The sequence below is a fragment of the Triticum urartu genome, chromosome 1, assembly GCF_003073215.2.
Source record: "Triticum urartu cultivar G1812 chromosome 1, Tu2.1, whole genome shotgun sequence".
In the NCBI taxonomy this organism is placed as follows: domain Eukaryota; kingdom Viridiplantae; phylum Streptophyta; class Magnoliopsida; order Poales; family Poaceae; genus Triticum; species Triticum urartu.
This window is the reverse complement of record NC_053022.1, coordinates 406,884,734-406,956,822: the sequence shown is the minus strand read 5'-3', so window position 1 is coordinate 406,956,822 and position 72,089 is coordinate 406,884,734. Positions and strand designations below refer to the sequence as shown.

The following is a 72,089-nucleotide window of genomic DNA, read 5'->3' as shown; positions in this document are numbered from 1 at the left end:
CTACATCATGTCATCTTGCTTAAGGCATTACTCTGTTTTCATTAACTTAATACTCTAGATGCATGCTGGATAGCGGTCGATGAGTGGAGTAATAGTAGTAGATGCAAGCAGGAGTCGGTCTACTTGTCTCGGACGTGATGCCTATATACATGATCATACCTAGATATTCTCATAACTTTGCTCAATTCAATCAATTGCTCAACAGTAATTCGTTCACCCACCGTAGAATACCTATGCCCTTGAGAGAAGACACTAGTGAAACCTATGGCCCCCGGGTCTATCTTCATCATATTAATCTTCCAATACTTAGTTATTTCCTTTTCTTTATACTTTGCTTTTATTTTACTTTTCATCTTTATCATAAAAATACCATAAAAATTATCTTATCATATCTATTAGATCTCACTCTCGTAACTGGCCGTGTAGGGATTGACAACCCCTTATCGCGTTGGTTGCGAGGATTTATTTGTTTTGTGCAGGTACGAGGGACTCGCGCGTAGCCTCCTACTGGATTGATACCTTGGTTCTCAAAAACTAAGGGAAATACTTTGCTGCATCATCCCTTCCTCTTCGGGAAAAACCAACGCAGTGCTCAAGAGGTAGCAAGAAGGATTTCTGGCGCCGTTGCCGGGGAGTCTACGCAAAAGTCAATATAAAAAGTACCCGTCACAATCCCTATCTCCTGCATTACATTATTTGCCATTTGCCTCTCGTTTTCCTCTCCCACACTTCACCCTTGCCGTTTTATTCACCCTCTCTCTCTCTCTATCCTCCCTCTCTTTTCCGTTTGCCTCTTTTTGCCTGTTTGCTTTTTGTTTGCTTGTGTGTTGGATTGCTTGCTTGTCATGATGGCTCAAGATAACACTAAATTGTGTGACTTTACCAATACCAACAACAATGATTTTATTAGCACTCCGATTGCTCCTCTTACCGATGCTGAATCTTGTGAAATTAATACTGCTTTGCTGAATCTTGTCATGAAAGATCCGTTTTCCGGCCTTCCTAGTGAAGATGCCACTACCCATCTAAATAGCTTCGTTGATTTGTGTGATATGCAAAAGAATTAAGATGTGGATAACGATATTGTTAAATTGAAGCTATTTCCTTTCTCGCTTAGAGATCATGCTAAAGCTTGGTTCTCGTCTATGCCTAAAAATAGTATTGATTCATGGAATAAGTGCAAAGATGCTTTTATCTCTAAGTATTTTCCTCCTGCTAAGATCATCTCCCTTATAAACGATATTATGAATTTTAAGCAACTTGATCATGAACATGTTGCACAAGCTTGGGAGAGGATGAAATTAATGATACGTAATTTCCCTACTCATGGTTTGAATTTGTGGATGATTATACAAAAATTTTATGCCGGATTGAATTTTTCTTCTAGAAATCTTTTAGATTCGGCCGCGGGAGGCAATGTTATGGAAATCACTTTAGGAGAAGCTACTAAACTCCTAGATAATATTATGGTTAATTATTCTCAATGGCATACTGAAAGATCTACTAATAAAAAGGTGCATGTGATAGAAGAAATTAATGTTTTGAGTGGAAAGATGGATCAACTTATGAAATTTTTTGCTAGTAAAAGTGTTTCTTCTGACCCTAATGATATGCCCTTGTCTACTTTGATTGAGAATAATAATGAATCTATGGATGTGAATTTTGTTGGTAGGAATAATTTTGGTAACAACGCGTATAGAGGAAATTTTAATCCTAGGCCTTATCCTAGTAATCCCTCTAATAATTATGGTAATTCCTACAACAATTCTTATGGAAATTATAATAAGATGCCCCCTTATTTTGAATCTAATATTAAAGAATTTATTACTTTGAAAAAGAATTTCAATGCTTTGATTGAAGAAAAATTTCTTAAGATTGATGAGTTGGCTAGGAATGTTGATAGAATTTCTCTTGATGTTGATTCTTTGAAACTTAGATCTATTCCACCTAAGCATGATATCAATGAGTCTGTCAAAGCCATGAGAATTTCCATTGATGAGTGCAAAGAAAGAACCGCTAGGATGCATGCTAAGAAAGATGCATTTATAAGAGCGTGTTCTTCTAGTTTCCATGAAAATAAAGATGAAGATCAAAAAGTTATTGATGTGTCCCCTATTAAATCTTTGTTTTGCAATATCAATCTTAATAATGATGGGACTGAATATGATCCACCTTTACCTAGAAGGTGTTCCAAGAATTCGGAGTTTTTAGATCTTGATGCTAAAATTGATGAAAGTGGGATCGAAGAAATTAAAACCCTAGATGTTGCTAAACCCAATATTTTGGATTTCAAGGAATTTAATTATGAAAATTTCTCTTTGATTGATTGTATTTCCTTGTTGCAATTCGTGCTAAATTCTCCACACGCTTATAGTCAAAATAAAGCGTTCACTAAACATATCGTTGATGCCTTGATGCAATCTTATCAAGAAAAACTTGAATTCGAAGATTCTATCCCTAGAAAAATTTATGATGAGTGGGAACCAACTATTAAAATTAAGATTAAAGATCATGAGTTTTATGCTTTATGTGATTTGGGTGCTAGTGTTTCCACAATTCCCAGGACTTTGTGTGATTTGTTAGGTTTCCGTGATTTTGATGATTTCTCTTTAAACTTGCATCTTGCGGATTCCACTATTAAGAAACCTATCGGAAGAATTAATGATGTTATTATTATTGAAAATAGGAATTATGTGCCCATAGATTTTATTGTTCTTGAGATAGATTGCAATCCTTCATGTCCTATTATTCTTGGTAGACCTTTTCTTAGAACGATTGGTGCAATTATTAATATGAAGGAAGGAAATATTAGATTCCAATTTCCGTTAAGGAAAGGCATGGAACACTTTCCTAGAAATAAAATTAAATTACCTTATGGATCTATTATGATAGCCACTTATGGATTGCCTACCAAAGATGGCAATACCTAGATCTATCCTTGCTTCTTATGCCTAGCTAGGGGCGTTAAACGATAGCGCTTGTTGGGAGGCAACCCATTTTTATTTTTATTCCTTGATTGTTTGCTCCTGTTTAGTAATAAATAACTTTTCTAGACTCTGTTTTGGTTGTGTTTTTTGTGTTTAATTAGTGTTTGTGCCAAGTAGAACCGTTGGGAAGACTTGGGGAAGTCTTGATATCTTGCTGTAAAAAACAGAAACTTTAGCGCTCACGAGAACTGCTGCCATTTTTATTTGGAAAGTGCTATTTAGTTAATTATTTTTGAAGATGATTAATAGATAAATTCCTCACGCCCAGCAATTTATTTTAGAATTTTTGGGGTTCCAGATCTTGCGCTAGCTATAGATTACTACAGACTGTTCTGTTTTTGACAGATTCTGTTTTTCGTGTGTTGTTTGCTTATTTTGATTTTTTTAGAAAAGGAGGATGACCCCTGGCCTCTGCATCTGGGAGATGCATACGGCCACTTTATTGATTATTCTCTAGGACCGTACAAAGTATTACAACAATGTGTCTGAATCCACCATCTTGGCAACATATGTCGCTACTCCTATCCAATATGATGAAGGGGTGCTAGCTGGGCCACTACCCAAACCACTCACCTAAGCCTAACATCAAAAGCCGGCAGCCGAAACTCATTCGGAAGCCCCAGCCGAGCCACATACCGGGTCTGGGGCACAATCCGGTCAGACGCACTCATGTGTCGTCGCCACCATCTTCCACAGGTCTTCAGATCATATTGAGGCTTCTACCTTGTCTGGGCACTCTGCCATCGACATCACCATGACGCCAGACAGCAACCTCCTCCTGCGCGAGCCCATCTCCGCGCATCGGACGTCGTGTCTCTACAGCTCCATGCCATCGATCTTCGCTGCCATCAATGTGTGAGATGAAGCACCGCTCCACCATCCCTCCAGCCAGCAATTGCTCTAAAACGATGCCCCCAGAAGGGAAAGCGATAGAACGCCATCATCATCCGATCTAGAAGACCCAGATCTGGGGTTTCCCCCTGAGCACCCTGAGCCTAATGGTGCAGACTACCGACGATGCCTCGACCATCGGCAGTAGCTCCACCAAACGAGTGTCGCCTACGTCGCCGCATCCTCCAAGATGAAGCTGACCAGAATGCATGTGTCGACACCGAACCGCCACCACTTCCACCGCCGCTTGAGCAGCCCCTGAGAAACGCCTTCAGGAAGGAGCACGCCACCGTGGTGTCGTCGTCGCTTGGAACAGGGGGGGGGTCTGAGGTTTTTACTTGAGCTCCTAGGAGGGGTGGAAGGAAGGAGGTCCTCTCCGAAGCCTCCAACGAGGGAAGCAACACCCAAAGGCACTGCCATCGGAGTGGCCGCCATGCCGGCTAAGAGATTCCCCCGGAACCCTTCCAGCCACCGGATCTGCAAGGCCAGCACCCAAGAACGGTGACCGAAGCCACCAAGGGCCGGTTCCGCTGCAGGTCAGAGTAGATCGGGGTCGAGGACGAACATCACCATGGCCACCAACATCCAGCGAGGAACCGCCGCCGTAGCCGAGGCCCACCACCTCCCCGCCATACACATGGCCAGGGAAGTGGCCCACCTGTCCATGCCGGCGCCGCCCGCCGCCAAGCTGCGCCGCGTGCCACCAGCCAGGGCCGCCGCCATGGATTCGAGGCTCCCCGCCCGAGGAGGAGACACCTGGATCCCCGCCGCCACCTTCACCAGTACCACGCGGCGGCGCCGGTGAGTACCTCGGGCGGAGGCGGAGAGGGGGGACGCGCAGGGAGGAGCGGGTCGGGGCGATTAGGGTTTGCCCCCGAGTCGCCTCAGAGGAGGCGGCGTGGGGGAGGGAGGTGTCGCAGGTACCGACTGCCAGCTTATTTGATGAATCTATGGCTAGTAAAATAGTTTATAAACCATAGAGAAGTTGGAATACAGTAGGTTTAACACCAATATAAATAAAGAATGAGTTCATTACAGTACCTTTAAGTGGTCTTTTGTTTTCTTTCGCTAATGGAGCTCATGACATTTTCTACTTTAAGTTTTGTGTTGTGAAGTTTTCATGTTTTGGGTAAAGATTTGATGGATTATGGAACAAGGAGTGGCAAGAGCCTAAGCTTGGGGATGCCCATGGCACCCCCAAGATAATCTAAGGACACCTAAAAGCCAAAGCTTGGGGATGCCCCGGAAGGCATCCCCTCTTTTCGTCTACTTCTATAGGTAACTTTACTTGGAGCTATATTTTTATTCACCACATGATATGTGTTTTGCTTGGAGCATCTTGTATTATTTGAGTATTTATTTGTTAGTTTACCACAATCATCCTTGCTGTACACACCTTTTGAGAGAGCCATACATGATTTGGAATTAGTTAGAGTACTCTATGCGCTTCGCTTATATCATTTGAGTTATATAGTTTTGCTCTAGTACTTCACTTATATCTTTTAGAGCATGGTGGTGGATTTGTTTTATAGAAACTACTGATCTCTCATGCCTCACTTAGATTATTTTGAGAGTCTTAAATAGCATGGTAATTTTCTTAAATAATCCTAATATGCTTGGTATTCAAGAATAATAATAAAACTTTCTTATGAGTGTGTTGAATACTATGAGAAGTTTGATGCTTGATAATTGTTTTGAGATATGAAGATGGTGATATTAAAGTTGTGCTAGTTGAGTAGTTGTGAATTTGAGAAATACTTGTGTTAAAGTTTGTGATTCCCGTAGCATGCACATATGGTGAACCGTTGTGTGATGAAGTCGGAGCATGATTTATTTATTGATTGTCTTACTTATGAGTGGCGGTCAGGGACGAGCGATGGTCTTTTCCTACCAATCTATCCCCCTAGGAGCATGCGCATAGTACTTTGTTTCGATAGCTAATAGACTTTTGCAATAAGTATGTGGGTTCTTTATGACTAATGTTGAGTCCATGGATTATACGCACTCTCACCCTTCCACCATTGCTAGCCTCTCTAATACCGCGCACCTTTCGCTGGTATCATACACCCACCATATACCTTCCTAAAAAAGACACCATACCTACCTATTATGGCATTTCCATAACCATTCCGAGATATATTGCCATGCAACTTTCCACCGTTCCGTTTATTATGACACATTCCATCATTGTCATATTGCTTAGCATGATCATGTAGTTGACATCGTATTTGTGGCAAAGCCACCGTTCATAATTCTTTCATACATGTCACTCATGAGTCATTGCATATCCCGGTACACCGCTGGAGGCATTCATATAGAGTCATATTTTGTTCTAAGTATCAAGTTGTAATTGTTGAGTTGTAAGAAAATAAAAGTGTGATGATCATCATTATTGGAGCATTGTCCCAAGTGAGGAAAGGATGATGGAGACTATGATTCCCCCACAAGTCGGGACGAGACTCCGGACGAAAATTAAAAAAAGGAAAGAGGCCATAAAAAAGGGAGAAAAGTCCCAAATAAAAAAATGAGAGAAAAAGAGAGAAGGGGCAATGCTACTATCCTTTTACCACACTTGTGCTTCAAAGTAGCACCATGATCTTCATAGTAGAGAGTCTCTTATTTCGTTACTTTCATATACTAGTGGTAATTTTTCATTATAGAACTTCGCTTGTATATTCCAATGATGGGCGTCCTCAAATTGCCCTAGGTCTTCGTGAGCAAGCGAGTTGGATGCATACCCACTTAGTTTCTTTTGTTGAGCTTTCATATACTTATAGCTCTAGTGCATCCGCTGCATGGCAATCCCTACTCACTCACATTGATATCTATTGATGGGCATCTCCATAGCCCGTTGATATGCCTAGTTGATGTGAGACTATCTTCTCCCTTTTTGTCTTCTCCACAACCACTATTCTATTCCACCTATAGTGGTATATCCATGCCTCACGCTCATGTATTGCGTGAAGATTGAAAAAGTTTTGAGAATGTCAAAAGTATGAAATAATTGCTTGGCATGTCATCGGGGTTGTGCACGATTTAAATACTTTGTGTGGTGAAGATAGAGCATAGCCAGACTATATGATTTTGTAGGGATAACTTTCTTTGGCCATGTTATTTTGAGAAGACATGATTGCTTTATTAGTATGCTTGAAGTATTATTATTTTTATGTCAATATGAACTTTTATCTTGAATCTTTCGGATCTGAATATTCATACCACAATTAAGAAGAATTACATTAAAATTATGCCAAGTAGCACTCCGCATCAAAAATTCTGTTTTTATCATTTACCTACTCGAGGACGAGCAGGAATTAAGCTTGGGGATGCTTGATATGTCTCCAACGTATCTATAATTTTTGATTGATCCATGCTATATTATCTACTGTTTTGGACATTATTGGGATTTATTATCTGCTTTTATATTATTTTTGGGACTAACCTATTAACCGGAGGCCCAGCCCAGAATTGTTGTTTTTTGCCTATTTTAGGGTTTCGAAGAAAAGGAATATCAAACGGAGTCCAAACGGAATGAAACCTTGGGGAACGTGATTTTCTCACCGAACATGATCCAGAGGACTTGGACCCTACGTCAAGAAACAAAAGAGGAGGCCACGAGGTAGGGGGGCGCGCCTACCATCCCGGCATGCCCTCCACCCTCGTGGGCCCCCTGTTGCTCCACCGACGTACTCCTTCCTCCTATATATACCTACGTACCCCCAAACGATCATATACGGAGCCAAAACCCTAATTCCACCACCGCAACTTTCTGTATCCACGAGATCCCATCTTGGGGCCTGTTCCGGAGCTCCGCAGGAGGAGGCATCGATCACGGAGGGCTTCTACATCATCACCATAGCCCTTTCGATGAAGTGTGAGTAGTTTACCTCAGACCTATGGGTCCATAGTTATTAGCTAGATGGCTTATTCTCTCTTTTTGGATCCCAATACAATGTTCTCCCGCTCTCTTGTGGAGAACTATTCGATGTAATCTTCTTTTTGCGGTGTGTTTGTTGAGACCGATGAATTGTGGGTTTGTGATCAAGTCTATCTATGAACAATATTTGAATCTTCTCTGAATTCTTTTATGTATGATTAGTTATCTTTGCAAGTCTCTTCGAATTATCAGTTTGGTTTGGCCTACTAGATTGATCTTTTTGCAATGGGAGAAGTTCTTAGCTTTGGGTTCAATCGTGCGGTGTCCTTTCCTAGTGACAGTAAGGGCAGCAAGGCACGTATTGTATTGTTGCCATCAAGGATAACAAGATGGGGTTTTCATCATATTGCATGAGTTTATCCCTCTACATCATGTCATCTTGCTTAAGGCGTTACTCTGTTTTCATTAACTTAATACTCTAGATGCATGCTGCATAGCGGTCGATGAGTGGAGTAATAGTAGTAGATGCAGGCAGGAGTCGGTCTACTTGTCTCGGACGTGATGCCTATATACATGATCATACCTAGATATTCTCATAAATATGCTCAATTCTGTCAATTGCTCAACAGTAATTCGTTCACCCACCGTAGAATATATATGCTCTTGAGAGAAGCCACTAGTGAAACCTATGGCCCCCGGGTCTATCTTCATCATATTAATCTTCCAATACTTAGTTATTTCCTTTGCTTTATACTTTGCTTTTATTTTCCTTTGCATCTTTATCATAAAAATACCAAAAATATTATCTTATCATATCTATCAAATCTCACTCTCGTAAGTGGCCGTGTAGGGATAGACAACCCCTTATTGCGTTGGTTGCGAGGATTTATTTGTTTTGTGTAGGTACGAGGAACTCACGCATAGCCTCCTACTGGATTGATACCTTGGTTCTCAAGAACTGAGGGAAATACTTACGCTACTTTGCTGCATCATCCCTTCCTCTTCGGGGAAAATCAACGCAGTGCTCAAGAGGTAGCAAGCACCTCTCACAAAACTGCTTGGGGAGATTGTTCCTTGGTATGTGACTCCTCCATTGGTCCAACTAGTTTTTGTTCTATTGCTTTATTCATTGCAAATTTGTGCTACCTAGGTGACCATGTTCTTGAGCTTGCATGTCAAATTTATATGGTTCCAAGTAGTTTTGATGCATGATATAGGCTCTAGGCACTTGTAGGAGTAGTTGCTATCAATTTTGTTGAGCTTGGCTCACTTTTATTTGAAGTTACTAAAAATTTCAGAAATTTTTCACAGGAAGAAATATGTTTAGGAAAATGTACCAAGGTGGCTCTTCAAGGAAACAAGAGCCTAGGCTTGCAATGCGTGATGCTGATGATGAGCCACCAAGGGACGCTCCAGTGCGGCCCTGTGAATGGCCTTCAAAGGACTTCATGGATCGAGCGGGGATTAAGGAAGAATTTAACGCATATTTGCGTAACGCTGATCTTGTGAGCTTCGAGTAAGAAAAATGCCGTCAGTGCCACTATCTCACTAGTTCCTTTGTGAGGAGGTTTGAATTTTCATCTTCACGTAATTCTCCAGCTGTCCTGTTTGATCTTTATGAAAATTCTTACACTATGGACTTAGAGGATTTTACCATTTCTTGCAAACTTCCACAATGGGGTAGTATCAGGGAACCTCGCAAATCTGAATTTAGAGATTTTCTTGCTAGTATAACCGTGGGGGAATCTAGAGATATAACACAAGAAACCATAGGGAGCATTCATTTTCCTGCTATACATTATATTGCTCTCTTCATAGGTAGATGCATTAATGGTAAAGATGAGGCATGTCACATGTGTGTCCCTGACCTTAGCATTCTTAGGAGTGCTATGTTAGGAGATAAATCTTATAATTTGGGAGCCATTGTCGCATGTAGGTTGCATATTAATAGATTTAATGGAGATTTCTTTGGTGGAATTTATGCAACCCGCTTAGCTGATTTTCTTGGTGTAACTATACGTAATGATGAAATTGAGTTACCTCCTTCTTACCTAGACTTTATTGCTATGGTTCACCACCAGTTTGTCGAGAGGAATGAATCACCTCTGAAGTATCGCTTAATCTTTGGCAGACGTCGTGCTGTCCGTATTACTCTCCCTGCTCCTGCCTTCTTTGATTATCAGGCAAAAGGAAGATATGTCATTACCAGAGAGGAGGCAGATGAGTACGAGAGGAGGGCGGAGGCCGCTCGTCGCCATGCTGCAGCTCAGGAGGCGATAGCCGCTGCATCTCAGTACGACCCCAACTATTACTATGGATATGCGCCAGGCCAACCGTGGCCATAGACTAACTTAGGCTAAAAGCCTAAGTTTGGGGGAGTATGTATTTCCCATCGACATTATATTCATGTTCACACACTCATTGCTAGATGTCGATGCTCATACTTTTTCATTGTATCATCCATGCTAGTTTATTTCCCTTTTGTATGCTTTCTTCTTGTGTGTTTAATAAACCTTAAGAAAAAACCAAAAAACTAGTTATAACTTTTAATTAGTTTAATTTCCATGCTTGTGGTAGTAATTAAAAAGAAAACCCAAAAATATTTCATGTTCTTCTTTTGCTTGTTGGGAGCTTTCCCATGTAAATAGTTTTATTTCTTTTCTTTTCTTTGGGGGTCGATAGGACAAGACCATAGTTAAATTATCGAAGTGGCTCTTATTTGCATTATTGCTGATCTGACAAAAGAGCCCATATTGCCTTGTCTTCTCCTGTTTATTGAATGCTTGCAGATTCCAGCTTATTCCAATGCACGCGCACTATTATTATTATCCACATCGCTCGGTCATGCAAGTGAAAGGCAATTATGACGATATATGATGGACTAATTGAGATGAGAAAAGCTGGTATGAACTCGACCTCTCTTGTTTTTGTAAATATGATTAGTTCATCGTTCCTGATTCAGCCTACTATGAATAAACATGTTTGCAATGAAAACTAGATATCATAGTTTCTTGTGCCATGCTTGATTAGCTAGGAGCTTATAATGGTTTACCTTGCGTGCCAACATGCTATTAAAATGGTTTTGATTTGGTATGATAGGGTGGTATCCTCCTCTGAATGATTTAAGTGACTTAACTTGGCACATGCTCACGCATGTAGTTGAAACAAAATCAACATAGCCTCTACGATATTGATGTTCATGGTGCATTATATATTACTCATGCTTGCATTCGGTGTTGATTAATTTTAATGCATGTTCATGACTGTTGTCGCTCTCTAGCTAGTCGCTTCCCAGTCTTTTTCTAGCCTTCACCTGTACTAAGTGGGAATATTGCTTGTGCATCCAACTCCCATAAACCCCAAAGTTATGCCATATGAGTCCACTATACCTTCCTATACACGGTATCTACCTTCCATTCCAAGTAAATTTGTATGCGCCAAACTCTAAACCTTCAAATAAATATCCTATTTTGTATGCTCGAATAGCTCATGTTTCAACTAGGGCTGTCTATATCTTCCATGTTAGGCGGGTTATTCTCAAGAGGAGTGGACTCCGCTCCTCACTCATGAGAAAATGGCTGGTCATCGGGATGCCCAGTTCCATGCTTTATGCAAATCAAATCAAAATAATTGCAAACAAAACTCCCCCTGGGACTCTTGTTAGTTGGAGGCACTCGTTGTTTCGAGCAAGCCATTGATTGATGATTTTTGGTGGAGGGGGAGTATAAACTTTACCATTCTGTTTGGGAACTGCCTATAATGTGTGTAGCATGGAAGATATTGCCATCTCTTGGTTGTTATGTTGACAATGAAAGTATGCCGCTCAAAATATTATTAACCTCTATGTCAAAACCGAGTTCTGGCACCTCTACAAATCCTTGCTTCCCTCTGCGAAGGGCCTATCTATTTACTTTTATGTTGAGTCATCATCCTCTTATTAAAAAGCACAAGTTGGAGAGCACCGCTATCATTTGCATTCATTACTGTTAGTTTACATTGAGTATGACTTGACTGGATCTCTTTTACCATGAATTACAATGTCTAGTCAGTCCTTGATCTTTAAAGGTGCTCTGCATTTATGTTTTGCGGTCTCAGAAAGGACTAGCGAGATACCATCTTGTCATATCATATTATGATTGTTTTGAGAAAGTGTTGTCATCCGAGATTTATTATTATTGCTCGCTAGTTGATTATGCCATTGATATGAGTAAACATGAGACCTATGCGTTATTGTGAATATGGTTAGTTCATAATCTTTGCTGAAAACTTGAATGTTGGCTTTACATATTTACAACAACAAGAGCAAACAGAGTTTGTAAAAGTTTTTCTTTATCACTTTCAGTTTATCAACTGAATTGCTTGAGGACAAGCAAAGGTTTAAGCTTGGGGAAGTTGATACGTCTCCGTCGTATGTACTTTTCCAAACACTTTTGCCGTTGTTTTGGACTCTAACTTGCATGATTTGAATGGAACTAACCCGGACTGACGCTGTTTTCAGCAGAATTGCCATGGAGTTATTTATGTGCAGAAACAAAAGTTCTCGGAATGACCTGAAACTTTACGGAACGTCTATTTGGAAATAATAAAAAAACCTTGCAAAAGATGAAGACCAGGGGGCCCACACCCTAGCCACGAGGGTGGGGGCGCGCCTGCCCCCCTAGGGCGCGCCTCCCTACCTCGTGGGCCCCCTGGAGCTCCTCCGACCTCAACCCCAGCTCTATATATTTGCTTTCGAGGAGAAAAAAAATCAAGGAGAAGGATTCATCGCGTTTTACGATACGGAGCTGCCGCCAAGCCCTAAAACCTCTCAGGAGGGCTGATCTGGAGTCCGTTCGGGGCTCCGGAGAGGGGAATCCGTCGCCATCGTCATCATCAACCTTCCTCCATCACCAATTTCATGATGCTCACCGCCGTGCGTGAGTAACTCCATCGTAGGCTTGCTGGACGGTGATGGGTTGGATGAGATTTATCATGTAATTGAGTTAGTTTTGTTAGGGTTTGATCCCTAGTATCCACTATGTTCTGAGATTGATGTTGCTATTACTTTGCTATGCTTAATGCTTGTCACTAGGGCCCAAGTGCCATGATTTCAGATCTGAACCTATTATGTTGTCATCAAATATATGAGAGTTCTTGATCCTATCTTGCAAGTCTATAGTCACCTATTATGTGTTATGATCCATTAACCCCGAAGTGACAATAATCGGGATACTTACCGGTGATGACCGTAGTTTGAGGAGTTCATGTATTCACTGTGTGTTAATGCTTTGGTCGGTACTCTATTTAAAGGAGGCCTTAATATCCCTTAGTTTCCGCTAGGAGCCCGCTGCCACGGGAGGGTAGGACAAAAGATGTCATGCAAGTTCTTTTCCATAAGCACGTATGACTATATTAGGAATACATGCCTACATTACATTGATGAATTGGAGCTAGTTATGTGTCACCCTAGTTTATGACTGTTACATGATGAACCGCATCCAGCATAATTCTCTATCAACGATCCATTGCCTACGAGCTTTCCATATATTGTTCTTCGCTTATTTACTTTTCCATTGCTATTGCTATCATCACTACAAAATACCAAAAACATTACTTTTGCTATCATTACCACTACTATCATATTACTTTGCTACTAAACACTTCGCTGCAGATATTAAGTTTCGAGGTGTGGTTGAATTGACAACTCAGCTGCTAATACTTGAGAATATTCTTTGGCTCTACCCCTTGTGTCAAATCAATAAATTTGGGTTGAATACTCTACCCCCGAGAACTGTTGCGATCCCCTATACTTGTGGGTTATCACACTCCTATGATAGACTTCAAGATGACTTATGGCCAAAGTCACATGCTGACCGCCTTCATAGGCGAAGAAAAATGGAAGTTTGAAAAGGCCAGGCAACTGAAGAAAGTGCAATACAAGAAAGAGCTCTATCTAAAGAAGAATGTTGTCAAGATGACAATTGATGATCTTGTGGCTGTTCAAGCTGAGATCAAAAACCTCAGTGATGAATTTGATGCCTACCATGCTGACTGGAAGGGTGCCAAAGTCAGATTTGTGAAATTGGCAAATACATTCACCTCCAATGTTGCTACTCAAACGCACATTGAAATTCCTCAGGCTGAAGCATTTGCTCAGCCTGCAGAAGAAAATGGCAGCATCGTTGATGACAATCAGGCCGCTGAAGAAAATTTGAGTACCAGGGCTGATGACTACATTCCAGCCGCTGATGACATTGCCAGGGCAACCACTAGTGTTGCGCCTGAAGAACAAGCCAGGCCAGCTGAGGCATCAACCCTAAGCCTGAGGAATCTGAACCAACCAGTGAAACTGCATCAGTTGCGCCTAAAGAAACTGAACCTATTTCCTCTGCTCCCCCCGCACCAACAACAAGCTCAGTTCTTCCTTGTGCATCAGTAGCAAAGAAAACCAAAGCTTTGGAGCGAGCAGCAGTGAAGAAAAGGAAAGCATCTACTTCATCTCAGTCTTCAGCTCCAAAGAAGATGAAGAAATTGACAAGCTCTTACGAGAATCCGATTGATGCTATTCCAGTTTCAAGCATGCTATCAAAGGAACTCGTTCCTTTTGGTGAATATTATGAGATCGCAAGCGGATCGGATGAAGACGTTCCTTCTGCTGGTTCTAAAGAGCAGATGGATGAAGAAATTGAAGCAGATGATATCCCTTCAACTCCAATCATCTCATCGCATATGCCTTAGTTCACAGCTGAAGAGGCGGGTGTTGAAGAATTGAATGAGGAAGATGCATATGTGGATATTGGGTGCTCTACAACAGTGCTAAATGATGACTATTGGGATAGTCAGCACCCTAACTCTCCACTCTTCACCCCACTCCAACAAATCCCTCAGTCCCCTATGCACACTGAAGTTATTATGGGCTCTGAAGAACCTCGTGTTCCTGAAGCACCTCCAGCCACTAGCACTGATGAAAATAATGCTGAAGCAATTCCAGCCACTAGCGCTGATGACAATGCTACTGAAGAAATTCCAGCCACTAGCGCTGATGCAAAAGTTGCTGAAGAAAATAAGAACTAGGCTACAATTGAAACTGGAACTGAAATTCCTCAGCCTGTGGTTCCTGAGAACGTGATTCCTGAGGCTATGATGACTATGACTGACACTCCTCAGCTCAAGCTGAAGAATCCCTTCTCCAAGAAGAAAAATTCAAGGCTGCTGACTTCTTCCATGAGCACGTATTCTTCACAGATTACAACCCATATGACTCTGCTCGTCTTAGAAGGAAGCATTTCTGGACTGCCAGCCAAGCAAACTTCTATTCTTCACTACTTTTTGATAAGGACAAAGTCTTCGACCATGCGCATATTCCTCACGTGGACATGGAATCAATGCCCTGCTTCACGCCAGTCCTTAGTGTTCTTCACGATGTTGGACTGCTCAACTTCTGCACTGATATATGTGGTTGGAATGAAGAACTAATTCTTCAGTTCTTGCAATGCTACACATCACAGGAATTGCTGAAGATGTGAACTCTTGGGTATTGGACTGGATGACAAAGAATACTCACTTCAAAGCACTGGCCTCTGAATTTCTTCATGTCCTGCCTGTGAGTCCTCCCCTTGAAGGTGCACGTTGTATATATCATGAACCTGAACTTACTGACCATGATATGCAAGTGTTAATGAAGCCGCTGAAGCCCGGTCAAGCCTCAAGGACCAAATTCCTCGTGAAGGAATTGTTGTATGTACCACAGACTGTATATCGCATCTTTTCCAAGACTCTAAGTCCTATTAAGGGCCATGACTCTAATGAGGAAGAGGTCATTGGTATCATGAAGAGTCTGCTATTCAACATCATTCATGGCATCCCTGTCAACTACCATGATTTCTTCATGAGGACTCTGGCCAACATTGCACTGTCTCCTTTTGAATTGAAGCCTTACGCTCCCTGGATTATGAAATTCCTCAGATCAAAGTCTTCAATCAACTACAAGGCTGATTTGCAGAATCACATCAGTTACTTGCCCCCAATAGAAGTCCTCAAGCGGACATTTTCCTCAGCTGATTAAAAGGGCAAGGCTACTTCTATTATTGATGAAGGCATTCGTCCATTGGATTGTCAGTTCGCTGCATCTTATTCCACCAATGATGACTCTTCCACTCATGACTCTTCCGCCAATGCCTCATAGCAAAATCCTCAAGGCACAACTCCCAGGGTGACTGACCGTGAGCTTCTCCTCAGTCTTCACCAGAAGGTCGATTGGAACCACAAATGGGTTAAGCGTCAGTTTGGATCTATTGTTCACAACATGAATGCTACACATAATGCAGTGAAGAAATACCACTTCTACCTCCATGAAGTATTCAATCGTACCTGGGCTATTCTATCTCATCTCTATGGTGAAGAAGATCTGGAGAAAATGGGTTCCAAGTAGGACTTTGAATGGTCTCAACCACCAGCGAAGAAATTCAAGAAGACCAAAGTTCCTTCCTTGGTAGCCAGCTCATATTCTTCATCATGTGAGACTGATGAGCATGAAGATTTGGATGACACTGCGGCAGGCCCTACCTCAACAATCGACCCCAAAAATGCTGGCGCTCCTTCATCGACTCAGTGATGATATTCTTCAGGGGCGTTAGTCCTCACTTTTCGTCCCTTTTGGTCATTCGATGACAAAGCGGGAGAAATTTGAGTTAGTCTTCAAGCGGATCTCTTTATATGGGTGTTTTTTTCTAAGTTACAACTCTCGTTCTTCGGAAGATTTATTGGATCGAGATGTAAACTTAAACCCGATGGTGGTCTGATACTTCTGAAGATTTCATCATGCATTTCAAATTCTTCATATCATATGTTAAATGCGTGTATGAATTACAAGATATAGGGGGAGATCTCCATGATTCTACTCTTCAAATGTGCATTGCTTCAAAAGCAAATTCCTCACCATGCACATCTTCAGGGGGAGTTCTTCTATATCTTGCAATCAAATTCCTCTATATCAGTATTTACACTTCATATGGTTATCCCCGTTGAAAACTTAACCTATATTGTCATCAATCACCAAAAATGGGGAGATTGTAAGTGCATCTAGTGCCCCTTAGTGATTTTGGTGTATTGAAGACTTATAGGTTAAGGGACTAATGTGTTTGTGAGTGTACACAGGTCTATAAGTCTATGAGGAGTTTGATATTTACAGATAAAGTCGACCCCTAAAAATGAATGTCTTCAACTAAAGACTTTGGATTTCTGAAGACTTTTTGAAGACTTTGAAAGTGAAGAAATTGGTGTGACCGTGAAGACTTGTTATTCATATGAGGAGCATGAAGTGTGAAGACTTTTGTTTTCGTAGTTTCATTTTCTCTTTCTTGAGTCATAGGAAACACCGTACTATTAAAGGGGGTCGAGGTAAAACTAAGGAAAAGTTTCCAAGTGATGCTCATCTCAAAATCCTATACCAACCAATCCCTTCGAGTGAAGCCATTGGAAATATCATACAGTTTAGTCAATTTCTTCAGTGACAGATACGAAGTTCTTCTGGTCTCTGAGGAATTTGTTCTGACTAAGGACTTAGGAATTCGGCAGTGCAGATTACCTACAAGTGAGGAACATGATAGCCCTGAGGAATTTGATACTCAAATTTCCGACCGTTGTTGTGCTATGCGCCAGTTTTCCCAAAATATCTACCAACCTAACGCTCCTATCATTGAAGGGTATTTATGTCTTATCATGTCGGGCTGCTCCCTAGGCTATAAATAGCCGCCCCCTACAACCATTAGCTGGTTGGATGCTCCGCGAGAAACTGACACTTGTCATTGAGAGCATCCCTTCCTCCGAGGACTTTGAGCGAAAATCATCAAGTGAGGAAAAACCCAAAAACCCAAACCAAACACCTACAAACCAAAGTGATTGAGCATCATTGAAGAGATTGTTCCTATGTGGAACCGACGCTTGTTACCTTTGAGGACTGTGCATCCTCCAGACGGTTAGGCGTCATGGTCTAGAGCATCCAAGAGCAATTGTGGATTGCCGAGTGACCGAGTCTGTGAAGGTTTGGAAGTCACTTGAAGACTTACCACGAGTGATTGGACGAGGTCTGTGTGACCTTAGTTCAAGGAGAATACGGTGAGGAAACTGGTCCTCAGGTTTAAATACCTAGCCGCTCTAACCAGACGTACAACTGTCACATCAGTTGGAACTGGTCTATGAAATCATTGTTTTCACCAAGCTTACCGGTTCTATTTCCTCGACCCCTTCATTTTCTCATTACTGTGTTGTGTGCTTGTTCATATCTGTTTGAAGGTTTGACTGAAGACTTTCTCAATTTCCTCAGTTCAATTTCTTCAGTCTATTTTTCTTGATCCTATTTTATCATGTGCTTACGCTTTCTGTACTCTCTGTCTGTGTTCATTTCATCATGATATCCATGTTTATGTTATGTCATGTATGCATCTGAGTACTTATTCCGCTTCAAGTAGTTCTTCACACAGGAATTTCCTCACCCTGAAATTCCTCTGTGAATAATTCATAAAAATCGCCTATTCACCCCCCTCTAGTCGACTTAACGCACTTTCACAAACCCTAGCTCGTTCTCAGTGTATCTTTGAGGAGAACCCACGTGGGCTCGTGTTGTGGTCATGATCTAAACCGACTAGGTTTCCAATTTGAAAACTTATTGGTCAAGTTTCCAACTCGAGAAATGACTGTTCAAGTTACCAAAAATAAAAGGTTAAAAGGAAGTCGCGTTCATGCAAGGCCATGTACCGCATTTTGGTGGACCATTCATGTGCATGGCGTACACCTGCACTGACGAAGTCGGTTCCAACAGATCTTAGGTAGGGGTCCAATCTAGACTAGATGTGATGCTAACAAGGACACGAGGTTTACCCAGATTCCGGCTCTCCGAAGAGATAAAGGTTTAGTTTGTTTGGGCTTTTGCTTCCGCTTTTGCAGCTTTTTCGCTTTGGCAAAAAGCCACCAAAGCTCCTAAATATGGCCTTTTTGCTTCGCCTTTTGGCTTTCAAATCAATATTGTTATATGATGGTATAAGCCAAAAGATGAAGCAAAAAGCACCTATTTATGAGCTTTTTTGGCTTCTTTGTCAAAGTGAAAAAGCTGCAAAAGTAGAAGGAAAAGCCCAAATAAACAGGGCTAAAATCCTACATCATGCTTGTGTTGTATTGATTTGGATGAACTACAAAGTACAAGTTGATATACCACGCGATCGTTGTGTCTAGATCTGATGATTTAAGCTATCATGAAATATCTATCGACTACGTCCTAGGATAACAGAGTCCTAGTCGGCTACGTCATTGGAGATGAGTCCTCCATGGATAAGGAATCATTGTCTTAAATGTCAAGGCTTCTGGGATCTTCCTTGTATGCATCCTTGGCTGCCTAAAATGGAATCTTTCGAGTCATCCGTACAGGCATGGTGATAGATGATGTTAGGGTCCATGTCCTTATACTTGACTTGAGTCTCTATGTCACCAAGTCCGTTGTTGTGCCACTCATGCATACTCTTGTTCGGAGTCCTGACCATCATCATTCAATGGTTCACCACCCTAAAACTCACATTGGGGGTCCACATTGACGTACTCAACTTGTTAGTTGACATGTTGAATATATATTTCACCTTGAATTCATTTGATTGGCTTATAGGAGGTTGGCTCATTGCATTGGTGGTTTACACTTCAACTCTTTGCTCAATAATTGGCGACACACTTCTAATCGTGGTCATATCATCTAATAATGTTTGGTTCAAGGCAACATGAATGAGAGTGACCTTAGTGGCAAACACTTTGAGTGATTTGCCTTCCAAGGATGCAACAACCCCTTTATATGCACCTCATTGCGAATTCGACTTGATAGGCATCGTCTTCATTCGACACTTGCGTCCCATCATTGGTCCCATCCCAATATCATATATTCCTTTAACTTTTTCACTTGGATCCTGTCAGGACCCTGATTCCAAGTCACATCGATCTAGCCGGTAAGACCTCATATCACTTTGCGGCTTCACGCACGGTATTCCCACGGGTGTCGCCTTACCATGGCCCGGGACCGTTTGCGCCTTTTGGCTCACGTATATGATAGTGTCGCTAGCATCCATATGACAGAGAACCCGGGCCGACATGGCTAGTCGTGAACCCAAAGAGGCACTAATATGGGGACAGGCATACATGAATCACATCAAGCATGTCGGTCAGCAGCGTGTGAATCCGGGCTGTAGCATTGGGCTAACAGGACTCCGGGAACCCGGGCTGTAGTAGGCTAGGAAGGACTCCGGATGTCACCGCGTGACATTTCCCCGAAGGGACAGACATAGAACAAAGTGAAACACATGCCGGCCAGTCAAGTGTCCTGAGCAGTAGTGCTGGGCTAGCAGGACTCCGGTGAACCGGGCTGTAGCGGACTACTATGGCTCATGGAAGCACTAGACTACATTTCCCCATAAGAGAGGCTGCCAAGGATAAACAAATAGATTGTCGGATCCCACACATACCAAGCATTTCAATCATACACACAATATGCTCGATATGTGTAAATACAACATGGCATCACAACATATCTCTACAACTCAAGTATTTATTCCTTAGGCTCCGAGGACCGAGATATTACAAACATGGGTCTCATAACCCAACAATCACAGCATACAAATCAAGCACATGCGGAAGCTTAACATGTCTGAGTACAGACATCTACAAATGGAAAAAGGCTAAGAAGCCTGACTATCTACCAGATCCTGCCGAGGGCACAAGATCGTAGCTGAGGTGTCAAGCTAACGTCGAAGTCCATGCGAAACTACTAGCGAGACTGAAGTCTCTCTACAAAACATAAATTAAGCAAACGTGAGTACAAATGTACTCAACAAGACTTACATCAGAACTAACTACATATGCATTGGTATCAACAAAGGGGGTGGTGGAGTTTAACTGCACCAAGCCAGCTTTGACTCAGTGGCTAACCTGAACTACCACTTCAAGCAACTCTTTGAGGTGGTGCACACGAGTCCACATATTCACCATATCAATACACCACTATGGATCCGCTCCCGTCTCCCTACGAGAAGGCCATCCATAGAACTCACGCTTGTCTTGCGGGTTTTAGAGTATCCACTTTCACTTGTCTATGAACTATGCAAGGGGTCCAAGTTCCCATATCCGAGGAATCCGGCTATTCGAATAGATAATGATAACCCTGCAGAGGTGTACTTCTTCACACACGCTCTCGCCACTTACCGCCCTGTACACGTCATGTACCTCGGCAACCTTCAAGCGGAAGCCGGGCGAGGGTGTCAGCCACAACCTGACTAACCAACAAGTCTCTAGTCCAGGTTTATCGCCTATTCGGGTTTCATACGCAAGGAGATCCGGCCGGGGTGTCGCTCACGGCCCCAAACGATGTGTTCAGGGTTTCCAAGCCCACCATCCGGGTGCCACTTGGTACACCGTGCCACTGTGCCTAGTCTGTCCCAAGCCCACCTGTACCGGGTGCCACTTGGTAGACTACTAATACTACCTACAAACACCAGAAACTAGTTGCAACTCCTGGACAGAGATCGAGTTGATTAATAAGCTGAGAGGGGCCGAGTTACCGGAACCCAATGTGTGGTAGTAACTGTTCATGGATCACAAACACAGAACTCAGTTCCTGAGGACGGCTACAATGAGACAACCCACCATGTACTCCTACATGGCCTCTCACCGCTACCTTTACCAAATCGTGTTCACACACTTAGCTCACACACAGTAGGACATGTTTATCACCATTCCAATTCATTCTCGATGAATCAGACCTGACTCAACTCTAAGCAGTAGCAGGCATGACAAACAAGCATGAATGAGTAGGCACACCAGGGCTCAAACAACTCCTACTCATGCTAGTGGGTTTCATCTATTTACTGTGGCAATGACAGGTCATGCAGAGGAAAGGGGTTCAGCTACCGCAGCATGTAACAGTTGAATCGCTGTTGTCCTAATGCAGTAAAACAGAGCAGGAGCGGGAGAGTGGGATTGTATCGGAGTGAACAAGGGGTTTTTGCTTGCCTGGCACTTCTGAAGATAGTATAGTTCTTCATCGGTGTCATCGAACTCATCGTCGGAACATCGTCTACCGAGAGGGGACAAATACTGGCAACAAAGAAGAAATACAATCAATGCAATGCAACAGTATGATGCATGAATGTGACATGGCAATAATGTTATGATTTGAGCTAATGCATCTAGCTATGATTTAAATGAAGTTGGTTTGAATACATGATTCAAATTCCAACTCCATATATGATTAATTAAATGCCCTTTAATTGTTTTGTCCAAAACAGAGGACAAACATTGTTCAAACATGCATTAAAATGGCACAGATGGATTCCTTGTATTTTTCTGATAATTTTTCATATATAAATTATTTAATTTGGAGTTACGGTTGAATTTCTATGATTTTTAGAAGTTTTAAACATTTTCTGGAATTTTCTAAATTATTTTTAGTCTAGAAATGACTTATTGCGTCAGCACTGCGTCAGCAAGTCAATAGCGCTGACCAGGGTCAAACCTGACGTGTGGAGTCCACACGTCAGCGAGACAGGGCTATTTAGCTCGCTGACAGGTGGGGTCCAGTCATCAGACACGTCAGCAAGTCAACTCTGACGCGTGGGTCCCGCTGGGTTAGTCTAAACTAAACAGGAAATTAAACTCGGGGTTAATTAGGTTGTGGGGCCCATCCGTCAGTGACACCAGCTTTAGTTAACCGGGAGATTTGCTCCTAATTAAGTGCCACATCATCCAGAACGGCGGTTAGCCGTCGACGACCAGATCCCGCGGCGATGGCTCACCGGCGTTGCTCGGGACGGTGCTACAGAGCACCATTTCATGCATGGTTTGCGGCTATGGAGAGCTGGAGGTGCGGCACAAGCGGTGGTGGCCGCGTGGTGCGCTGGGGCGGCTTGTAATGGCGACGGCGATGAGCCGGGCAGCGGCCGGAGTGCGGTGGTTCCACGGGCGCGGGGTTAGAGCAAGCGGCCAAGCAAAATGAGCAGTGGAGCAGCAACTATGATGCTCCAGGAGCACGATGGTGCAACGCGTTCGAGTGGAAAAGCTCGAGAGCGTCGAGCTCGTCGGCAATGGCGGACGGCGGCCTCGGGTACTCACTGGGCGGTGCTACGGCATGTAAACGAGGAAATTGAGGGGGGAAATCGAGGCGTGGGCTCACAGAGGTTGCAGTGAAGGTCTCGGCGAGTTGGGGATGGGCTGGGAACGGCGTGGGGTCGCCGGCCATCTCTGCGGCCGTAGGAGGAAGAAGGGGTCGGGGACGACGCGTCGGGGCTCCTGGCATCATGTGAGTCGGCGATGAGGAAGAGGGCGTCGAGGCGGAGCCTCTGGGCTGGTCAGAGAAGTGAGGGGGAGGCGGTGGCTACAGCTACGGCGAACGGCAGCGTCGGTTGCGCTTGTTGAGGTGGGGGTCGGCGAGGGAGAGAGCAGGGGGGAGTGAGAGGGGTCGAGTGGTTCGGGACGACGCCGGGGCATTCACCCACGCGTCCGGAGGCTCGGCGGCAAGCAGGAGGAGGCGTGGCGCCTCGCGCGCGCGTGCGCTGTCCCGCCTCTGCCTACTGGCAGAGGTCAGGGATGACTGGCACCAGGCCAGTGGGCTAGGCCAGCACAAGTGAGGCCCAGGTAAGGTTTCCTCTCTGTCTTATTTCTATTTTTGTTCTGTTTTCTATTTATGCAAATTTGTTTAAATTTGGTTTTCAAACCAAATCACTTTTAAAAATTCTGAAAATAGTTATGGGCACTAAATGAATTATTCTAGAGGCCCTCAACTAATTCCAAAATTATTGGGCATTTAAAAATATTAATAGTATTTAAATGCTCCAATTCAAATACAATATGAATTAAATCAGAAATCCAGAATGGCCTAAAAATATGTGCATCATTTTTGGCAGAGGTTTTCACCTTTATCAAAAATAATGAACTTTTCTAAAGGGCATTCTAGGTTCATTGAACATATTTTTATTTTGATCCTAGTTGCATTTCATTTAGTGCTAGGGCTTGTCATCCCCATTTCAAATTTCAAACAAATATAGACATGATGCATGGATTATTATGATACTAATTACAATCAAATTCTAGGGCTGTGCAGATCCATCCATCCAATTTAATCTAATGCTTATGTCTTCCACAACCTCCTCATAACCAGGACTTGTAAGAAATATAAGCACTTCCTCATCATTGTCAACAATCTCGAGAATCATAAATGCCACCTTGTCAACGTAATGAAAAATCACAATCCTCTCTATCTAAAAACAATGGCACCATGAGTATTTGTTCAATCACATCACAAAGCAAGTTTTTTTAGGAAAGGCCATCATGGCTAGCTTTATTCAATTAAAACACACTTACATTGTCCACGAGTTCCCTCATCAAGAAATCGGGCGGCTCGTCCAACCAACTAAAAGAGGACTTATCACAATAACTATGATTAGCTAGCACATGTGCTGCATTATTACATGATCGTAAGAAATTCTTAAAGATGATTGAGGGAGTCCTGGATTAGGGGCTCTCCGGACAGCTGGACTATATCCTTTGGCCGGACTGTTGGACTATGAAGATACAGGATTCAAGACTTCGTCCCGTGTCCGGATGGGACTCTCCTTGGTGTGGAAGGCAAGCTTGGCAATACGAATATGTAGATCTCCTCCCTTGTAACCGACTCTGTGTAACCCTAGCCCCCTCCGGTGTCTATATAAACCGGAGGGTTTAGTCCGTAGGACAACATACAATCATACCATAGGCTAGCTTCTAGGGTTTAGCCACTACGATCTCGTGGTAGATCAACTCTTGTAATACTCATATCATCAAGAGCAATCAAGAAGGATGTAGGGTATTACCTCCATCGAGAGGGCCCGAACCTGGGTAAACATCGTGTCCCCCGCCTCCTGTTACCATCCGCCTTAGACACACAGTTCGGGACCCCCTACCTGAGAGCCGCCGGTTTTGACACCGACATTGGTGCTTTCATTGAGAGTTCCACCGTGTCGCCATCATAAGGAGGGATGGCTCGTCTCATTGTCAAGAACAACATCACCTCTGGGGGAGCCCTGGCTGTAGGCCAAACTCTCCGACTAGGCGGCTTCGTCCTGACCGCCTGCTCGGCCGCTGCGCCGACAATGACTTCTCGGGTCATCGAAAATAGCCTCCACGTCGGCTCAAAATTCACCGAGCAGATGGATCCAATGGAGCTCTCCTCTTTGAACGAGCTCTTGGATCGCATCATCGCTCTCGGAGTCGCTACGGAGTACGATCGGATTGGGCTTAAACACGACCAAAGGGAGATTAACTCTCCGCCAGTCACCCATCAGATAGATGTGGTGGAGGAGCAATGCGGCGATTCTCCCTCTATCCTGAGGACGAACTATGTCCGGATTCCCGAGATCTCCGAGCCGGATACCCGTCCACGGGAGGACGTCGCCCTAACCCTGAACCTAGAATCAGGCAGCATGCCGAACCTGCGGGGCAACATCCCGGAGCCCGAACTTCCAAGATCGGAAACTCCCCCGCCCCTGGGTCTCACATTGGGTCAAGGTTTGGACTTAAATCCACCCACCCACCCAGATATAAATGATCTTTCCCACATTAGGCAAGAGCCCCAAGAGACAGTACATCACTATTGGGCCAGATTCCTCCTTGTAATGAACAAGGTCAAGGACTGTCGCGAAGAAGACGCAATTTCGTTCTTTTGCAACAATTGCACGGACAAGGGAATCCTCAACGCCATAAGTCGCCGCGACATAGCACACTTCGCTGACTTGGCGGCCATAGTACGGAAGTATTGTGCGATGGAAAGCGCCTGGAAAACCCAAACAAAATTTTGGGATAATCCGGCTCTGACAAAACATCCAGTCTGAACTAAAAGGGTGCACTCTCATAAGTCGCCCAACTCAATTACAAATAAGCAAAAGCCCACTACAGGGCGTGGAACTGTATTGGAGGGATGGCTTAACGGGCCCTGCAAAATTCATAGTACAGCGGATACTACACCAACACACAGCCTTAGAGCATGTTGGGTACTCCGGCAGGTGGCCAAGAGCGGTGAGGATCTCCTCATTCAAAACACCACAGAGCACCATCCCATGGATAACAATACAGTATTGACAGTCTTCGAGACCTTCCGGGGAATCATCCCCAGTCGAGAGGCACGTTGCGCTGGGAAAATCACACTAGATGTGGTATTCGGCACTCGGAGAATTACAGGTCTGAAGAAATTACATTCCAAGTGGCCCCATTCAGTAGCGGATACCACACCCTTCTAGGGTGGGAGGCATTCATGATCTTCCAAGCCATACCCCATTACGTGTACATGAAGCTCAAAATGCCCAGGCCCAATGGAATCATCACTCTAGCTAGTGATCCGGACATAGCACTCCGCGTCGAGAACAAAACAGCCGCATTGGCCCTCGAGGCATTATCCGAAGCCCTTGCGACGGAGGAATTAACCGCGCTGCGCTCCATAGTGGACAGCGTCGACGTGATACTCGACAAAAGATCCAAGTACACCTCTTTTAAACCAGTGGATGAAATAGTCAAACTCCAAGTCCATCCAACGGACCCCACAAAAACAGCATCCATCGGGGCACAGTTAAACCCCGCTGTAGACGCCGCACTACGGGAGTTCCTGCGCGAGAATTGGGACATATTCACCTGGCATCCTTCAGACATGTCAGGAATCCCACGCAGGCTGGCCAAGCATAGCCTTAACATTCTAAAGGGGTTCAAGCCGGTCAAGCAGACTCTTCGGCATTTCTCCGAACCTAAGCGACAAGCCATGGGAGAGGAGCTAGCCAAGTTACTGGAGGCCGGATTCATTAGAGAAATAAAACATCTGGACTGGCTAGCAAACCTGGTAATGGTACCAAAGAAGGACAAATCCTGGCGCCTATGCGTCGACTTCAAGGACCTTAATAAGGCTTGCCCAAAGGATCCCTTCCCCCTCCCTCGCATCGATCAAATTATCGACGCCACCGCAAGACACGACTCATTGTGCTTCCTTGACGCATACTCCGGTTACCACCAAATTAAGATGGCGGAGTCCGATCAAGCCGCAACGACATTTATCACTCTATACGGCCCCTTCTGTTTTAACACAATGCCCTTCGGGCTCAAAAACGTGGGCGCAACGTATCAACGCATGATTCAGACATGTCTGAAAAAGCAGATCGGCAAAACAGTGGAGGCATACGTAGACGATGTGGTCGTTAAAACCAGACACGTTGACTCCCTAATAGATGACTTGAGGCTCACGTTCGACAATCTCCGAACATACGGCATTAAGCTCAATCCAAAAAAATGTGTTTTCGGCGTACCCGCCGGAAAGCTCCTGGGCTTCATCGTCTGCAGTAGAGGAATTGAAGAAAACCCGGCTAAAATCCGAGCTCTATCGCAATTGGCTATCCCAACTAACCTCAAGCAAATCCAGAAGTTAACCGGATGTGTGGCGGCCTTAAGCCGCTTTATCTCCCGAATAGGAGAAAAGGCACTCCCCCTTTATCGCCTTCTTCGGCGCACCAAACACTTCGAGTGGACGGACGCAGCCACGGCCGGATTGGAAGAAATAAAAGCCATCCTAGCCACCAACCTAATCTTGGTCACGCCAAATGTTGGCGAACCAATGTTGTTATATATAGCGGCAACTCACCAAGTTGTAAGCGCAGTGCTCATCGTCAAACGAGAGACGGACGGACATAAATTCCCACTTCAAAAGCTGGTATATTATGTATCCACTATCCTCACTCCATGCAAATCACGGTACCCACATTATCAAAAGATAGCATACGCGGTATTCATGGCATCCCAGAAATTACGACACTACTTTCAAGAGTGTTCAATTACGGTGGCCTCAGAAGTACCACTCAACGACATAATAAACAACCGCGATGCCACGGGCCGGATTGCCAAATGGGCTATCAAGCTCCTCCCGTTTGACATAACATATAGACCACGGCGAGCCATTAAGTCGCAAGTACTGGCCGATTTCGTCGCCGAGTGGACAGAAGTCGAACTCCCTAAAGAGTACGGCGCGTACTCCAATTGGATCATGCACTTTGACGACTCTAAAATGTTGGCTGGTCTGGGGGCTGGCGTCATCCTGACGTCCCCCACCAGAGATACAGTTCAATACGTACTCCAAATACTACACACAAACTCCAACAACGCAGCCGAATATGAGGCCCTATTACACGGTCTCTGGATGGCAGTTTCCATGGGCATTCAACGCCTAGAGGTGCATGGGGACTCGAACCTCGCAATATCTCAAATAAATGGAGACTTCGATGCCAAGGATCCGAAAATGGCGGCATATAGCAACGTCGTCCTCAAAATGTCAGCTTGCTTCGAGGGGCTTGAATTCCACCATGTGGCTCGGGAAAACAATCAGGCGGTGGATATCCTTGCCCGTATCGGCGCCAAGCGCGATCCTGTCCCACCTAACATCTTCTTGGAAAGGCTATTTAAGCCATCCGTGGTATGGGAAGGGGACACCAGTAAACATAGTCCGGACCCGACCACAACACCAGATACCGAACACTGACACAATCGGAGGCTCTGCCATCGAAATAACATCTTCAGCCCACGTGATAATGGTCGTCATCGCCCCATGGACAGAACCATTCCTAGCCTACCTAACCAGGCAGGAACTACCTGAGGACCAAAACGAGGCACGCTGCATAGTGCGGTGATCTAAAGCCTACAAGGTCCACGAGGGAGAGCTTTATAAGAAAAGCACTACCGGAGTCCTTCAAAGGTGCATCTCCGAAGAGGAAGGGCGGAAGCTTTTGGCAAAAATCCATGTTGGACTCGGCGGCCACCACGCCGTAGCCCGGGCCCTTGTAAGCAAGGCCTTCTGTATAGGTTTCTATTGGCCGACGGCCCGAGCAGATGCACAGGATCTGGTCCAACGTTGCGTCGGTTGCCAGCTTTTTGCAAACCAAAGCCGTATGCCGCCTACCGCTCTCCAAAAAATACCCATTACTGGGCCCTTTGCGGTCTGGGGGCTTGATATGGTCGGACCACTCAAAGGGGGGACCCATAAGAAAAAATACTTACTGGTCATGGTGGATAAATTCACCAAATGGATAGAAGCCAAACCCGTTAAAATGGCTGAATCCGGACCGGTGATAGACTTCATATCTGGGGTTGTACACCGTTATGGCATCCCCCACAGCATCATCACAGACAACGGCACAAACTTTATAGCCGACGAGGTAAAACTTTGGTGCAGCAACATGGGCATCAAGCTCGATTATGCTTCTGTCTATCACCCACAAACTAACGGTCAAGTCGAGCGAGCAAATGGTCTTATCATGAGCGGCATCAAACCCAGATTAGTGCAGTCCTTAAAGGAATCAAACACGCACTGGGTAGAGGAGCTCGACTCTGTACTATGGGGGCTGCGGACCACGCCGAATCGCACTACCGGATACACACCGTTTTTTGTGGTTTACGACGCAGAGGCGGTTCTGCCTTGCGACATAATTCATGACTCACCTCGAATGCGCATGTACGAAGAAAAAGAGGCCGAGCTCGATCGGCATGACATTTTGGACGCCCTGGAGGAGGAGCGCAACGTGGCAAAAGCCCGTTCCACATTCTATCAGCAACAGGCTCGGAAGTATCAAAGCAGAGAAGTACGAGCCAAAACCTATAACGTTGGCGAACTAGTTCTACGCCTGCCGGAGAAGAAAAAGAACAAGCTCAAGCCCAAATGGGAAGGTCCCTTCATTTTTGACCAGGTTCTGACTGGTGGAGCATACCGTCTGCGGGATGCATCGGACAATCGACTCGAGCCAAACCCATGGAACACAGCCAGACTCCGAAGATTCTACGCCTAGTGTCGGACTCTATGTCCGTCTCCTTACCCCCGTCAATTTTTTGCATATCAGTTACCTGTCTTTTCTCTCTTTCTCTCTTCTTTTTTCCTTCTCCTCAAGGCCTTAAAAGGCTAACTTGTGTCTTGACTACACAATCTTGACGCGCTAACCGCGCTCATTATACCTGGGGGCTTCTTATACAAAAGCTTAATATAACTATTTTTCTAGGCTTTATGCCCCACACATGTGTTATTCTTCCACATGTACCTTTTTCGCCATTATATGCATCGATATGACTTAAGTTTTGGCCAAGCTAGGTTGCCTGGCTCTTGTATTTATGCCCTATGTTCCTGTTAATTCGGCTAGGGCATAAGGGGAGCACCTCTGCGATTGTTACTGCCCGGTCAGCCGGATGTGTACCTCAGACTGGGTGAAGCCGAAAGCTAGCGTTCTTAAGGGAATATTCGGTCGGTGAACAAAATAAGACTTTTATTTATTTTGATACATGCCCCCAGATGTTTATAGCATGCGTCTCTTTTCATAGTTCAGACATGCACATTAGGGCATGCGTACCCAGGGAAAGGAACCCTTAACGGAACTATTCTCCCTAGAAGATGTTTCTTACTATCCATGTAATATAACATAGCTAGTTGGGTACTTGTCTGTTCAAGCACTTATGACCCCTACGCCTGGTTTCCGTGCATACCCCGGTTTTACATAACCGAGCGGGTATTTGGATACACTCCAGACTATCGGTTCCAGAGGTCTAAGCAAAAACGTCTGCCATGACAAATGATTTACAATCCGGCTAGGGACATTATATATGTCACTTGAACTACACAGTCATTAAGACTGACTAAATTCTTCTTCTATACCATCCAACAGGCTGTCTAGCCTACAATCCTGTTGGGAATACTTTGCGGCTAATTCTACTTGGTCATACACCAAACTGACGGAGATCTCTTTCCCATCGGGCCCCACAGGTCCGACCTCGGCCATGTGGTTTGGGTCAGCTTTGGTATATCGCGTCTTCACCATGGCCCAGGCTTCCCTTGCACCTTGTCGGCAGGCTGATATGTTCCATAATTGGAAGCGCGGCCGCACTCCCTTGAGCTTCTCTATAAGCTCCCCCATGCCTCCTGGCGGGGATGCGGATGGCCACAAGGCTTGGGCAATACCCTGCATCACCTACCGAACTTGTTCGTGCAGTTGTGAGAGCTCTGGTAGAAGATCACCCACAAACCCGGGCATCTCCTTCACGGGACGACCCGTCAGCAAACCTGTAGACATAACTCTGTTAGCCGACTTCTTCGCCGAACTCTTTCAAAAGTTCATTCAAGAACTTACTAAAAATGCTGCGTCTAAGCCGCTTATTCTCCTTCACGGAGTCCGCAAGCTAGGCTCGGACATCTTTCAGTTCCACGCCCAGCTGGATATTGGCGTCCTGGAGATTATTTTTCTCCTGCCTGACCCGCGTAAGCATGCGCTCGCCAGCATTTAGCTGTCGATCAGTACATTGCGCATTCTCCGGCACGGCCTCCGGATTCACTCCGGAGTCATCTGCAACATCTATTGTTAGATTTTCATGCATACCGCATACTATCTGGTACCTGTCATTCTTTGCTATGGAAACAAGTGTTACCAGAGGGGGCCTTCTCGGACTCCTTCAACGCGGCAACCGCAGCCCATAACTGGGCTTTGCACTCTTCCAGCTCTTGAGACAATTGGGTATTCTTCTCTGTAAGAACCTGCACAAATAATGATCCTTAAATCAGTTGTGTCAACTGTTTCAAGTCTCAGGGGCTACTGATATATATAATCGTCAGATTTTCTTACCCGTATATCCTTTACATACTGGTTCGTGGCTCTGGCTAGACCGTTTTGAGCAGCACGGATGTACGTGTCTCCTGAGTTGTCAGGACCCCGATCCTAAGTCACACCGATATAGCATGTAACACATCATATCACTTTGCGGCCTCACGCACGGTATTCCCACGGGTGCCACCTTACCTGGCCTGGGACCGTTTGCGCCTTTTGGCTCACGTACATGATAGTGTCGCTAGCATACAAATGACAAAGAACCCGGGCCGACATGACTAGTCGTGAACCCAAAGTGGCACTAACTTATGGGGACATGCATACATGAATCAACATTGAGCATGTCGGTCAGCAGCGTGCGAATCCGGGTTGTAGCACTGGGCTAACAGGACTTCGGGAACCCGGGCTGTAGTAGGCTAGGCAGGACTTCAGATGTCACCGCTTGACATTTCCCCGAAGGGACAGACACAAGAACGAAGTGAATCACATGCCGGCCAGTCAAGTGTTCCGGAGCAGTAGTGCTGGGCTAGCAAGACTACGGTGAACCGGGCTGTAGCGGACTACTATGGCTTAATGGAAGCACTAGACTACATTTCCCCATAAGAGAGGCTACCAAGTATAAACAACTAGGTTGTCGGATCCCACACATACCAAGCACTTCAATCATACACACAATATGCTCGATATGTGCAAATTCAACATGGCATCACAACAAGACTCTACAACTCAAAGTATTTATTCATTAGGCTCCGAGGAGCGAGATATTACAAACATGGGTCTCATGACCCAACATTCAGAGCATACAAGTCAAAGCACATGCGGAAGCTTAACATGTCTGAGTACAGACATCTACAAATGAAAAAGGCTGAGAAGCCTGACTATCTACCAGATCCTACCGAGGGAACAAGATCGTAGCTGAGGTATCAAGCTAAACGTCGAAGTCCACACGGAACTACTAGCGAGACTGACGTCTCTCTGCAAAACATAAAATAGGCAAACGTGAGTACAAATGTACCCAGCAAGACTTACATCAGAACTAGCTACATATGCATCAGTATCAACAAAGGGGGTGGTGGAGTTTGACTGCAGCAAGCCAGCTTTGACTCAGTGGCTATCCTAAACTATGACTGCAAGTAACTCTTTTGAGTTGGCGCACATGAGTCCACATATTCACCATTCAATACACCACTATGGATCTGCTCCTGTCTCCCTACGAGAACGCCATCCATAGCACTCACGCTTATCTTGCGCATTTTAGAGTATCCACTTTCACTTGTCTATGAACTGTACAGGCAACCCAGAAGTCCTTTACCACGAACACGGCTATTCGACTAGATGATGTTAACCTTGCAGGGGTGTAATTCTTCACACATGCTCTCACCACTTATCGCCGTTTACACGACATGTACTCGGCAACCTTCAAGCGGAAGCCCAGCGAGGGTGTCGGCCACGGCCTACCTAAACACTCGAGTCTCTAGTCTAGGTTTATCGCCTATTCAGGTTCCATCCGCAGGGAGTCCGGCTGAGGTTTCCACATACGGCCCCGAACGATGTGTACAGGGTTCCGAGACACCAGACGGGCGCCCGGCATGCCCGGCCACATGCCTACTGCATCACAGCCCACCCCTTCGGTCAGCGCTACCCACGGCCTCCAGCGTACTACAAACACCAGAAACTACTTGCAACTCCTGGACAGAGGACAAGGGTGATCAAGAAGCCGAGAGGGTCCATTGGTTTCGGGCCCAATGCGTGGTAGTAACTGTTTCATGGATCACAAACACAGCACTCAATTCATGAGGACGGCTTCAATGAGACAACCCACCATCTACTCCTACATGGCCTCGCACCGCTACCTTTACCAAATCGTGTTCACACCTTAGCTCACACACAGTAGGACATGTTCATCACTGTTCCAATTCATCCCCGATGAATTAGACCTGACATAACTCTAAGCATAGCAGGCATGACAAACAAGCATGAATGAGTAGGCACATCAGGGCTCAAACAACTCCTACTCATGCTAGTGGGTTTCATCTATTTACTATGGCAATGACATGTCATGCAAAGGATAAAGGGGTCCAGCTACCGCAGCAAGTAACAGATGAATCGTTGTTGTCCTAATGCAGTAAAAGAGAGCAGGAGCGAGAGAGTGGGATTGTATCAGAATGAACAAGGGGGGGTGGTTTGCTTGCCTGGCACTTCTGAAGATAGTATAGCTCTTCATCAGTGTCATCGAACTCATCGTCGAAACCACGTCTATCAAGAGGGGACAACTTTCGGCAAAAAAGAAGGAAACATAATATATTGCGCTAATGCAACTTAAACCAGATGGGTTTGAGTTATTTCGAACTCAAGGTTCAAGTTCAAATTCAAACTATGACTTTAATAAGTGCATTATCATGTTTTGATATAAACAGCAGGTTTAAGTTGCCTAAACATGCATGATACCAATGCAGATGGATAGATTGGATTTTTCTGATCATTTTCATATATAATTTATTTCATTTGGAGCTATAGATAATTTTCTATGAATTTTAGAAGTTTTGGCTATTTTCTGGAATTTCCTATAAAAGAATAAATCCAGAAAAAGAGTTACTGCGTCAGCACTACATCACTGTGACGTCAGCAGGTCAACGGGGGCGGTCCAGGTCAAACCTGACCTGTGGGTCCTGCGTGTCAGTGTCATCACTAACTTAACTGAGTTAGTTAGTGTTAGATTAAGCACTAATCTAAGCTAATTAGCACTAAACTAAACCTAACTAAAAATTAACAGGGCGGGCCCACGCGTCAGTGACCCTGGGGGGTCAAATAGGGGTCAAACACGGGTCAACTCACCAGAGTTGACCCGCGGCTCATCGCCGGCGGAGCCAAAGACAGCGGAGGGCATCGGGTTCGCTCTCCCGGTGACCAAAGGAGCGGCGGAGGGGCTCTACAAGACGCCCAGGCTCACGCGCATCCATTGCGGCCAGCGACAGCAACTGGGGTGCAGTACATCAACGGCGGCGATGGCAAGTGCACCGACCGGAGGTACGGTTGCTCGGCGCGAGGGCTGCTGCGCGTTAGCAAGTGAGTTGAGGAGCGCGGTGGGATCTCGGGCGCTCTAGAGGACTCGAGGTGCATGGGTTCAACCGCAAGGACACGGCAAGGCCATTCCCAACGTCCATGGCGGGCGGCGGCGCTCGGGTTGGCAGGGACGATGGCTACGGCACGAAATCAAGCGAAACAACGGAGGGGAAACGAAGAGGAGCTCACGGCGAGTCTGCAGGGGTTGTCAGTGGGCTCGGGGAGGCTGCGAGGCGAGCGCGGGATCACCGGCGATCTCAAGGCCGGAGGTTGAAGACGATGAAGAAGGTGGTGATGCAGTGCGTCCCGCGTCACGTGACTTGGTGTAGACGACGAGGGCGTCGATACGAAGCTCTTGGCTATGTTGAAGGGACGAGGGGGAGGCGGTGGCTATGGTAAACGGCGTCGGTGGCGACTAGCCCCGCTCGGTGGTGAGAGAGAGAGGGATCCAGGGGAGGGGAAGGACGAGGGGAGCGAGGGAGAGGACTAGGGGCTGCGTGGCGACATCCAGAGCCATCCAGAGCGAGCAGGCAGGCTGGAGGTGTCCTTGCGTGTGTGTGCGTGCTGGGGACACACGCCCTCCTGCCTACTAGCAGGAGGTTGAAGACAAAAGGAGGGGAGGATCTGGGCTGGCCGGTTGTCGGGCCGCCAGGTGGGCCGCACAGGTAAGGCCAGGTGGGTTTTCTTCTTCTCTTTTCTATTTCTTTTGCTCTGTTTTGATTTAATAATAATAATAAACCATTTCATAAAATCCTGGAAATAATTATGGGTGCTTTCTGAAATATTCCAGTGACCCTTAACAATTTCCAACATTTTTGGAGCATCTAAAATATATATAGCATTTAAGTAGCTCCAATTCAAATATGTTTGAATTAATTCAAAGTCCAAATATGTCCTGAAAAAAATGTTAACCATTTTTGGTAGATGCTTCCACCTTGATCCAGAAATGATGAACATTTTTAAAGGGCATTTTGAAATCATTGAAAAATATTTTTAGTTGAACGTATTTGAATTCCATTTGATGCTAGGGTTTAAACATCCCCAATTCAAATTCATTTGAATTTAAACATGATGACATGATGATCAAGAAAAGACAAACAAAGACTGATCTAGGGCTGTGACATGAGTTGAAGGCATCAAACGCCTCTTTGAAGAAACAAGCGTCACGGAGTACGGCCCGGCGACGCCTGTGATTCATGGCGCTCTCCACTTCGGAATTTGTAGCGAATAGTCTGTCTGCATCCTCTGTAGGAGGAGCATCCGGCGTTCGCCCCATGTTAGCTTCCGCCTCTATGTCCGTCCCTGGAGCCTGACTGGTGGAGGCGTGATCGGCAACCTCTCCGCATATAGTCCGACGAGCGTTTTTCCTACTAGGAAACATGGACGTCATTATATTTTAAGAAAGACGACAACCACGGAGCGAGGTTCTGTATCATACCTCTGCGCCGGCATCTCAGTCCTGACCGCCTTCCTTTTTGGCCTACCCGGCTTCGGTGTCCCTTGTTGGCGAGTCACTGCGGGTTCGGCATGGCGTCCCAAGGGCCTTCCCTGTAAAACACCATATGTGTACGGTAGGTGAAGTACATAAAACAGGATCCTTCTCGGAAGTTGGGACTCCCGTTTTTCTTACATGCGATGTAGGGAGTAGCCTTGGATAGTCGGCTATGATGGCCACCATGGCATCATCATAGCTCAATTGATAGAATGTCCTGTCGATCAGCTCCAGAAATATGTCCGGATCCTCTTCGAGTCCGGGATCGAGGGCCCGGTCAGGGTCCTCCGGTTGTGGAGGTGGGCTGTTGACCTTCCTTACAGCTTTTCACAGTTCCTGCCATGAAACGGCAAGGTGAGTATTTATGACGAAGAATGCGGGAAGGTTGGGATTAAAAAGTGATAGCTCACCCAGCTTGGAGGTTTGTACATGGAGAATCCATCCCGTGGCTTAATACGGGTGAACTCCTCTTCCTCTCCCTTGAACAACTCGGACAGAATTTTTGCTAGAGCAGAATCAGAGTCTGGTCCCTTACGCCCGCAGGGGGTGGCATCATCTTCCCCGTTAAAGCGCCACATGGGGTGCCCTCGATATTGAAGTGGCTTCACCCCCCGCATTATACATATTGACATAACCTCGATTATTGTCAGTCCTGATTGAGCCAACACTTTTATCCGGTCCATCGGGTAAAGGACTTCTCCATTATCTTCCTCCTGAGGACTCCGTGGCGCCAACTTCGGCGTTTCTTCAAAGGGGCATTGTCGAACTCGGGAAGACCCATCCGAATAGGATCTGGAAGGGGGACGTCCTCCATGTAAAACCACTCCGAAGGCCAGTCTTCGGACGTCTTCTTCGGGGTATCGGACAGGTATCCGGTCCCGGCGATGCGCCATATTTTGGCTCCGCCACTTGATATATTGACCCCTTCTGTGTACGGGGCACAAGGCAGAATAGCCTCTTCCACAGCTCGAAATGAGCTTCGCAGCCCAGAAACAGCTCACAAAGGGCAACGTAACCAGGGATGTGTAATATGGAAGCGGGGGTGAAATTATGCAACTGGAGGCCATAGAACTCCAGGAGCCCGCGGAGGAACGGATGGATTGGAAATCCAAGTCCCCTTAGTAAATAAGGGACAAGGCATACCCGCTCCCCCTTGGAGGGATTGGGGAAGCTCTCCGCTTTCTCCCCGCCATTATAGGTGGCAAGCCCGGCTCGAACGGGGACCATATACGCTGGAGGGAGAAATCCTTGGGTCTGTAACTCTGCTAATTGGCTGTGCGAGATGGAACACTTCTCCCAATCATCGGGCTTAGGGCTACGGGAGCGGCCGGAGGAGTTGCGATGGCCGGCCATGTTGGAATGGATTTTTTCGAGCGCGCTCCGATGGATACTCGCCGTGGGAGGATGGTGTGGTCTGGATCTAAGAATCCCCGCCTCTTTAATAGACAGTTTAATTACATGGCTAGGGTGGCAAATGTAAAAATGCCATGCCTCCTCGCATTCGCTCGACACATGGAAGATAGCCCTTATTGGGCGCGGAAGCCAAGAAGTGCAACATTTATGCGGAACCGGACACTACTCAGCAGATATTCAGAATTTGGAGAAGAACCCTCCTTGCAATGCCGAAGACAATCTGCGCGTCGGACTCATCGTCATTGAAGCCTGGTTCGGGGGCTATTGAGGGAGTCCTGGATTAGGGGGTCTCCGGACAGCCGGACTATATCCTTTGGCCGGACTATTGGACTATGAAGATACAAGATTGAAGACTTTGTCCCGTGTCCGGATGGGACTCTCCTTGGCGTGGAAGGCAAGCTTGGCAATACGGATATGTAGATCTCCTCCCTTGTAACCGACTCTGTGTAACCCTAGCCCCCTCCGGTGTCTATATAAACCGGAGGGTTTAGTCTGTAGGACAACATACAATCATACCATAAGCTAGCTTCTATGGTTTAGCCTCTACGATCTCGTGGTAGATCAACTCTTGTAATACTCATATCATCAAGATCAATCAAGCATGACATAGGGTATTACCTCCATCGAGAGGCCCTGAACCTGGGTAAACATCGTGTGCCCCGCCTCCTGTTACCATCTGCCTTAGACACACAGTTCGGGACCCCCTACCCGAGATCCGCCGGTTTTTACACCGACAATGACCTTTCCAATAGATGAGTCGATATCTATGCATTCTACAAATAAGGCTGCAGCTTCATCCCACCATCTTGTTTGTCCAGAGCAGAAATTAATGACTTGAAGGGAATCAGACTCCGCTTCTATCCTATTAAAATCAAGGGCATTAGCGAATAGTAATCCATCTCTCATGGCCATTGCCTCCGTAGTGATAGCATCAACTGCAATAACAATGAATTTGCAGTGAGCCGCAATAAAATTTCTCATGTTTTGTCTTTGAGAATAGCCGTCGTTGCACCAATGCCCTCATGTGCAAAAAAGGTTGTGTCAATATTAAGTTTTATGAACCTTGGGTCCGGTTTGCTCCATTTTGTTTCAGGCTACTCGGTCATTCGGTTAGACACATTTTGGAAATTCCTCACAATGGACAGAACTAAGATAGGCCATTTCCATGAGGATGCGTATGTTTCATTGTGTGGGGCCTGCCTCCTAATCCACCATAGGTACCACACTCCCACCAAAATGGCTTGTTTAAAATTGATGTTCGGACGCGTAGATAGATGACTGTCCGGAAGTGATAGTGAAAGAAATATGTCCTAGAGGCAATTATAAAGTTATTATTTATTTCCTTATTTCATGATAAATGTTTATTATTCATGTTAGAATTGTATTAACCGGAAACATAATACATGTGTGAATACATAGACAAACATAGTGTCACTAGTATGCCTCTACTTGACTAGGTCGTTAATCAAAGATGGTTAACTTTCCTAACCATAGACATGAGTTGTCATTTGATTAACGGGATCACATCATTAGGAGAATTATGTGATTTACTTGACCCATTCTGTTAGCTTAGCACTTGATCGTTTAGTATGTTGCTATTGCTTTATTCATGACTTATACATGTTCCTATGACTATGAGATTATGCAACTCCCGTTTGCCGGAGGAACACTTTGTGTGCTACCAAATTTCACAATGTAACTGGGTGATTATAAAGGTGCTCTACAGGTGTCTTCGAAGGTACTTGTTGAGTTGGCGTATTTCGAGATTAGGATTTGTCACTCCGATTGTCGGAGAGGTATCTCTAGGCCCACTCGGTAATGCACATCACTATATGTCGGATTTCGGGTTCCGGCAGACCCTTGAGGTTCGAACACTGGGGTGTGCGCGGAGATCTCTCCCCTACCGATCTCCGTCCAATCTACTCGCATGATCTAAGCTCGAAACAACGAACAACACAAGGGACACAAGGTTTATACTGGTTTGGGCCACCGTTGTGGTGTAATACCCTACTCCAGTGTGTGGTGTGGTGGGTTGCCTCAGGGGCTGATGATGATTAGTACAAGGGAAGAACAGCCTCGCGAGAGGTGTTCTTGAGCTGGTGCAATGAACTGCTTGGGTGAGTTCAATCGCCTCTCTCTCTCTGCTAGGGTTCTATCAGATCTCTAGCCGTCTCTCTCCCATCCCCCTTGGGTTGTCTTTTTTTCTTCTGTGGTAGCTAGCTCTATTTATAGGGGCCCTGGGCCTCTCCCCAAATAATGAGCGGGAAGGGCGCCAACAATTGGCCATTTTGAAGGGGAACATCTAGTACAAGTTATCCTGACCAAAGGTGGTCTTCGGCTGCCAAAAGTACTGGTGATGAAGCCATCTTGGGGAACACGGTGACCTCCGTCCTGCCACTCTACTGGTCTTGGTCTCGTTGCATCGGAATGGTAACCTTTGCCCGATGCCTTGGCCTGTGCTTGCCCCCTTTGCACCAAAGCGGAAGCAAGGACACTGCGCAGGCCGGCGCCCGCCTAGTCTCGATCGTAATGGCTTGCGTCACGGGCTCCTCGCGAGGTATCCCCGCCTTGATCTCTCCGCCTCCTCGCGAGCCTGCCTGATGAGGCTGCCTCAGAGATAGCTTTCTATCGTCCGCCCCACGAGGCTTGGCCCCTCGCGAGGGTCTTGAGCTTGAGCTGATGAAGATGGGCCACGCTGGGCCCCCACTTGAGCCATGCCGCAGGCCGCAGGAAGGCAAGTCTGGGGACCCCCGTTCCTAGAACGCCGACAGTAGCCCCCGGGCCCAAGGCGCGCCCGAGCTTGGCCTAGCAGGGAAGCGAAGGGGCAAGCGCGAAGCGCCGCGGGCCCCAACAGCCTGCGGCCTTGGGCGCCACGTGGCGATTGATTAGACGTGGGCATCTGGGCTTCCCCACGATGCCTCGGCGACTGCACGACTTGATAAGTCCCTGCATGCAGAGAAACCGGTCATGATTACCTGCGATCGTGGTGCTCGACGCTTGGCCTCCTCCGGCTATAAGTATGGGGCTGCGCGAGTCCCTTTAGTCCATCCCTTGCTGTTGTTCCTTTCCTTCTCCTTCCTTGTTCTTGCTCCTCCTTACGCCAATGGCACCAATCCGCTGGTTCTCTGCAGAAGAGAAGGGAAAGGCTCCCCGAGAGGGTCCTGACCCACTTCCGCCGAAGAAGCGGCTGGTCCTCTGCCACCGAGATGAGGATGCTCAGCAGGAGGCACCGAGGCCCTGGTACGAGCGGCCGCCGCCTGGGTATCCGCTACCCTTGTATGCCCGGTCATGGGTCCTGGGGGAGAAGGCGTCGAGCAACATCGATGATGCCGCCGTTGACGCCGGCGAGTCACGATGGTGCGCGTCGTTCCTCCTAGAGTCCACGCAGAGCTCTCCTCTCGCGAGCTCGTGCTCCAGGCTGCCATGCCTCCGAGCTCTTGGATTCGCCTTCCTCCTTCCTTCGCCTTCGAGATGCCGCCGAGCGGGGCTCTGGAGCTCTGGCTGGAGCACGCTGACTGCAGTACCCTTGCGACTGTAGCGGACGTCGTGGTCATCGCTCCGGGCAAGGTCTTCATGACCCGGGGCTGGGGCGAAATCGCCCGGGTCTGCCGGACGGTAGGTGCCCTCGTGATTCATCTTGAATACGACGGCGCCTCCCTGATGTTCTTCAAGGTCTTCGATGCTGAAGGGCGCCGGCTGGAATGCTGCCCCAGGGAGAGCGGCACGGGGGACAAACTGGCGAGGACCTAGCCTGCCCATCGGCCCTCCAGCAGCTCCTTAGGCAGCAGCGGAGGAGCTAGGGAATTCCGTGGCTCCCCCGAGCTCCTTGCGACACCGGAGACAAGCGACGACAGCTACGAGCCCCTGAGCTCGCGCCGTGCTCGGAGCGGGGCAGCTGCATCCAGCCGCCGACACCACTGATCTAGATGGGGTTGGCATCGACGTTGGGCAGCCCAGTATTGATGATGGTGTCCCTTGCGGCGGTGCAGGTGATTAGCGTTCCTTAGGATTAGTACTCTTGTTCCCTGCGAGGAATCGAAGCAACACCCCGTGGGGGTATGTAAGGCGTCTGCCATGTCTTTTATGAATATTATATCCTTAATATAAATCAATGCGAGGTGCTTGTCCTGTCTCGGCTCAGCTCCCCCTTTCTATCCTCACGAGGACTCGGCGCTCTACGCTGATAGGTCCGAGTCCCCAGGCAGGCTTCAGCCGTCGCTGGTATGCCAGGTCGCGATGTCATGATCAAGGCCAAGAGGTGAGCGGCCCGAGGTCCGGTAAGAGCCCCCGAGTCGCAATGCTTGGGAGGTCCCCTTTAGCGCTCAAGCAGCCCTCGCTGGGCGAGAAAGGAAGGCAACGTCGTTGTGATAGTGCCACACTTGGCGAGGGTTTTTGCACTGCGTTGGTTCAACTCCTGTAAAGGCGTGACTTATCTCTTGAGTCTGGTGTAGTTCCTCGACGAAGCGCCTGGCCCGAGCGGTGGCAGCTGAGGCGCTGCTGGTTTAGGTCCTCGCAAGCTTCTTCCCACTTCCCCGTACTTTCCTTAATGCTCTACGTCCTCAGGTCCCGTCCCTCGAGCGAGCTCAGCCGCCGCTGGTATTACAGGTCGCGATGCTGTCGGTCAAGGCCAGGGGTGAGGGCTGGAGAGCCAGTAGGAGCCCATGAGTCGCGATGCTCAGGCGCCCCCTTTTAACGTGCAAGCGGTCCGTGCCGGAGAGGGGGAGAGAAAGCTCGCGATGTCCCTAGCGTTGCTCCTGGAGTAGGTCCTGCACACCAATCATGTACAGAAACAAGACCTGTCGTTACGGTTGCCAGCCAACCTTTGTCGCTCCAGGGAAGTGATTGGGGCACTGAGGGCCTGGTGAGGTGGCGCCTTGCGGAGCTGCCGCGGCCAGAGCTCGACCACTCAGATTTATCGACGTTGCAGGAACGGACCCGTCCGCAGATGCCGTGCCAGAGCGAGCGGCTCCATAGTTGTGCATCAATCGAGCAGGCGATTAGGTCGGGTATGTTAAGCACACAGGAGGAAATTCATTTTAAGTAGACGCAAGAAAAGAAAATGCCACCGGGCCAGGCCCGAGCAGCTCGGGGATGATGCAGCCCGAGGGGCGCCCCCAACAAGGTAAGTAAAGAGCATAAGCAAAACGGATACATGCCGCACGGGCGGACCCACGTGACCTGGGAATGATGCAGCCCTGTGGGCGCTCCAAGCTAAAAACGGAACTTAGAAAGATGTCACCTGGCGTCGTTGAAGTTGAACTTATGCTGAAGAAGCGGTCGATGCGCGATGAATACGTCGATCCTTACGAGCTCCCAGGCCCAGGAGCCTCGGTAGGCTCCGGGGACACTGGTGGGTTTCCGAGGGCCTTCTCCATCTCCGCTAGGACCTGCTGATGAGCGGCGACCGCGTTCGGCAGGCCAAAAGGCATGCGAACGTAGCTGTGAGGTGGACCCTCGCAATGCCCCACGCGCGAAGGCCAGAGTCGCTCCTGAGACGCGGTTCGGTTGAGCCCTGGCACGTCAACGCAGACGCACAGCCCACCATCCTCGCCTGGATGTGGGGCTACGACGGGCAAGCAGCGGCTGCCGCGCATGACTCTCGACTCCTGTAGCTCCTGGGTGTTTCTTGCAATGAACTCCTGAGGGTTTGGTCTTCCTTGCCTTGTATCTTCCTAAGGGAAACGTGCCTGGAAGCACCCCTCCAAGTGGTGCCTGAGCACCTCCCTCGCGACCTTGGCAAAGTCGGTGGCTTTCCAAGAAAGAGCCCTCGAGCCCTGCCTGAGGAGGGCTCCGGGTGCGCCTTCCTATGCGAGAGAGGGTGGTGCTCCCTGATTGGGCGCAGATCCTAACGCAACACCTCCGGAGGCGCCTACCTCCTAATGGCTTGGGCCAAGCAAAACCTTCTTCTTCTTGAGGGTCGCCTCGGGAAGTCTTCCGTTTCTGTGGTCCGGGTCTTCGACTGCTGCGGCTTGGAACGCGCTCAAGTGAACACACTGCGTCCCTTTCTTCACAGGGTACGGTGATGACTCCACCGCTTCCTGACATCTTGAGGACATTGTACCCATGGTGAGTAACTGCCATGAACTTGGCCAGGGCCGGGTACCCGAGGATGGCGTTGTATGGCAGACGGATGTGGGCGACGTCGATGTCGATGAGCTCGGTGCGGTAGTTGTTGCGCTGCCCGAAGGTGACTGGAAGGCGAACCTGCCCTATCGGAACAGTGGAACCATAAGTGACTCCTGAGCAGGGCTTGGTTGGCTGACGCTGATCGTATGGCACTTGGAGGTTGTCGAACGTCTCGACGGATAGGATGTTGAGTCCTGCTCCGCCATCAATGAGGGTCCTGGTGACCTGCACGTTGCTGATGACTGGGGAGCAAAGCATCGGGAGGACTCCGGCCGTTGCTGCGCACTTGAGCTGATCCGCTGAGCTGAACGTGATTGCGCACATAGACCACCTGAGAGGGCGCGTGGCCTCAAGCTTGGGGAGGACTGCATTCACCTCGCGAGCAAACTGCTTGAAGATGCGCTGTGAGGCTGGGGCCTGCGCGCCACCCAAGATGCAAGCGATTGCGCGCGGCTCCTGGAAGCCCCCAGCCCCCTCATCTTGATGTTGGTCTTTGTTCCTCCTTGGCAGTGGCGGCAGAGGGGGAAGGCCTGCGTTGCCGTGCGGGCTATCCTCACGGGGCTGACCTCTCCAACCTCCCTCGCGAGGCTGGTCCTGCCAGTGATCCTCGTGAGGTCGGTCACGCCACCCTTGGCGAGGGCCATGGTCTTCCCACTGTGCGCCACCTCTTCCTCCTCCTCGGCCATAGCCCCTGTCGTTGCGCTCGGGGCGACGGCCGACACGTCCATCTCTCACGGACTGAGCTCTTGACATTCGTTGGTGTTGTGGGTGTGGAGGTCGTGGTACACGCAGTACCGGCTGCCCTTGGATGACTCAGGCTGATCCCTGCCTCGCATGGTGTCTGGCTCCGCTGCAAGCACGGCAGCCCCCTTGCGCTTCATGTCCTTGGCCTTGGGCTTCTTCTCTTCTGGGTCGGCAGCCGGGAGTTCGAGGAGGGAAAGGCGCGCTTCCTCAGCCCTGGCGCACTTGGTCACCAAGTTGAACAGCTCCAGGGATGTGCACAGGTCTTCATGGATTGCTAGCTCCTCCTTCATCTTGACGTCGCGTACGCCATCGGAGAAGGCCGAGATGATGGCTTCTTTAGTCACCTTGGGGATCTTGAGGCGAGCGTTGTTGAAGCGCAGATCGCTCACGGCCGGGGGCCAGTCACGAGTGCCCTGGAAGTTGGCGATGAAGCGAGTGCGCATCTCGTCCCAGGAGGAGATTGTGCCAGGAGCCAGGTTCAGGAGCCAGGTGCGTGCCCCGTCCTTGAGCGCCATGGGAAACCAGTTCGCCATGACCCTTTCATCTCCGTTGGCGGCTTCGATGCATAGCTCATACAGCTGCAGGAACTCCGCCGGGTCCGTCGTGCCATCGTAGCGAGGGGGCAGCTCAGGCTTGAACTTGCCTGGCCATGCGACGCCGCGTAGCTCGGGGGTGAGGGCACGGTAGCCTGCTGTGGCCACCATTGCCTTTTGCTGGCACTGGGCTCGCTCCTGGGGATTGCCATGCGTCGCCGCTTGGAGCAGCGCGGGGTCTTGGCGTGGAGGTGCAGTGACGCGATCTTGGCGCGCCGACGCTGGGAGCGCGCGAGCACCTTCTTAGGGACAAGGGATCTCTTGGCAGCTCCTTTCTTGCTGCGCAGGCGCCGGGCGCGGAGGGTCTCGCCCTGGGGCTGCGCGGCTTGGAGGCATGGCGCCTTCTTGGGGAGGAGGTGGTGGAGGCGCCTCCTGATCCCCGCCTCCTGCGCGGAATGCAGGGCGAGGCAGCAAGAGGGACGGCAAGGGGGAGCCCCCTGCGACGCTGACGAGCTCGGTGATGCGGGCGAGCCAGTCCTCCTAGAGGTCGTCGATGGGCCGGTAGTGCAAGAGCTCTCTTGCCAGGAGCAGCGCGGCGTGCGCGTCTGTGGGGGCGCGACGGGCGTGGGACGACGAAGCGGCCGGAGTTAGCAACGGTGTGGCGGTGCCGCCCTCCCACCGTACCGAAGGATGCTGGGATGAGGCCTGCTGCTCGTTCACCGCCGGGCCGGTGGCGGCGTTGGCGGCAGGCGACGGGGAACGATGAGGGCGTCCGCCGACGGGCATCGTTTGGGCGACGCGGGTGGCGAGAGCAGCCCGGCGCTCGGCGCGAGCCCGACGAGCGTCAGCCATGCACACGACGGAAGATCACACGCGAACAACGGAAGAAAGATTCTGGCGCACCCAGACGTGGTGCGCCAAATGTCGGATTTCGAGTTTCGGCAGACCCTTGAGGTTCGAATACTGGGGTGTGCGCGGAGATCTCTCCCCTACCGATCTACGTCCAATCTCCTCACGTGATCTAAGCTGGAAACAACGAACAACACAAGGGACACAAGGTTTATACTGGTTCGGGCCACTGTTGTGGTGTAATACCCTACTCCAGTGTGTGGTGTGGTGGATTGCCTCAGGGGCTGATGATGATTAGTACAAGGGAAGAACAGCCTCGCGAGAGGTGTTCTTGAGCTGGTGCGATGAACTGCTTGGGTGAGTTCAATCGCCTCTCTCTCTCTGCTAGGGTTCTATCAGATGTCTAGTCGTCTCTCTCCCATCCCCCTTGGGTTGTCTTTTTTCTTCTGTGGTGGCTAGCTCTATTTATAGGGGCCCTGGGCCTCTCCCCAAATAATGAGCGGGAAGGGCGCCAACAATTGGCCATTTTGAAGTGGAACATCTAGTACAAGTTATCCTGACCAAAGGTGGTCTTCAGCTGCCAAAAGTACTGGTGATGACGCCGTCTTGGGCTCCACGGTGACCTCCGTCATGCCGCTCTGCTGGTCCTGGTCTCGTTGCACCGGAATGGTAACCTTTGCCCTATGCCTTGGCCTGTGCTTGCCCCGTTTGCACCAAAGGGGAAACAAGGACACTGCGTAGGCCGGCGCCCACCTGGTCTCGATCATCATGGCTTGCGTCACGGGCTCCTCGCGAGGTATCCCCGCCTTGATCTCTCCGCCTCCTCGCGAGCTTGCCTGATGAGGCTGCCTCAGAGGAAGCTTTCTGTCATCCGCCCCGCGAGGCTTGGCCCCTCGCGAGGGTCTTGAGCTTGAGCTGATGAAGATGGGCCGCACTGGGCCCCCACTTGATCCACACCGCAGGCCGCAGGCAGGCAAGTCTGGGGACCCCCGTCCCTAGAACGCCGACACTATAAGCCTTGCAAGCATTGTAACTACTGAGTTAGTTGCGGGATGATGTATTACGGAACGAGTAAAGAGACTTGCCGGTAACGAGATTGAACTAGGTATTGAGATACCGACGATCGAATCTCGGGCAAGTAACATACCGATGACAAAGGGAACAACGTATGTTGTTATGCGGTTCGACCAATAAAGATCTTCATAGAATATGTAGGAGCCAATATAGGTAGACTAAGGCATAGCCTAGTGGTGGGAAGGGGCTGATGCCTTCCCACCCACCCAGGTTCAAGGCATGGTACTTGCAATTTGGGTTTGTTGCACCAATTATACTATAGGGGGTTCCCTTACAGTCTTTCTGTCAAAAAAATATGGGCATCTAGGTTCCGCTATTGGTTATTGACCAGAGAAGTGTCTCGGTCATGTCTACATAGTTCTCGAACCCGTAGGGTCCGCACGCTTAACGTTCGTTGACGATATAGTATTTATGAGTTATGTATGTTGGTAACCGAATGTTGTTCGGAGTTCCGGATAAGATCATAGACATGATGAGTGAGGGAGTCCTAGATTAGGGGGTGTTCGGGTAGCCGGGCTATACCTTCAGCCGGACTCCTGGACTATGAAGATACAAGATTGAAGACTTCGTCCCGTGTCCGGATGGGACTTTCCTTGGCATGGAAGGCAAGCTTGGCGATGCGGAAATTCAAGATCTCCTACCATTGTAACCGACTCTATGTAATCCTAACCCTATCCGGTGTCTATATAAACCGGAGGGTTGTAGTCCGTAGGCAATCAACTCCATACACAACAATCATAACATAGGCTAGCTTCTAGGGTTTAGCCTCCTTGATCTCGTGGTAGATCTACTCTTGTACTATCCATATCATCAATATTAATCAAGAAGGAGTAGGGTATTACCTCCATTGAGAGGGCCCGAACTTGGGTAAAACAAAGTGTTCCCTGCCTCCTGTTACCATCCGGCCTAGATGCACAGTTCGGGACCCCCTACCCGAGATCTGCCGGTTTTGATGCCGACATTGGTGCTTTCATTGAGACTTCCTCTGTGTCGTCGCTTTTAGGCCCGATGGCTCCTTCGATCATCAACAACGATGCGGTCCAGGGTGAGACTTTTCTCCCCAGACAGATCTTTGTCTTCGGTGGCTTCGCACTGCGGGCCAATTCGCTTGGCCTCCTTGAGCAGATCGAAAGCTACGCCCCTGGCCATCAGGTCAGGTTTGGAAGCCAAAACTACACGGCTGACATCCGCGGGGACTTGATCTTCGACGGTTTCGAGCCACAGCCAAGCGTGCCGCACTATCTCGATGGGCATGTTATAGCTCTGCCACCGAACAGCGCCTTGGAGGCCGCACACGCATCGGTTCCGACCATTGATTCGGAGCCTACTACACCGATCGAGGATCAGCGGTTAGACGCTGCCTCAGGGGATGCGATCTCAGAGGCGATTTAGCCGAACTCCAGCCCCGCACTCCACATGGCCCGTGACTCCGAGGAGCCGGATTCCTCTCCGAGCTCCGAGCCCCCCGCGCCCCTGCCGATCGAATCCGATTGGGCGCCGATCATGGAGTTCTCCGCCACGGACATCTTTCAGCACTCGCCCTTCGGCGACATCCTGAATTCTCTAAAGTCTCTCTCTTTATCAGGAGAGCCCTGGCCGGACTGCGGTCAGCAAGGTTGGGATACGGACGACGAAGAAATTCAAAGCCCACCCACCACCCACTTCATAGCCACTGTCGACAACTTAACCGACACGCTTGACTTCGACTCCGAAGACATCGATGGCATGGATGACGATGCAGGAGACGAACAAGAACCAGCACTTGTGGGGCGCTGGAAGGCCACCTCGTCATATGACATATATATGGTGGATACTCCAAAAGATGGAGATGGCGATGGAACAGTGGGGGATGACACCCCCAAGAAACAGCAAAAGCGTCGGCGTCAGCGGCGCCGCTCTAAATCCCGCCAAAGCAAAAACGGTGATTCCGGCACGGGAGATAATACTACCCCGAAAAGCACCGAAGAACACCCACCTCAGCAAAATTCGGCACAGGAAGATGGAGAAACCAGCCCTCATGAAAGAGTGGCAGACCGAGAGGTCGAGGATGATAACTATATGCCTCCCTCCGAAGACGAGGCTAGCCTCGATGACGACGAATTCGTCAAACCATCAGACCCCGCCGAACAAGAGCGTTTTAAACGCAGGCTTTTAGCTACGGCAAGCAGCCTCAAGAAAAAGCAGCAACAGCTTAGAGCTGCCCAAGAATTGCTAGCTGACAGAGGGACTGAAGACCTTGCGGCCGAAGAGTATGAACTCGAACGCCCCTCCAAGAGTTACCCGAAGCCCAGGCCGCTACCCCGATCAGAGGAGGAAGCACCTACATCACCAGCGCATGACATGGCAGACCGGCCACCTCGCGGCCGCGATAGAGAGGCCTGTCGGCCCTCCACCCAAGCCATGCCCCGACGCCGCTCAACTAAGGCACGGGAAAATGCGCCCGACCTGCGAGACATACTAGAGGATAAGGAAAGACAAACAAGATCGATCTACGGATCGCGCAGGCGCCCTACGGCATGTGACAATGATCTTCACTCCGGATACAACAAATCCGGCCGGGACGAATACATAAGACATAGCTCTTCCGAGCTGCGTCGTGATATAGCCCAGTACAGAGGCGCCGCACACCCGCTATGCTTCACGAATGAAGTAATGGATCAAAAAATCCCAGAGGGTTTCAAACCCGTAAACATCGAATCATACGATGGCACAACAGACCCGGCAGTGTGGATCGAGGATTATCTCCTTCACATCCACATGGCATGCGGCGATGATCTACACACCATTAAATACCTCCCGCTCAAACTTAAAGGACCAGCCCGGCATTGGCTTAACAGCCTGCCAGCAGACTCAATCGGTTCTTGGGAGGACCTGGAAGCCGCATTCCTCGACAACTTCCAGGGCACTTACGTGCGACCGCTGGATGCCGACGACTTAAGCCACATAATTCAGCAGCCAGAAGAATCGGCCAGACAATTCTGGACACGGTTCCTAACAAAGAAAAACCAGATAGTCGACTGTCCGGATGCAGAGGCCCTTGCAGCCTTCAAGCATAACATCTGCGACGAGTGGCTTGCCCGGCACCTGGGACAGGAAAAGCCGAAATCCATGGCAGCCCTCACGACACTCATGACCCACTTTTGCGCGGGAGAAGACAGCTGGCTAGCTCGCAGTAACAACTTATCAAAGAACTCTGGTAATTCGGATACCAAGGACCAAAGTGGCAGGACACGTCGGAATAAGAAAAAACGCCGCGTTAACAGCGACAGGAATGAAGACACGGCAGTCAATGCCGGATTCAAAGGCTATAAATCCGGTCAGCGGAAAAATCCATTCAAAAAGAATACTCAGGGCCCGTCCAGTTTGGACCGAATACTCGATCGCTTGTGCCAGATACATGGCACCCCCGAAAGGCCAGCCAATCACACTAACAGGGATTGTTGGGTGTTCAAGCAGGCAGGCAAGTTAAGGGCCGAAAACAGAGACAAGGGGCTGCACAGCAATGACGAGGAGCCCAAGCCGCCGAATAACAATGGACAGAAGGGCTTTCCCCCACAAGTGCGGACGGTGAACATGATATACGCAACCCACATTCCCAAGTGGGAGCGGAAGCGTGCGCTACGGGACGTATACGCGATGGAGCCCGTCACCCCAAAGTTCAACCCATGGTCCTCCTGCCCGATCACTTTTGATCGAAGGGACCATCCCACTAGCATCCGTCATGGCGGCTTCGCCGCACTGGTTCTCGACCCAATCATCGACGGATTTCACCTCACAAGAGTCCTCATGGACGGCGGCAGTAGCCTGAACCTGCTTTATCAGGATACAGTGCAGAAAATGGGCATAGATCCCTCAAGGATTAAGCCCACAAGAACGACCTTTAAAGGCGTCATACCAGGTGTAGAAGCCAACTGTATAGGCTCAGTAACACTTGACGTGGTCTTCGGATCCCCGGATAATTTTCGAAGCGAAGAGTTAATCTTCGATATAGTCCCGTTTCGCAGTGGCTATCACGCCCTGCTCGGATGAACTGCATTCGCAAAGTTCAATGCGGTGCCGCACTACGCATATCTCAAGCTCAAGATGCCAGGCCCTCGAGGAGTAATTACGGTCAACGGAAACACCGAACGCTCCCTCCGTACGGAGGAGCATATGGCGGCTCTCGCAGCAGAGGTAAAAAGTAGCCTTCTCAGGCAATTCTCCAGTACGGCCATTAAAAAGCCAGACACTGCCAAGCGCGCCCGGAGTAACTCACAGCAGGACCACCTGGCACACTCTGAGCAAGCGTAGCAATGTGGCCCCAACCCCAGCTTTCGCGACATAGCGAAACCAGTACCTCGCGTACATAACTACGCCCTTGAAATACCATGGGCACAGGGGAAGGGGCACAATAACGGCACACCCAAAATACGGCTTAAAACATACTAGGGGCTGCCGGATTCTTTTTTTAATTTTTTCTTACTTTTAGGACTCCATACTTCGGACGACCTGTTCGGCAATTCGACTGCCGCACAAACGATGCAAGATCCAGGGAGGCAGACAAGCCATGCCGCATTATGGAATCCCAGGTGGTCTCTGTTACGAGCGCTATACCTGTTTTAAATACAATTCCGCAGCCCGCCCCTGGTCAGGACATACTGAATAGTCCAATATCTTTTGCTTACCGCACCATTTGTATCGTTCGGCTTTGATAAATAGCCTCTCTATAAAGAATGCTTAGCTTTTTGTCTATTTTTTGCATTACTCTCTTTTATATATGTTCATTAATGACATGTTGCACCCGTACACTATGGTACGGCAAGTACGCCAGGGGCTTCAGTACCCTTTAATATGGTGTGAGAAGCCCGTACACTTTCACAAGTGCGGCACCCCGAACTTATAGCACTATATGCATCGGCTCCGAATCATGATTTGGGTCAATAGTTGGGTTTGCCCGGCTCCTATGTTTTGGTGCCTTACGTTCCGCTATATCGGCTAAGGTAGCACTAGGAGAACCACTGCGATTGTGCCCCGGTTGAGCTGGGTTAAGCACCTCAGTGGAGAAAGCTAAAACTGACTGTCATGATAAGGCGAGAGACCGGTCGCTGTTCGAGAGGTTTTTTGAGTCCCTAAAGACTTATGCCGCTTCGAGCAAGGAGCTGGATAACCCCAGCCAAGGCGTGGATAGCGCCCCGAACTCGGTCTTCCGAACTAGGGGCTTCGCCGAAATTTAAAATTATAAAGTTCTATGGCTAAGTGAGAGTGTTCAAGCATTATAGTCCGATTTCCTTGTTCGTCGTGCTGAGCGCCTCCCTCGAAGGACCCAAACATGGGAAAAAGAGCGCACAGGTTTATCACCGAACACCCCAGCACTAGTGGCATGGGGGCAGAAGCCGACGACTGGCCATCTCTCAATTTTTGATAAACGGCCGCACAGAAAATAATATTTTAAATTCAATAAGCATTGCTTAGCGCATATGAACAAGTTTTTAGCGCACAGGATAAAATCGAGCGAGTTCATTCAAAAATTACATCCTTGGTACACTCATCCGCTATAAGGCGGGCACCCGCAAGAACATCCTTATAGTAGTTCTCGGGCTTGCGATGCTCCTTCCCCAGCGGCGGCCTGTCCCTAACAAGCTTCTCACCGTCCAGCTTACCCCAGTGCACCTTTGCACGGGCAAGGGCCCTACGGGCACCTTCGATGCAGACGGAGCGCTTGATGACCTCGAGCCTTGGACAGGCCTCCACTAGCCGCCGCACCAGCCCGAAGTAGCTCCCAGGCAGGGCCTCTCCTGGCCACGGCCGAACTATGAAGCCCTTCATGGCCTGTTCGGCCGCCTTGTGGAGCTCGACCAGCTGTTTCAGCTGGTCGCTCAAGGGCACAGGGTGTCCGGCCTCAGCATACTGAGACCAGAACACCTTCTCCGTCAAGCTGCCCTCTTCAGCTCGGTAGAATGCGGCGGCGTCGGATACGCTGCGGGAAAGATCTGCGAATGCCCCTGGAGAGCTCCGGATTCGGGTAAGTAACAAGTAGTTTACTTTTATATTTCTGCTTTGCATAAAGAATGCCTTACCCGCTGCTATCTTTTTCACCTCCTCCAACTCTTGGAGGGCCTTTTGGGCTTCGGCCTTGGCAGACTTGGCAGTCTCAAGGGCCGCCGCGAGCTCGGACGCTTGGGTCTTTGACTCAAGCTCCAAACTCTCATGTTTTTTCATGAGAGCCTGAAGCTCTTGCTGCACCTCGCCGACCTGAGCCCCAAGTTTCTCTCGCTCGGTGCGCTCCGCGGCCGTTTTCTTTTCGGCCTCAGATAGCGCCTACTTGAGGGTCGCCACCTCAGTCGTGGCCCCTACAATAAGCAGTACAATCCTGTTATTTTTTGCAATCACGCCTCTCTATAGGCACCTTTTTCTGTAAGGTATTTCTTACCTTCTTTCTCCTCGAGCTGCCGCTTGGCAAGGCCGAGCTCTTGCTCGGTCCGCTCGAGTCCTGTTTCAGGACACCCACCTCCGCAGTCAGTGCGGCGGTGGATAGCAGCGAAGCCTGCATTCGCATATTGAATCTTTATTGTTAGACTCCTGCGAAATTTAATAGATCCTCTATTCGGCTTTTCTTTCCGAACACCAAACAGAGCATCAGGGGCTACTGTCTATGCGGTAATATTCTTACATATTTTTTACTTACCTCGAAGCCTGTTAGGAGGCTAGCGCAAGCTTCACTCAGTCCGCTCTTGGCGGAATGAACCTTCTGGATCACCGTACTCATAATAGTATGGTGCTCCTCGTCGATGGAGGCGCCTTCAAGAGCCTCCAGCAGATTGTTCGGCACCTTCGGTTGGACGGAGGCTACCGGCTCAGAAGGCTTGCTCCTCTTGGAAGGAGTTCGCCTGCCGCGGTCCGGAATAGTTGAAGATTCCGGCACGGTGTCTGGCTCAAAGCCGGACTTGGAGCCCTGGGGGGTCTTGTCCCCTTTACTCCTGGAGTCCGGGAGGTTGCCTTGCGGCTCCTCCAGGACCACCTCCTCCTGCCCCGGAGCTTGTCGCGATGCCACTTCGGCGTCATCCGCGATGCGGGGGGAGACAGCTGGCAGAACTGAGTTCATGTCCGATGAATCCAGGGAGGCGCTCGACGATCCGTTGAGTTCGGCCCGGGGCGGGCTGCATGATTACATTCGACATTAGGGAAAGCTGTGCAACAAAAGGAATATCATGAGTTACTCTGGTATCCGAACACTTACGATTTCGCTGGACGCCTGGCTCTGTCCGGCCACTCCTCTTCGTCCTCGTCGGCGTCGAAGGCGTAGTCCGGCGGAGGGGTTTTCCTCTTCTTCGACCCCTCGGCCTTCCCCCTTGGGGCGGCCTTCCTTTTCTTTCCTCCCCCCGCTGGGGGGAGAGCTTTCTTCTTCCTCCTCGTTTTCACGGGAGGAGGGCGTCTCGGACTCGTCAGATGACGAGTCCGACAACACTACGTTGCGGGTACTCTTCCGAGTCCCCGTGGTCTTCTTCTTCTTGACCTTCTTTTTCGGCACCACATAAGGCGCCGGAGCCAGCAGCTTCACTAGTAGAGCTGGGGCTGGGTCTTCGGGCAGCGGAGCCGGACAGTTAATCGGTCCGGATACCGCTCGCCACGCCTGTCAAAGGTAAGGGAGTTTAGATCCCGCATAGAGTTAAACTATGAAAAAAGCCGAACATCCTGTAAAAGGTGAAAATGGCTTACCTCTCTAGCGTGACACTGCGAGCTGTATCCGTGGTCCTCGAAAGCGGATGCGGGAGCCTCGGCACCTTTGATTAGCGCCTTCCAGATGTCTTCATACGTCGTGTCGAAGAGCCTGTTAAGGGTTTGGTGCTGTGCCGGGTCGAACTCCCACAAAGTAAAGTCCCGTTGTTGACATGGGAGGATTCGGCGAACAAGCATGACCTGGACTACATTTACAAGCCTGATTGACTTGTTTACCAGGGACTGGATGCATGTCTTGAGTCCGGTCACCTCTTCCTCGTTACCCCATGATAGGCCCGTCTCTTTCCAGGACATGAGCCGCGTGGGGGGTCCGAATCGGAACTCGGGGGCTGCAATCCATTTCGGATCACGTGGCTCGGTGATATAAAACCACCCGGCTTGCCACCCCTTTAGGGTCTCTATGAAGGAGCCCTCGAACCACAGGACGTTGGCAATCTTGCCCGCCATGGCGCCTCCGCACTCCGCCTGGTTGCCGCGCACCACCTTGGGCTTGACGTTGAAGGTCTTGAGCCAGAGGCCGAAATGGGGGCGGACGCGGAGGAAAGCCTCGCACACGATGATAAACGCCGAGATGTTGAGGATGAAGTTCGGGGCCAGATCGTGAAAATCCAGGCCGTAGTAGAACATGAGCCCCCGGACGAATGGGTGAAGTGGAAAACCCAGTCCGTGGAGGAAGTGGGGAAGGAATACTACCCTCTCATGGGGCCTTGGGGTGGGGACAAGCTGCCCCTCCTCGGGAAGCCGGTGCGCGATGTCTTTGGACAAGTATCCGGCCTTCCTAAGCTTTTTGACGTCACCCTCCGTGACGGAGGAGACCTTCCACTTGCCTCCCGCTCCGGACATCGCTGGAGAAGGTTGAGGTGGGAAGTGCGGGCTTGGGCGCTGGAGCTCGAGTGCGCAGGAGATGGATAGGCAAAGGAGGAAGAAGGCATAGGTAAAAAGGTGGATCCTTATCCCCTTATATGGGCGGATGCGGTTGTGCGTCCCCACCTGCCTAATAAAACTCGCTTGCCTCCCAAGCACCGTGGTAAATGGCACGGTTAGGGTTACCCATGTCCGTATTGATGAGAATCCCGTAAAAAGGGCACACGATCTCTGCTTTGACAAGACGTGCCGAGGAAGCCGCCTCGCAAAACATGCTGAGGTGGAAAAGTAAAAATGATTCGAGTAAAGGACTTGGCCGTAGTGTGATAGTGCACTGCGGAGTACGTCAGCAGATTTGATTTGTGTTAATATTATTATTCTCTCTATGGCAATATGTGGAAGCTTATTTTGCAGAACCGGACACTACTCTTGGTGTTTACAAATCTTCTATGAAGGACTTGGAGGAGGAACCCGCCTTGCAATGCCGAAGAAAATCAGCGCGCCGAACTCGTCGTCATTGAAGCCTGGTTCAGGGGCTACTGAGGGAGTCCTAGATTAGGGGGTGTTCGGGTAGCCGGACTATACCTTCAGCCGGACTCCTGGACTATGAAGATACAAGATTGAAGACTTCGTGCCGTGTCCGGATGGGACTTTCCTTGGCGTGGAAGGCAAGCTTGGCAATGAAGATATTCAAGATCTCCTACCATTGTAACCGACTCTGTGTAACCCTAACCCTATCCGGTGTCTATATAAACCGGAGGGTTGTAGTCCGTAGGCAATCAACTCCATACACAACAATCATACCATAGGCTAGCTTCTAGGGTTTAGCCTCCTTGATCTCGTGGTAGATCTACTCTTGTACTACCCATATCATCAATATTAATCAAGCAGGAGTAGGGTATTACCTCCATCGAGAGGGCCCAAACTTGGGTAAAACAAAGTGTTCCCTGCCTCCTGTTACCATCCGGCCTAGACGCACAGTTCGGGACCCCCTACCCGAGATCTGCCGGTTTTGACACCGACAACGAGAAACTCCGGAATGGTCTGGAGATAAAGTTTGGTATATGGGATAATAGTGTTTGGTCTCCGGAAGGGTTCCGGAATTCACCGAATGGAGTTCTGGATGTTTCCCGAAATGTTTGGTACGAGAACACTATATTTGGGCCAAAGGGGAAAGCCCACAAGGTTTTTGGAAAGCACAAAAGGGAGTTTTGCGGAGTCCAAGGGCCAGACGCCAGGGTCCCTGGCGTCTGGGTCCAGACGCCGAGAACCCTGGCGTCTGGCCCTGGAGTCCGAGAAGGACTCTTGCCTTTTGGGTGAAACCGACTTCGTGGAGGCTTTTACTCCAAGTTTCGACCCCAAGGCTCAACATATAAATAGAGGGGTAAGGCTAGCACCCAAGACACATCAAGAAACACCAAGCCGTGTGCCGGCAACCCCGCCCCCTCTAGTTTATCCTCCGTCATAGTTTTCATAGTGCTTAGGTGAAGCCCTGCGGAGATTGTTCTTCACCAACATCGTCACCACGTCGTCGTGCTGCCGGAACTCATCTACTACTTCTCCCCTCTTGCTGGATCGAGAAGGCGAGGACGTCATCGAGCTGAACGTGTGCTGAACGCGGAGGTGCCGTACATTCGGTACTTGATCGGGACGGATCGTGAATGTGTACGACTACATCAACCGCGTTGATTAACGCTTCCGCTTACGGTCTACGAGGGTACGTAGACAACACTCTCGTTTCTATGCATCACCATGATCCTGCGTGTGCGTAGGAATTTTTTTGAAATTACTTCGTTCCCCAACAGTGGCATCCGAGTATGGTTTTATGCGTAGATGTTATATGCACGAGTAGAACACAAATCAGTTGTGGGCAATACAAGTCATACTGCTTACCAGCATGTCATACTTTGGTTCGGCGGTATTGTTGGATGAAGCGGCACGGACCGACATTACGCGTACGCTTACGCGAGACTGGTTCTACCAATGTGCTTTGCACGCAGGTGGCTGGCGGGTGTCAGTTTCTCCAACTTTAGTTGAACCAAGTGTGGCTGCGTCCGGTCCTTGCGAAGCTTAAAACAACAGTAACTTGACGAACTATCGTTGTGGTTTTGATGCGTAGGTAAGAACGGTTCTTGCTCAGCCCGTAGCAGCCACGTAAAACTTGCAACAACAAAGTAGAGGACGTCTAACTTGTTTTTGCAGGGCATGTTGTGATGTGATATGGTTAATCACTACAAGAAATATGTCAACTTGTGACCTTGACTATTGGTCACTGAAAGGTCATTGTTTTTCATTTGTGACGTTTTTGTGACCAAAAACAGAAGGTCAAAGCTGGCGGTCGTAAAGTGAAATTAACGACCTTCTCTCTGAGAAGGTCATAGACGTTTACGACCAAAATATGCCTATTGTTTTGTTTTGGTCACTAGCAACCTCCCCAGGCCACGTAGGCATCCGGCGTGGCAAGCTGATGTGGCACAAGATTCAGCCTGGTCCGATTCGGCGTTTTACATGGGCCGAGCCCATTAATTCAGCCTTTTTATATTTTTTTCATGTCAATTTTTGGTCGATTTCATGGGCCTAGCCCAACATTATAGCCTTTTTATTTTTGGGTTGTAGCCTTTGTTTCTCTTTTTTAATGCATGCCAACTGTCAAATTCTGGTAAGTGGGTCCCAAATGTGACGTTCTAGTTTGTGGGACCCTACTGTCAAGGTCATGTTCTTTCATATTTCAATATGCAAATACAGAAAACAGACACAATACTTCAAATAGCAGCACGAAGCAATCTGCTACATCATATAACACACATACAGCCCAAGTGTATCAGCCCAAGTCTATAACATGAGTCTATCACAGGAGCCCTACAAGTTCTGCTACATCATATAACAAACAAAAAGGATCATCATTATTCCAATGAAGTAGCTCCCAGAACTAGGACACATACAAGTTCTATTACAAGGACTTCGTTACTCCCAGAACTAGCTCAATGAGGTAAAACTATGCTTCATCCAAATTTTTTGTCCTGAATAAAAGGCCAGCATCTGCACATTGTAGAACAAAATGTTTAGGAACAAAATAAAAGTAAATCTAACAGCAAAGTATCAAATAAAACAAAGTATTAAAAATTACTATTATTTAGTTGGAAGGTACGCAATACCATGGTTTTAATTTAACAGAGTTTTTTAGAGTATTCAGAATATAGAGCAAGTGTTTGGCTACAACACAGAATGCTGTAAAATGTGTTGACTAGCCCTTAGGCAATCGCATCTAGCTAGCCGATGTGGCAGCAATGCAAACACGAGCTGGCTAGTTGTGTACTGTTTCTGTTATGTTAATCTAGCGAAGCAGGCTGGCTAGCCCTTGACATTCAGGTCCATATTAACCGAAGCATACATAGACAATAGATTTTGGCATGCTAGAATTCTTACTGCAAACAAGATTGTTTGTCCAGTAAATTATTCGTTAGGAACATCTCAAGTATACAAGAAAAAGGATAATGATTCATTATCCATATGAGGGTGACCTCTGTGGTGCAGTCTATTAAGCACGAGTACATTAAGAAACCCCGAAACAAAACCCTAAGCAACAAGATATCAAGCAGAGGCACACAATTCAATGTATTTCAGGCCATGGGGGCACCAAACTGTATAACCATGCATGCAAAGGAAGCAAACAGCACAAATAATGGCATTTAACAAGTGCACCAATAGTTGCAATTAAGGTAAACAAGAGCTGCATAGCAGAGTGCAAGAGAATGACAGCATAATTCTTGCTTGCTGCAATCTAAACAACATCACCACAAGTTCTATGATGCATCCAAACTTGTGAATTTGTGCACAGATCCAAGCATGATACTACGTGAGCCAGAAGTGTGCTGCAGATTGCCTTTGCTAGGGACACCTAAATGCAGGAAGTGTGCCACAGACCCAAACAATATCACGGACATAAGCTAATCAACGGAGGAAGAAGGAGGACACCGGGACCTAACTTGTACATGAAGATGCCGCGGTTTGCAATCAGCCCTCCTTCTCCGACTCCCACTGCACACATGAGGTCTTCCAGGGATATGTTGTTCACCTGATCACCACCTCCCTGCATGCCACACACACACACTGTGCAAGTTAGATTACATACAGATAGATTGTGTTTCTAATGCCCAGCCGCCACAGGCCGTTGTTAGTCAGCAAATTATGATCAGGGTGGAACATACTCCCTCCGTTCCAAAATAGATGACCCAACTTTGTGCTAAAGTTAGTATAAAGTTGGGTCATCTATTTTGGAATGGAGGGAGTACAAGATAAGCAGATAACATCTGTAACAAAATAATATAGAAGGAAACAGTGATGAAACTTTGAAGGTTTTTACACGTTTGGAAGGTTTTATCTGCTTATCTTCACAACAAATGGTAAATTAATGCCGCGGCATCCTATTTGCATCCATTCTGTAGAACAAAGAAGTGATATAAAGAATTTCAGATAAAAATGACACCCTAATAACTATATAAATTTCTGCTGGGTGGGGGGATAATCTAGAAATATACCAATCTGAACACTAAACCAACATGATATCTGAACATTCCCCTGCCGAACTGAACTCGTATATGGAAATACAAACCAACAAATCAGACGAACATAGCAATTTCTGCACACTCCAGAGCAGGTGCTACTGACTAAACCAACCTATTTCCTCTAGTATTTCACAGAGATTACAGGTCCATACACAACAGCGGCCTGATTCCCTTGGCAAGGCAAAGCACTACAAAGAAGTCGACCTAGGTAGTACGCGATGGAACTAACAGAACAGGTGCAGAGCCGATGCTACACAGACATTACAGAGCGGAATCGACCGGGTTCAGGTGGATGAATCGACAAGGGTTTCTCTGAGTTTAATGGATGACAGCCACTAGCTTACTGAATTAACAAACACACCAGCAAGCACTTAACTTGACAGGAAGGAAGGAAAATGAAGGACGGGAGATGGCATACCTGGTGTACGAGACCTGTACTGCAGCTCATGCCCGGTCCTCATGGTTGGTGATGGAGGAGGTCGTCGGGTGCCTCATGCGTGCAGGCGACGACGACAACCTTGGTGAGCCGCCATCACCAGCATGCATGGACCAGCCTATGCCCATCAGCCGCGCGAGGGCTTGACGACGACCTGCGTGAGGAAGAAAAAATATAGATCACTCTGTCCATTCACAAAAATAAGGAAATAGGTGAAAGCTTCTGCAATTCCAACTTCACAGGAAACCTCTCGCCCTAAAGGATCATGGAAATTGGAGAGGTCGCTCTCTTTTAAAAAAAGAATTTGGAAGTCAAAGTGTGCTCAGTTAGGTAGATGCATGATGATGGTACAGTGGTCTCAGTTTTTTTCCTTTTTTCTGAAGTAGTAAAAGTGTGTTCAGGTATTCTCCTCAAAAATTAAAAGTGTGTTCAGGTAGGCACTCGAATGAGCCATCCATCATGTATGTGATTGCAAAACCCAATTGGTATTACTAGCATTTAAGAATTCACAAGTTGAAGAAAGTTAAGAACCAGCAAATCAAACTACGGGATTCATACATACAGAGTTTGCAGGTTGTGACTGACAGTATCTGAATCATGCTCATCAGCATCATCAGCAGGGCATTCACCAAATGTTCAGCCCCGTGAGCAGACAAGAAATTACAAACATGCAGATTTGCAGACAACTCTGAATTTTTTAGTTGGTGTTCATTTGGTAACGAACAAGTAAGAGTGTTGTGGAAGCACAGAGAATCAATGACAGGTTAAGCTGAAGCAACACGCACTGGATTTGTACAAAAACATGCATATATTCTTGCACCATTTTCCTTCTTATGAACAAAGCCCTCTATTCTTCTTCTTCTGCTAAGCTTGTAGAAGATATGGCACATAATGGAAGGCACAGTACTCTACATATGAAACAAACAGAACTCCATACTACATGCATAAAAAGAGTAACCTCTAAGGCAGTAGTATATGCAGAGCCATGATTCTACTGTAGGAGATAGACTAACAACTTTTTTTCAGAGGCATACTAGTAGGCGAAATGGAAACCCTGCAGTCACGCTACGAACCGGTAGCTGCAGGAACCTAATTAAGCAGTTTGCAAATCACGAAGTGGCTAACCACGAAGTTGCAATTGCAAACCCTCGCTCGAGACATCCGTATGGGACATGCATACTCTGACAGAGAAGAGAACCCCCGGATCCAACACAACAAATCCTAGCAGGAAAGGAAAGGAAAGGATCACGAGATGCAGACCGCTTACGATGGCGATGGCGAGCGGCGAGGTGAGTTCTTGGCGTCGCGTGGCGCGGAGGAGTAGCGAGGCCGCCATGGCGTTTGGGGGCGGGGAGCGACCAGCGACGGAGCTCTTGTCGTCCCCTGTGCTGCGCCCATGGTGTCCCGGTTCTTGATCGAGGACGGCATCCTGGATCTGGGAGGGAGAGAACATGAGGTGAGGAAGTGAGGGAGGGTTGTGAAGAGGAGGAAATGGAGTGGAGGGACGCACCTGAGTTGCCGGACCACGTCTGGCGAAATCCTAGTGACAAGAAACGGTCGCGGGAGGCGCTGGAGGACGCACGCGCCGAACTGGGAGAGGTCGAGGTCCGAATGAGGCGAGGGGGTCGATGGTGATGCCGGTGACTTTGAGCTCCAGCACGCCCTGGTTGGAGAAGCCGAACTCCTCGAGCGGGATGGTGGTGTGCGGGTCGGCCTGGATCACCGTCGACCAGATCTTGGACGCTGCCAAGGGTGCGAGGTCAGACGGGACGGTGGGTGGCGGCGGCGATTTGTGGGTGGGAGGGTGCGGTCGATGTGTGGGACGTGCGTGCCGGATCTTGTCCAAGGGGAGGATGGAGCGGAGGGGAGGGCATCGGAGGAGGACGGATCTGGATCGGGGAGAGGGGCGGCGCGAAAGGGGTCTGGATCGGGGAGAGGGAGACGGCAGTGCTTGACCTAGGGTTTCTCGGGAAGGAGGGAGTTGAGGGAGGAAGGGAGAGACGCTGGATCAGTAGGAGGCGGACGGCTCAGATCGAATACAGTGGGGTGATCCGTGTGCTGCGTCCTGATTGGTTCGAGAATGAAATATTAAAAATTACTGTTCTTAATGTTAAAAACAAGAGAGGTTTGTGAGGCAGCTACCGAAAATATTTTGCAAAATGGCATCACTAAAATTTTCACTTAAGTTAGACCACCTTTCATCGATGATCATCAATTTGATTGCATTTCCGATCTTTCTGGCTATTTTGAGAAACGGCCAATTCGGCAAGAAATGAGTCAAATTTGAACTACAGGTATCTTATAGTTTGCTATTTATTTTCTAAAAAAATCATTTTTAGATACAAAAGTAGCTATTTCATCATAGACAAACCAATAGTTTTGCATTATTAACCACCTAACTAAGAAGGGTCATGCGGGCAAATTTGATCACATTTTGAAATCGGCATAGGAAATTCACAAAAAAATGAAAAACCTTCGCATTGTGTGATTATACATCTAAAAGGATGCATCTTGGAATGGCAAACAATGTTGCCTAAGGAAGTTTTCATTTTCTTTGGACGAAAAAACCATTTTCCATTTTTCGAGTGCCCAATAGGAGGTTTTTTGTGAAGGACCTCCCAAATAATTGTTGCAAAATTGGACCAAATCATTTTTCTAAAATACTAGGCCATATTTAATGGAAATTGACCAAATGGTTGGGTGTAAAAAGTTTTGATCCACCTCTCGTGAAAAAGACAAATTCCCGCCGATTCAACAGGAAGCGGGTCAAATTTGAACTGTAGCTAACTCGTAGTTTGCTCTTTATTTTTTTCCAAAAATCATTTATAGGTACATAAGTATCTATTTTATCAGAGAAACACCAAAAAAATTCCAAGATTCAACCACTAGCTAGGAACGGTCATTCCCGCCGTTTTGACCGCATTTTGAAACAGGCATAAAAATTCAAAAAAAATCAAAAAATTGTGAAACCTTCGCATTGTGTCATTATATGTGGCCAAGTTCCTGGGAAAATAACAAACTTGTAATATGGCAATTATTTTAAAAAAGTGTTCTCAGAAATGAGCTATCACGTGTGGAGATCAATGGCTTTCAAGCCAAATGATCAATCTTATGGCCACATTCATGGCACAGTTTGTTCAAATGATCTCATATTGCGCACAAAGGTGCATATTGGAATGGCAAACAATGTTGCCTAAGGAAGTTTTCATTTTCTTTGGACGAAAAAACCATTTTCCATTTTTCGAGTGCCCAAAAGGAGGTTTTTTTGTGAAGGACCCCCAAATAATTGTTGCAAAATTGGACCAAATCATTTTTCTAAAATACTAGGCCATATTTAATGCACAATTGACCAAATGGTTGAGTGTCGAAAGTTTTGATCCACCTCTCGTGAAAAAGACAAATTCCCGCCGATTCAGCAGGAAGCGGGTCAAATTTGAACTGTAGCTGCCTCGTAGTTTGCTCTTTATTTTTTCCAAAAATCATTTATAGGTACATAAGTATCTATTTAATCAGAGAAACTCCAAAAAAATTCCAAGATTCAACCACTAGCTAGGAATGGTCAAACCCGCCGTTTTGACCGCATTTCGAAACGGGCATAAAAAATTCAAAAAAATCAAAATTTTGGGAAACCTTCGCATTGTGTCATTATATGTGACCAAGTTTCTAGGAAAAATAACAAACTTGTAATACATCAATTATTTTAAAAAAGTGTTCTCAGAAATGAGCTATCATGCGTGAAAATTCAGGGCTTTCAAGCCAAATGATCAAACTTATGGCCACATTCATGGCATAGTTTGTTCAGATGATCTCATATTGTGCACAAGGGTGCATCTTGGAATTCCAAACAATGTTGCCCAAGGGAGTTTTCATTTTCTTTGCACGGAAAAATCATTTTCCATTTTTTGAATACCCAAAATGAGTTTTTTTGTGAAGGAGCTACCATATATTTGTTGCAAAATTGGACCAAATCATTTTTATAAAATATTAGGCCATATTTAATGCATAATTGACAAAATGGTTTGGTGTCAAAAGTTTTGCTCCACCACTTTTGAAAAAGACAAATTTCTGTCGATTCAGTAGGAAGCGGGTCAATTTTGAACTGCACCTACCTTATTGTTTGCTCTTTATTTTTTCCAAAAATCATTTCTAGTTACATAAGTATCTATTTAATCATAAATACTTGGTTTGGTGGCGATACGTCATGGTTTGGATGTGGCCCAGGGCCCCAACTCCAAAGCGCGTAAACTCGCATGCCCGCCGTGTGGTCGCCGCATGACCTTGGCGTTGACATGCGTTCTGGGATGCTTAGGCATGTCTAGTGGGTTGGGAACTCCCCAGGTAGGTGCTAGGAAGAAAATTACAACAGAAGAATCTCACGAGGAGACTGACCTATGCTCAAAGATGAATTAGCAGCCAAGTGTTTGATTAGCGGTACGGGAAATGCACATGGCCAATGGGCGTGAGTTTTGGCTGAGGATGATCATCTACTAAGGAGAATGTCTTCACAAATTTTTAGCTCAAAAGGAGGATCCTAGGTGGTACTTGCTTTGCAAAGTACCACGCTGGACAAAAATATGAATGTTGAAGCTGGGCTCAAAATAATGAATGGGTTGAGCTGAAATTTGGTGGAGGATGGTTATTTGGGCATAGGAAAGCATTGTAGAAAATTGATACCATTTGGACATACCAAAGTAGTGCTTCCTTCACAATGCTCTTCTATGGACAGAAACTTGGGAAAACTAGTGAGAGAGATTGGATGAATGAAATGAGCTCAAAATTGGTGTAGGTAAGTTAAATAGGTATGGTCATGCGTTGGTACATTTTCAGATCATTTGGGTAAGCCTAGCTAGTACTTACTTCACAAAGCTTCTCTCAAGGTAGAAACTTTGGAAATTTCCTGAGAAAGATTTACTAGGAAAACTAAGCTGAATATTATCATGTGGCAATGATTTGGGTATGGAAGAGTGCCCAAAAAGTTTGAGGGTAATAGGAGGGGTCTAGATAACACTTGCTTTGCAACGTGCCAATTTGGCCATAAAATATAAATTGAACCTAGGCTCACATAGATGATTTGACTGAGCTACAATTTGGAGGAGGGTGATAATTTGGGCATATGAAGGAACTGTATAAATTTCATATCATTTAGATATATAAAAAAGGTACTTCCTTCACAATGCTTCTAGGTGGACAAAAACTTTGGAAATTTGCCGAGGAATATTTGCTAGGCAAATGGAGCTGAATTTTGTCATGCGGTAATGATTTGGATAGGAAAGAGTGCCCAAAAATTCCGAGGGCAATCAAGAATATATAAATAGCACTTCCTTCATAAATTGTTGTTGTGAACAAAATAGGAAAATGAATATTGTTGAATTAGTTTTGAACTAGGCAAGGAAGGATTTTTACATATTTGATGAAGGTATGACCCAAAGAATTTATGAGATTTTTTGGGAATTTTGGGAATGACAGAAATATAGGTTGCTTCACAACCTAGGGCAAAAATTGACACATGGGCATGACACATAGGCAAAACTGATGAGGTGGCACCAAGTCATACCAATCCACCACAATTTACAAGGTTATGACCATCTATGTTGGTCATGATCAGCTAAAAATAAGGCAGTGGACTAGTGTTGTGTGCTTTATGACCATTTCGTGTAAGGAAATTATGACCTTTCTGACCAAAATGGTCGCAATGGTTTAGGGTTTGGAGCCCCCCGAACAGCTTTTGACCAATTGGTCTCAAATGGTCATAGATCTATGAACAATTCTTCCAGGGTCACTGACAGAAGGTCACTAGTTGACATATTTCTTGTAGTGAATATGTGATGCTATATTTTGTTGTATGAGATGACCATGTTTTGTAACTGAGTTATCGGCAACTGGCATGAGCCATATGGTTGTCGCTTTATTGTATGCAATGTAATTGCCCTTTAATTGCTTTACTATATCACTAAGTGGTAGCGATGGTCGTAGAAGCAATAGTTGGCGAGACGACAATGATGCTATGATGGAGATCAAGCTGTTGCGCCGGTGACGATGGTGATCATGACGGTGCTTCGGAGATGGAGATCACAAGCACAAGATGATGATGGCCATATCATATCACTTATATTAATTGCATGTGATGTTTATCCTTTATGCATCTTATTTTTCTTTGATTGACGGTAGAATTATAAGATGATCTCTCACTAAATTTCAAGATAAAAGTGTTCTCCTTGAGAATGCACCGTTGCCAAAGTTCGCCGTGCCGAGACACCACGTGATGATCGGGTGTGATAAGCTCTGCATCCATCTACAACGGGTGCAAGCCAGTTTTGCACACGCAGAATACTTGGGTTAAACTTGACGAGCCTAGCATATGCGGATATGGCCTCGGGACACTGGAGACCGAAAGGTCGAGCGTGAATCATATAGTAGATATGATCAACATAGTGATGTTCACCATTGAAAACTACTCCATCTCACGTGATGATCGGACATGGTTTAGTTGATTTGGATCACGTGATCACTTAGATGATTAGAGGGATGTCTATCTAAGTGGGAGTTCTTAAGTAATATGATTAATTGAACTTTAATTTATCATGAACTTAGTCATGATAGTATTTTGCAAATAATGTTGTAGATCAATAGCTCGCGTTTAGCTCCCCTGTTTTATTTTTGATATGTTCCTAGAGAAAAATAAGTTGAAAGATGTTAATAGCAATGATGCGGATTGGATCCATGATCTGAGGATTATCCTCATTGCTGCACAAAAATATTATGTCCTTGATGCACCGCTAGGTGACAGACCTATTGCAGGAGCAGATGCTGACGTTATGAACGTTTTGACAAAAGCTCGGTATGATGACTACTTGATAGTTTAGTGCACCATGCTTAATAGCTTAGAATCGGGACTTCAAAGACGTTGTGAACGTCATGGATCATATGAGATGTTCCAGGAGTTGAAGTTAATATTTCAAGCAAATACCTGAGTTGAGAGATATGAAGTCTCCAACAAGTTCTATAGCTACAAGATGGAGGAGAATAGCTCAACCAGTAAGCATGTGCTCAGATTGTCTGGGTACTACAATTGCTTGAATCAAGTGGGAGTTAATCTTCCAGATAAAATAGTGATTGACAGAATTCTCTAGTCACCATCACCAAGTTAGTAGAACTTCGCGATGAACTATAGTATGCAAGGGATGAAGAAAACGATTCCCGAGCTTTTCATGATGATGAAATCGATGAAGGTATAAATCAAGAAAGAGCATCAAGTGTTGATGATTAACAAGACCACTAGTTTCAAGAAAAGGGCAAAGGGAAAGAAAGGGAACTTCAAGAAGAACGACAAGCAAGTTGCTGCTCAACTGAAGAAGCCCAAGTCTGGGCCTAAGCATGAGACTAAGTGCTTCTACTTCAAAGGGACTGGTCACTTGAAGCGGAATTTCCCCAAGTATTTGGCGGATAAGAAGGATGGCAAAGTGAACAATGCTATATTTGATATACATGTTATTGATGTGTACTTTACTAGTGTTTATAGGAACCCCTTGGTGTTTGATACTGGTTGTTGCTAAGAATTGTAACTTGAAACGGGAGTTGCAGAATGAACAGAGACTAGTTAAGGGTGAAGTAACGATGTGTGTTGGAAGTAGTTCCAAGAATGATATGATCATCATCGCACACTCCCTATACTTTCGGGATTAGTGTTGAACCTAAATAAGTGTTATTTGGTGTTTGCGTTGAGCATGAATATGATTTGATCATGTTTATTGCAATACGGTTATTCATTTAAGTTAGAGAATAATTGTTATTCTATTTACATGAATAAAACCTTCTATGGTTATACACCCAATGAAAATGGTTTGTTGAATCTTGATCGTAGTGATACACATATTCATAATATTGAAGCCAAAAGATGCAAAGTTAATAATGATAGTGCAACTTATTTGTGGCACTGCCGTTTAGGTCATATTGGTGTAAAGCGAATGAAGAAAATCCATGTTGACGGGCTTTTGGAATCACTTGATTATGAATCATTTGATGCTTGTGAACCATGCCTCATGGGCAAAGATGACTAAGACTCCGTTCTCCAGAACAATGGAGCGAGCAACTGACTTATTGGATATAATACATACCGATGTATGAGGTCCGATGAGTGTTGAGGCTCGCGGCAGGTATTGTTATTTTTTGACCTTCACAGGTGATTTGAGAAGATATGGGTATATCTACTTGAAGAAACATAAGTCTGAAACATTTGAAAAGTTCAAAGAATTTTAGAGTGAAGTCGAAAATCATCGTAACAAGAAAATAAAGTTTCTACGATCTGATCGCCGAGGCAAATATTTGAGTTACGAGTTTGGTCTTCAATTAAAACAATGTGGAATAGTTTCACAAACTCATGCCACCTGGAACACCACAGCGTAATGGTGTGTCTGAACATCATAACCGTACTTTATTAGATATGGTACAATCTATGATGTCTCTTACCGATTTACCACTATCATTTTGGGGTTATGTATTAGAAGACAATTGCATTCACGTTAAATAGGGCACCATCTAAATCCGTTGAGACGATGCCATATGAACTATGGTTTGGCAAGAAACCAAAGTTGACGTTTCTTAAAGTTTGGGTTTGCGATGCTTATGTGAAAAAGTTTCATCCTGATAAGCTCAAACCCAAATAAGAGAAATGTGTCTTCATAGGATACCCAAAGGAGACAGTTGGGTACACCTTCTATCACAGATCCGAAGGCAAGACATTCGTTGCTGAGAATGGATCCTTTCTAGAGAAGGAGTTTCTCTCGAAAGAAGTGAGTGGGAGGAAAGTAGAACTCAATGAGGTAACTGTACCTACTCCCTTATTGGAAAGTAGTTCATCATAGAAATCTGTTTCTGTGACTCCTACACCAATTAGTGAGGAAGCTAATGATGATGATCATGTAACTTTAGATCAAGTTACTACCAAACCTCGTAGGTCAACCAAAGTGAGATTTGCACCAAAGTGGTACGGTAATCCTGTTCTGGAGGTCATGTTAATTGACCATGACGAACCTACGAACTATGAGGAAGCCATGATGATCCCAGATTCCACGAAATGGCTTGAGGCTGTGAAACCTGAGATGGGATCCATGTATGAGAACAAAGTGTTGACTTTGGTTGACTTGCCCGATGATCGACAGGCCATCGAAAATAAATGGATCTTCAAGAAGAAGACAGACGCTGATGGTAATGTTACTGTCTACAAAGCTCGACTTGTTGCGAAAGGTTTTTGAAAAGTTTAAGGTGTTGACTACGATGAGATTTTCTCACTCGTAGCGATGCTTTAAGTCTGTCCGAATCATGTTAGAAAATTGCCACATTTTATGAAATCTGGCAAATGGATGTCAAAACTACATTCCTTAATGGATTTCTTAAAGAAGAGTTGTATATGATGCAACCAGAAGGTTTTGTCGATCCTAAAGGTGCTAACAAAATGTGCAAGCTCCAGTGATCCATCTATGGACTAGTGCAAGCATCTCAGAGTTGGAATATATGCTTTGATGAGTTGATCAAAGCATATAATTTTATACAGACTTGTGGTGAAGCCTGTTTTTACAAGAAAGTGAGTGGGAACACTACAACATTTCTGATAAATATATGTGAATGACATATTGTTGATCGGAAATAATGTAGAATTTTCTGGAAAGCATAAAGGAGTATTTTAAAGGAGTTTTTCAAATAAAGACTTCGGTGAAGCTACTTACATATTGAGAATCAAGATCTATTGAGATAGATCAAGACGCATGATAAGTTTTTTCAGTACATACCTTGACAAGATTTTGAAGTAGTTCAAAATGGAACAGTCAAAGAAAGAGTTCTTACCTATGTTACAAGGTGTGAAATTGAGAAAGACTCAAAGCCCGACCACGGCAGAAGATAGAAAGAGAATGAAAGTCATTCCCTATGCCTCAGCCATAGTTTTTATAAAGTATGCCATGCTGTGTACCAGATCTATTGTATACCCTACACTGAGTTTAGCAAGGGAGTACAATAGTGATCTAGGAGTAGATCACTGGACAACGGTCAAAATTATCCTTAGTGGAATAAGGATATGTTTCTCGATTATGGAGGTGACAAAAGGTTCATCGTAAAGGGTTATGTCAATGCAAGTTTTGACACTGATCCAGATGACTCTAAGTCTCAATCTGGATACATATCGAAAGTGGGAGCAATTAGCTAGAGTAGCTCCATGCAGAGCATTGTTGACATAGAAATTTGCAAAATACATACGGATCTGAATGTGGCAGAACCGTTGGCTAGACTTCTCTCACAAGCAAAACATGATCACACCTTAGTACTCTTTGGGTGTTAATCACATAGTGATGTGAACTAGATTATTGACTCTAGTAAAGCCTTTTGGTGTTGGTCACATGACGATGTGAACTATGGGTGTTAATCACATGCTGATGTGAACTATTGATGTTAAATCACATGGCGATGTGATCTAGATTATTGACTCTAGTGCAAGTGGGAGACTGAAGGAAATATGTCCTAGAGGCAATAATAAAGTTATTATTTATTTCTTTATTTCATGATAAATGTTTATTATTCATGCTACAGTTGTATTAACCGGAAACATAATACATGTGTGAATACATAGACAAACATAGTGTCACTAGTATGCCTCTACTTGACTAGCTTGTTAATCAAAGATGGTTAAGTTTCCAAACCATAGACATGAGTTGTCATTTGATTAATGGGATCACATCATTAGGATAATGATGTGATTGACTTGACCCATTCCGTTAGCTTAGCACTTGATCGTTTAGTATGTTGTTATTGCTTTCTTCATGACTTATACATGTTCCTATGACTATGAGATTATGCAACCCCCGTTTACCGGAGGAACACTTTGTGTGCTACCAAACGTCACAACGTAACTGGGTGATTATAAAGGTGCTCTACAGGTGTCTCCGAAGGTACTTGTTGAGTTTGCGTATTTAGAGATTAGGATGTGTCACTCCGATTGTCGGAGAGGTATCTCTGGGCCCACTCGGTAATGCACATCACTATAAGCCTTGCAAGCATTGTAATTAATGAGTTAGTTGCGGGATGATGTATTACGGAACGAGTAAAGAGACTTGCCGGTAACGAGATTGAACTAGGTATTGAGATACCGACGATCGAATCTCGGGCAAGTAACATACCGATGACAAAGGGTACAACGTATGTTGTTATGCGGTTCGACCGATAAAGTTCTTCGTAGAATATGTAGGAGCCAATATGGGCATCCAGGTTCTGCTATTGGTTATTGACCAGAGAAGTGTCTCGGTCATGTCTACATAGTTCTCAAACCAGTAGGGTCCGCACGGTTAACGTTTGTTGATGATATAGTATTTATGAGTTATGCATGTTGGTAACCGAATGTTGTTCGGAGTTCCGGATAAGATCACGGACATGACGAGGAACTCCGGAATGGTCCGGAGATAAAGTTTGATAGATGGGATAATAGTGTTTGGTCTCCGGAAGGGTTCTGGAATTCACCAGAAGGAGTTCCAGATGTTTCCCGAAATGTTTGGGTACGATAACACTTTATTTGGGCCAAAGGGGAAAGCCCACAAGGTTTTTGGAAAGCGCAAAAGGAAGTTTTGCGGAGTCCAGGGGCCAGACACCAGGGTCCCTGGCGTCTAGATCCATACGCCGGGAACCCTGCCGTCTGTCCCTGGAGTCTAAGAAGGACTCTTTCCTTTCGGATGAAACCGTCTTTGTGGAGGCTTTTACTCCAAGTTTCGACCCCAAGTCTCAACATATAAATAGAGGGGTAGGGATAGCACCCCAGACACATCAAGAAACACCAAG

General features: G+C 47.0%; 1 long non-coding RNA gene across 1 annotated transcript; it reads right to left on the bottom strand.

The window, feature by feature from the left end:
* Nucleotides 1-58,026: 58,026 nt before the first annotated feature.
* LOC125534801 lies at nucleotides 58,027-60,485 on the bottom strand. Its single transcript, XR_007294542.1, has 3 exons — nucleotides 60,255-60,485; nucleotides 59,258-59,361; nucleotides 58,027-58,310 (listed from the first exon to the last, which is right to left on the bottom strand). It is a non-coding gene; the product is annotated as an uncharacterized LOC125534801 (long non-coding RNA).
* Nucleotides 60,486-72,089: the final 11,604 nt, after the last annotated feature.